Source organism: Lissotriton vulgaris, chromosome 6 (assembly GCF_964263255.1).
Source record: "Lissotriton vulgaris chromosome 6, aLisVul1.2, whole genome shotgun sequence".
NCBI classification, from domain to species: Eukaryota; Metazoa; Chordata; class Amphibia; order Caudata; family Salamandridae; genus Lissotriton; species Lissotriton vulgaris.
Genome location: NC_141694.1, coordinates 1,704,578,713 through 1,704,650,801, shown reverse-complemented (window position 1 = coordinate 1,704,650,801; position 72,089 = coordinate 1,704,578,713).

Here is a 72,089-nt window from a genome sequence, read left to right as displayed (position 1 = left end):
CTGCATTGCAGAGGTGTAATGAGACTATGCCCCTTGTTACACCTCTCTGCAACGCAGCCCACTGCCGCGTTTGCAGAGGGGGAACTAATTCCCCTTGCATACTGGGGGTCCCTGGGGTCAACTAGTCCACCAGGAGCCTCCAGTATGCACGAGGGAGCTGCATTGCAGAGAAGTGTAATGAGGCCACACCCTTGTTACACCTCTCTGCAATGCAGGCCACTGGCGCCTTTGCAGAGGGGGGACTAATTCCCCTTGCATACTGGGGGTCCCTGGATCATATCTGCCCAAACACCGATATTCCGAACGATTGTAAATGACTTTTCTTGAGAAACATTTGGATTTGGATTATCATGTCCTATACTTTGGAATTTTTGAAAGACTGACTTTGAGGATGCTATAAATTACTCAAGTCTGCCCGAATTGTGTGGGTAAAATTGATACCTAGTCACTTTTAATAAGAATATACTTATGTCTCGTCTAACATTTGGAAGAAATATCTAGTTATATGACAACGGGATACCGACATAACTTGAAGGAAATAAGAACGCCCTGAAGAAGTTCTGTTGTACAGAACGAAACGTTTCGGCTGGCTGTGGTACATAAACTTAAGGAAAATAAAAGCATTTGAATATACACCAAGATTCAGCGCTTCAATAAGTACTCTAAGTGATATGATTTGATTGGACTCATTGTGAAAGTGGTGCTGTGCCAAACTTTGGAATATTCTCCACTACTCTCTACTACTTACTCTCTCCCACTCTCTACTACTCACTCTCTACTGCTCTCTACTACTCACTCTACTACTTATTCTCTACTACTCTCTACTACTCAGTCTCTACTACTCACTCTCTACTACTCTCTACTACTCACTCTACTATTCACTCTACTACTCTCTACTACTCACTCTGATACTCTCTCTACTGCTCTCTACTACTCTCTACTACTCACTCTCTACTCTCTATTACTCACTCTCTACTCTCTACCTCTCTACCTCTCTACCTCTACACCTCTACCTCTCTACCTCTCTCTACACGCACACATATAGACATATATGCATATATATATGTGCATATGCATTTATATATATGTATGTGTATATATAAAAAAAACAACTAAACATTTTTTTTTCTAATCAGCTACTTTTAAAACTGTCATTCTTTTTCCCCATGGTACACTCCCCGGTACGCTTACCGGTGCGCGTACCGGGCGCTCACCCCGCGAAAATCAAAATTTTTTTTTATTTTTTTTTTCCCCGTGGGGCCCTTTTATGGCCCCCACATCAAACCTAGGGGGTCAAGGGGGGTCTACTCTGCCCCCTTATGGTCATTTCCCCCTTTGTTTTGGCCACCTCTTGTGTCTCGATCCTACCGAGACACAAGATGGCGGCCGCTCCGGACTGTTTAGAATGTTTACAGACACCCCAGAGCCAATCAGCTTTCTCCGCGCAAGTCGCGTGACGCGCCCGGTGCGCGTACCGGTGCGCTTACCGGAGCGCTGCTATAGATATATATATTTTTTTGAACCTTAATTACTCAAAATCCACTGGAGCACATATCTTGAGACATAGCAAAGGCACATCGGGCTACCAGTCCCTACAATTTTGCCAAGTTTGGTGGAAATCCATTCAGCCGTTCGGGCTAAAAGTGAAATCGACCGCCCTATGGAAATTAACATGGGGAAAACGCGTTTTGGGACCCCCCTTTTATCTCGGCCCCCGCTTGACGAATCCCCCCCAAACTTTCAGGGAAGGACCGGAACGCCGCGAGGCCATTTTGAGGAAATTTTCAGGCAGATTCGTCAACCGGCGCCAAAGTTATTCCAAATAGAATTTTCAGATTTAACATTGAAAAAAATCCTAACTATAACTACCTACTGGCGACCGCCAGTAGGTAATATATATATATATATATATACATATATATATATTTCTGTTTCACTTTCCTTGGCTGGTAACCGGGACACTCTGCGCGTCGGTGCAGCAAATCAGGGCTCAAGGTAACCCTGTCACATCTACACCACCTCGTACTTCAAAGTACAGCTGCACTCCTGACAATGATCTCCGCCACAAGAGTAAGTGGTTTTCAGGAAGTCTTTATTCCATATTCAGCCAATGTTTGGCTGAATATGGAATAAAGACTTCCTGAAAACCACTTACTCTTATATATATATATATATACATTACCTACTGGCGGTCGCCAGTAGGTAGTTATAGTTAGGATTATTTTCAATGCAAAATCTCAACATTCTATTGGGAATAACTTTGGCGCCGGTTGAGGAATCTGCCTGAAAATTTCCTCAAATTTGCCTCGCGGCGCTCCGGTCCTTCCCTGAAAGTGTGGGGGGGATTCATCAAGCGGGGGCCGAGATAAAAGGGGGGTCCCAAAACGTGTTTTCCCCATGTTAATTTCCATAGGGCGGTCGACCTCACTTTTAGCCCGAACGGCTGAATGGATTTCCACCAAACTTGTTAAAATTGTAGGGACTGGTAGCCCGATGTGCCTTTGCTATGTCTCAAGATATGTGCTCCAGTGGTTTTTGAGTAATTTAGGTTAAAAAAAATATATATATCTATAAGCGCGCCCCGGTACGCGCACCGGGGAGCGCACCGGGCGCGCTACGCGACTTGCGCGTGGAAAGATGATTGGCTCTCGGGTGTCTGTAAACATTCGAAACAGTCCGGAGCGGCCGCCATCTTGTGTCTCGGTAAGATCGAGACACAAGAGGTGACAAAAACAAAGGGGAAATGACCATAAGGGGGCAGAGTAGACCACCCTGACCCCCTAGATTTGATGTGGGGGCTATAAAAGAGCTCCGCTGGAGAAAAAATATCTTTTTGTTGTTTTTTTTTTATTTAAGTACCTACATGTAGGTACCAATGTAGAGACTTAAATTTAATGTACACCGTTTCCTCTGTAGATATCTTGCATGTTGTTATAGAAGTTATTGTGGTATATGGAATCCATAACATAGTCTGTCAGGAAAGCAGAAACAGATCCTTTAAGCACTCCCTGAGAAGTCCTAGGGGATCATGGGTAGTCTATCCTGCTCCCTTATGATGAAAAAGAGATGTAAAATACACATTGGAGATAATATAGTGGGAGAAAGGTAGTAACTATGAGTAAACTTACTATGTAACACAAAAAAGTTCCACAGTATACTATAAGTCTCACTTTATAATATAATCATTTTGGTACTACTTCATGAATTACATATAAAAATGAATAATGTCTCAATCAATTTAAAATTATTAAATATAAATTTATTCTTCTGATTCTTTTTCAAAATTTTATAAAACTTCTAACATAATATTGTCCGGAATTTCCTCATAATTATTAGTACATGATTCTATTTGTTCCAAACATTCTATTAACTGTTGGTCCAAAGATTCATCTATGAAATCAAGTTCATCTTTTTGTTCTTCTGGATTTTCCACCTTTATTTCGAAAGAAATAACAGTTGATTGATTTTCTCCTTCCATTTTCTTTCTGAAAATTGCAAAAAAATTAACTATATTAGTAGAGTTAGGGTACTGTTGGGTTTAAGTTCAGACTGGTACTTCTGAGTTTTTAACAGTGAAGTAATTTTTGGGCAGTGTATGGTTTCAGGCAGGAAGTAGAACTATTAAAAAGTGCATGTGTCTAGGTGTTGGAGATGCTCTGAAGCTAATTGTGACCTCCTGCATATAATTTTTGAATGTCCTTTTATAAAACAATTTTGGCAGCAAATAGGATCTACACTACTAGAAACTATTCCTCTTTCACTCCCTTTCACACCTGCCACTACTTTGCTACATGACTTTAGAAGTTTTCCTTCTATTTCACGATCTCAAAGTCGACTCTTACACACTGCACTTACTGCTGCTAAACTTTGTGTTTTAAGGCTGTGGCAATCACCTACCCCTCCCTCCAAAGAGGACTGGATGGTTGCGATGATACAGACAGCATCCTATGAAAAGGTAATTTATAGGATACAAGACCAAGAACAAATATTCCAGCAGGTGTGGACCCCCTTTCTTTGCGATTCCTGAAATTCGAATTCTCTTTTCTTTCCCTCCATATATATAGTTTTTTCCCTTCTTCTTTTTCCCATTTCCCTCCTTTTTTCCTCTTCCTTAATATATTACAGGTGTATATAATTTGTCACATACTGATTTATATTTATTATATTGTTTTGTAACCTATGAAATTGCCTATCTTTGAACTCCAATAAAAAATTATGACACAAAAAAAAAAGTGCATGTGATGAAGCCTAAGTAAATTCATAATTATACCAGAGAAGCCTAACTCAATCCATAATTATAACAGAGAAGTCTAGCTCAATCTCTAACTCTTACAAAGGGACAGTATATAACTATCAGAAAACTTTTTCCCAAATTAACTTAAGGTGCACAACATAGTTCCCCTTCCAAATTAACAACTTACCTTTTTCAAAGGAGTTGAAGTTTTCTGTCAAAATTCTTTCCAAATGTACCTCAGGTTGTATTAGTCAAAATGGCTGTGTTTCCCTCTCATTTTTCATATATATATTCATGTACTTAACCAATCAAATGTCAGCACATAAAAGTGTAAAATGTAAGTAACATTTTAATTGGTTGTAAATGCCAACAGTTTCATATGTGTTTTTGCCATGTAATTTACCTCAGGATATTTAGACAGGGCTACAGCCTAAACGGTTCAATGGAATACCATCAAATTTGGGAAAATGATAGGGACTGCTATGTAGTAGGGCCTATTCTATATTTGGTGAAAGTGTGTCCTGTGGTTTTTATGTAAATTGAGTTCCCACATTTTTTTAGGGAGTGCTTACGGGTGCGCGCTCCGGTACGCGCACCGGGAGCGCTACGGGAGTCTGCCATCTTTTTTTTAATTTCGCGGGGGGAGCGCTCGGTACGCGCACCGGGGAGCGCACCGGGGAGCGTACCGGGGAGCGTACTTTGGTGAAAAATAGTGAAAAAAGTTAGAGTAAAATAATCATTTTGAGTGATCAGAGGTAGGGTAGCCCTGAAAAGAGCTTTTGGGTTCTGTGTCTGATTTAGGAACCTACAAATAGGTTCCAATGCACAGTCTTAAATTCAGGAGGAATATTCTATTCCCCTCATCTGAGAAGTGCACACATCTCCTCTGTATATATCTTGCATGTTGTAACGCAAGTTATTGTTGTATATTGAACCGATTCCATAGTCTCTCATGTAAGCAGAAACAGATTTATTCACATATTTCCGTGCTTTCTCAAATTGTGGACAAAATTGGTTGGACCAGTTCCATTTCTGTCTTTGACATATATTGGAATATACCAAGGCAGTTTGTGGAAAAAGTGTCATCAATTGACCAAAGGTGTCCTTTAAAAGCATTTCCAGACCTACCCCAGTCAAAGTGTTCAAGTGATTTCCACCACAGTGCACTATTAAGAGGTCAGGGTTTGGCAGATGCAAAAAGGTTTTCACCAATGGTATCGATTGGTGACATCTCAATCCTCCCTGGCCAATTCACTTGATTTCCACATTTGATAAATCAAGGTTGTGAAAATTTCTGCTAGCTGCATACCTTTGAGCCCAGTGGATGTAGCTATGTCCAATAATCCAGACAGAATACATGGTGAGAGATGGTTCTGGTGCAGTCAGATGAAGTGTGGGAATGAAATGGCAGTTGGAACAGTAGGAGTTTACAAAAAAATAATTGTGGAGTTTCCCTGCTCTTGAATCACAAGCAATGATTGGTGGATTTAGATAGTTGAAAACTAAAAGTTAGGGTGCATGGTTGTGTTTTGTGAAAGAAGCAATTTGAATGGTTAAGAAAAAGTCAATTAAAGCAATAATGCACCGGATAAGCTGGTGTATTGAGAGGTCAAACATCCTTGCTGACTTCATTTGCAACATTGTAGAATAAACTTTTGAACCTGAGAGTTTGCTCTGCTAAAGAAAAATTGGTGTGTGTCTCTGACACTGTTCTCAATCTCCCAAAGCATTTGTAAAGGTAAGTAATGATTCATTTAATTTAGATGGAGACTTGTTTGCTCTATAGAGAAGATTTGGAAGCAGATAGTGAAGTTTCGGTAGTGAAATTGAATGCTTGTACAGAGGGCCTGTGCTGTGTTTGTAAAATGTTATTTAAAAAACGATTTTGGGGTAAATGAATGGTTTTTATATTTTTGAGAAGGAATTAATAGTGTTTGCCTCATTAAATAAATATATTTGAACCTTTTACAATGATGTCACTTGCATTACCTCAATCCTTCTATATTATCCTCACTCCCTTCTTCCCTTCATTCTGTGACTCCCCTTCACTCACTCTCAGTCATCTTCCATTCCTCTTTCTTGTAAATGGATCCTCAATCAGACTCCTTTCCCTCTCACTCATTCCCCTTTTACTTACTTCTCTTTCCTGATTTAGTTTTGCTAACTCACAGTCTTTTAGTATCTTACTTACCTTCGCTTCATTTCTCTCATCTTCTCTTCCACTGAATTTATCTGCCTTACTCTTAGTAATTTGCTCTTCTTCTATTTCTTTTTCCCTCTTTTTGTCCTTCTACATTACTTTATTTCCCTTTCTGTATCCTTCACTCTTGCTTTATTTCTTAGTACACTTTTATGATTTTTAACCTCTTGACCTGTCTCTTTTATTTTAAAATATATATTCTACTAATTATAACTTATTTTTTCTTCTCTCTTTCACAGATACAAAGTGTAGAAAAAAATGTAATCAAGTTTACATTAATTATATGGTAAGTGTGACTAAAAAATGTAGTTTGTCATCATCCTTTGCTTTAACCTCACTATTTTTCTCTCACCCTACCTTACCCCTGTTTCCTTACTCTGCTTCACTCACTTATTCTTATCCTCCATGTTTACTTCTCTTTTCCTTACTTTCCTACCACATTCAACTTCTTTCAGTCCTCCTGCTCACCCATACTCCCTCACTTTCCTTTCTTTTTTGGTTCACTCAGTCCCTTTCTGTCACTCCTTCCTTTTCTCTCTCTGTCCTTTCTCTCTGTCACTCCCCATGTCTTTCCTTTTCTCACTTACTTCCTCTAACACCTTTTCTCTGTCTTACTATCTATTACACAGTCCCTCTGTGTTCCTGCCTCTACCTCTCTTTCTCTTTACACCACTCTTTCTGTCCCCTTTCTTTATGCTCACTTCTTCATTATTTTTTTTTTATTTTTTTTTGGGTGCGCTAACGGGACGCGCACCGGTACGCACACCGGGGCATGCCGGAACACTGCGCTTACTGGTGCGCTCACCGGTATGCGCACCGGGAGCGCTCCAGGGCAAAAAAAATTAAAATATGAATATACATTAAAAAAATAGTATTACATAAATATACAATATAGGATTCATTTAAAAAAATATTACATTACATAGCTATAGAAATTTGCTATTACAAAACCTTTGAAATTCACTGAAAAAACCATAGGTTTCCCACTAGTTATAGTTAGGAATTAGCATTTAAAAAACCTATGAAATTCACTGAAAAAACCATAGGTTTTAGACCAGTTATAGTTAGGAATTAGCATTTAAAAAACCTATTAAATTCACTGAAAAAAAACAGAGGTTTCACACCAGTTATAGTTAGCTGGAAATTTTACTGACATAAAACCATTGAAATTCCCACGTTATAGTTAGTTGGACTCACTATAACTTGCGCGCCTGCAATGCACTGCTGATGACGTCACATATTACATCACTCATGACATGGTCAGTGACATCACTCATGACATCACTGATGACACCATCCTTGTGACAGAGTAACAGACCTCCTCTCAGTGTAATGTAACCCTTGAAACACATATTAAAAAATAGAAACTAACATGTTCAAAAAAATGGAGATACCCATACCAGTTACAACAACCAATTCAGTAATACCACCATCTATATACACATCCACTCATTCACCAACAGTTCTATATAGTCACTCATACATATACTCACTCATCATATGTAGTGATACACCTATACATCCTGTTAGACACCGACAGTCATCCAAAAGTTACTCAAACACATACTCACACATGCAAATAAACTATAGAACATCCATTTATTTGCATATACAACTATACACACACTACCACCTTACTTCTAAGGAAACTTACACATACTTACTCTCTTAAACAAACACTTATAGAAACACATACTTATTTAAACAAGAACTCTTTCAATCTCTCACTCTCACATATACTCACTTATATACATCAATACTCACATACACTAGATTAAAACATATGTAGTTACTGATAAAAACACTAGTCAGACAGTCATTCGCTCACTAACACACACATATACACACTCATGCACCCATACAGTCCTGCACATATGCAAACACATACAAACAGTGAGTCAGTCATTGATGCATCTATGTGCTAAGTAATACCCCCACCAAACCATACAGAGACCATACAGATACTAAAAAAACATCTAATAACCCATACACACACACATGTAGCTACTCACCAACCCATGCAGCCACTTATACACAAAGTGAAACACTGATACATATATTTAAATATTTAAGCATTACTCGCTAATATATGTATTCACTAAGATACACTTAATAAGCCAGTTAACCAATCAATTTTTTTTTTTTTAAAACATCCATTTAGACACTTATTTAAAAATGTATTCTTCCATCGACCTTTACAAATACATACATAAAACATATTTATTTTACAGAAAGACACATTCACTGGATGGTGTCATCAGTGATGTCATGAGTGATGTCACTGACCATGTCATGAGTGATGTAACATGTGATGTCATCAGCAGTGCATTGCAGGCGCGCAAGTTATAGTGAGTCCAACTAACTATAACGTGGGAATTTCAATGGTTTTATGTCAGTAAAGTTTCCAGCTAACTATAACTGGTGTGAAACCTCTGTTTTTTTCAGTGAATATATATATATATATATATATATATATATATATATATATATATATATATATATATATATATATATATATATATATATATATATATATATATATATATATATATATATTCCATGAGGGTTTTTTGCCGATCCGGGCAAAAAACACAAGCCACACCAGGTATGCAGGTGAAATTCACTGGTTTATTACAGCAAACAGGTACATATATATGTATATATAAAACTACAAATATGTAAGAATATATATATATATATATAGTATTAAATATTAGTGGAATATATTTATTGTACATAACATTACATTTATATATTAAAATATTTAACATTTTCTACTTTAAACTCTATATTTAAAAATATTGATAATTTTGTCTCTTTTTTCATAATACTAGTATCAACATTTTTTCTGATATTTCTTTACTTACTGTCATACGAATAGGGACACAATATTTTGGTAAACACATTTTTGACACAATATTTGTGTCAATCGATATTGTTTACTTCGATATTGTGTCAGTGACTGTACAGCTCAAAGTAATAGAAAGGTAGTATTGCTTTATAAAACTGTCCAATAAAGAATTAAAGAAATAGTTTAGACATAACAGATCCATTGAGATCTGTAGCTCTCAGATTAACAGTACACTCTTGCATGCACATTTTTTGCAGGAATAGATGTGTGTGCACAACGCAGTTCATGCACACGCAGGGCATTTTGCATTGGCACAGATTTGCTTTGCAAAACATTGCGTGCTTAAAATATGTTTCCATTTTCTGACATCAGATAGTGAAGGTTAGGGAAATATTTTAGGAATCTGGGCTATTAACTACGCTTATGCGCATACATTGTACTCTTCTGTATTGTGCACACAGTTCTTGTGAGTGAAGCAACCATGCTTTTGAATCAATGCCATTGAGTTGGACGCCATCATGTTTACAAACTGCAGAGTAAATGTATGAAAAAGTGGCGCAGTGCACCACAGCATGACACCTTGCTGTGCTGCACTGCATCACTCGCAAAGGGCAGGAATGTGCTTTATTTAAGGCATACGGTGCATTCCTAACTTTTCCCCGTGCGCTGGGGCTCAATGGCCTGCCTAGCACCAACGCAGACGCCCTTGCACCATGGTTGCATTGCATGCAAGATTGTTTTTGTGTAGGAAAGGATACTTTCCTACACAAAAACAACCTCCTGAGGCATATTCCTCTTTCTATGTGTGAGAAAGAGAAAGTAACAAAGAGAAATAAAGATATTTCTCTTCATCACGCTTCTTCTGAGGTGGTGTATCTTTTTGGCTGTGAATGGCTTAAAAAATCTGACATGGAGGCTTGCGTCACGCATATACCACGCTACGTGGTGCAAACGTGATGCAACCCTCGCATAGATATGCCCCTTCAGAACCATGTTTCCAATGCACTCGCTTCCTTTAATCACTAAATAACAAATTCAGCATAATCAATAAACACAGGGGTCCATGTAGACCTTCGACAAGCTGTCCAATCAGACAGAGACAGATGTGAGGACGGGCTCCCCAAGTCACTCATTCACACTCTCTATCGAGTTCTTCCTAATTGAATGTTGAGATCAAAGTTTCAGTTTATACCCAAGAAAAACAAGCGAAGATAAATAGTTACCATCTGACATCCTTATGAAAATTCATGACCTGCAGCTTTATCAGGAGCCTTCTTACAAATTCTAATTGTGAAGCCTCCATAACTATTAAATGCCCCGAATGTTTCAGTCTCCTGATAAGAAGCGAGTTAAATAATTGTCCTGTTTAACTTGTGCTTGTTAACCTCTAAGGTCAACTAGTTTGAACATACGTTTAATGAAATCCCGGAGCCAGAATTTATGACACTGCAGCTGAATGTTAAATTGGACAATTTACATAAGCAGGACATTAACCTTCTGAGCACTAAATAGCATTTGAGCACTTAGCCGCTGGGGACAATAAGGGACATGTTCTATATATTTGTGATTAGCTTGCCTGGAACCTCTCATGATGACCAATTGGCCCAGCAAGTTTAGTGGCATAATTAAATGAATGGACTCAGTCTAAGTAAATTATAAGCACTGTGTACAGTATATCATTATAGTCCAGAGGAGAAAAAAAAGACGTGAATAATTTAATTTTGCATTACTAATTTATCAGTGCTAAGTGACTGCGAGGAGGCTCTTTGTAGAGCGTTGTTTTAAATTTGATATTTGATTTACAACTGGTGTGATTAAACTTGAACCTACGTCATTTTTTAAACCAGCAATTTATGGCCCTGGCAGATATTTCCTCTACTTGTGTTAATGGATGCGTTTTGAGCTTCCTTCTGCTTGGATGCGAACAGCAAATACAAAGTAATATGTCCTGCCAGACTTGTAATTAAGCAATAACTCACAACATGGCGCGCGAATCATCCATTGGCATGCGCGCTAGGATGCAGGCACCTCTGGCCTCCAGGAGCTCAAGGCAGGCTCGTCCTACAGAACAACAATAACAACTTCGCAAGTGATCACGAAGAAAAAAAACACTTCCTCCTTCTTGCCGTTGGCTGGCACAGGAAAAAAGTATATTTCTCGTGAGAAAACAATGGGGCATATTATCAAGGGGGTTTATCTCCGCTTTTTTGGCTTTAAAAGCCAAGAAAGCGGAGATAAAATTATCTCCCTATTACCTAGCTGTCGCTAACACCAGTTAGCAACAGCTAGTAGGAGATAGCGACCATCTTGGGCCCCGCTTTGCATGTCAGTGATATTTATCACTAATGACATGCAAAGTGGGCGTGCCAAGATGTTAGCGACTGGAAACAGTCGCTAACATCGCTATCTCCTATTACCAACTTATGGAGATATTCGCGCTAAGCGTGAATATCTCCAAAAGCTAACACCTGCCCTGAGCAGTTCTTAGCCATGTTATCCAATGGGAGGTGGATAACATGGCTAAGAGCATTAGCTTGGTAATGCATGAATATCGCGGACTTTTCAGCGATATTCATGCATTGCGGCCGATTTTTATCGCATTTGCGATAAACCTTGGTAATACCAAGGTTTATCTGCTGTAAAAATCGCCGCAGCTCAGGGGTAACTTTTTGTCTCTAACCAAGCAATAGCGATAAATATTGCTATTGCTTGATAATATGCCCCAATGTCCTTGAAGTCATGCATTTGATCCTCCAAGTGAAAAGGGGCCTCTGAAGCGTGCAGGCTCTGGCCTCACCACCCATCAGGCATGAGAGGGCATGGTCTTAAGACCTGCCAGTGCCTGCATTCTGTCTTTTCCTGCTTTATAGCACCCATTGTAGTTCTTCTTTTATTGCATCAACGAGTAGGAACACTAATATTAATACGTGTAAAAAAGTAAATATTATGATACACTCTAAAAGCTTGATCTGGGAAGCTATAACCCTAATTATAATTACTATGGTGGTCAACTTGAGTGCACCGGATCTGGTGAGATACTGCAAGATTACAGCAGAGAAGAAAGAGTATTTGAGAGACTCCCATATTAAGCCTGCAGGAGCTATAAGAAGTGCTACCCTGTATTGCTGTATTGTCGGTCATCATAGCAGGTAAGTCCTACTTTGACCTATTCATGTTTTCTGATTAGAGTTCGCCCAATACTAGATACATTTGTTTTAATTGACCCCGCCTTGGCATTTTAGCATCGCTCTCATGTAGAAATTCTCCTAATCTTAATATTCCATTCTCCTACCCTAGGGTCAGTTTTGTCCTTCCATTGTCTTTGCATTAACCATTTGGGCAACTAAAGTGCAGAGAAATATCAATTGTTCCTCTTTAGACCATGTTCGTCAATAATTGACGGCACGCTCACAAGGGTGGACTTAACTGTGAATTATATTCTATCCCCATTTAATAGAATCAACCAAGCTTCAATGCATGTCCTAAGATTCTGCAAAGAGGAACATCCAGCCACACTAATCTCCCATGTTCTGATTTGGCTGTTAAAGTGCTGACATTTGGGGTTCGTCCATTTTAACAATGACTAGATTTTGATTGGATTATAATCTAATTTGAAAATGATAAAATTAAGTGATCATTGGTTATTAGAACTTTGGAATGTTGGGAGCTCCATTGAAGCAGTAGCACCCCGTGGTGGGAGTGCTGCTGGGCACTGACGTGGGGTGGGGGAGGGTCAGGGTGGGGGATAGTAAACTACGGGTTACTGCAGATTAGAGGTAAGTAAACATATCAATAAATAAAAAGAATTTTGTTGCATGCGCTGCATCACCAAAACCAAAGCAGCGAGCGCAACGAAATTCGTTTTATTTATTCATATGTTTATTTACCTCTAATAGGCCGTAATCCGTAGTTTGGTACCGTACACCCTGCGCCTCCCCTGCCCCACGTCATCGCCCAGCAGCACTCCCACCACGGGCCCCTACTGCATTGAAGACAATAGAGTGCTCCAGGCTTTTAATGGCTGGTAAAAGCATGGAGCTCCGACATTCCAATGATTGGCGTCGACAGCTGTTGCTGTGAAAAAAGGCCTCACGGTGCTTGAGGGGATTTAAATTCCCTCAGGCTCCATAAGGCCTTTGTTCTATTTCTTAGAACATTCGGCCCTCTAGTGGCGGAATGTTCTAATAGCCTTATACCCGCCATAGCTGTGCTATACTAGTTAATAAAGGCATGCTCCCTTCTTAAAGACCTACAGCTTTGGCTCAGGCCTTTAACAATGGAGCAGGCCTTTATTGGCTGGTATAGCCCGCTACAGCAGGTTATATTAAATTCCCTGAATAGTGTATACTTTACCTCCCAAAGCTGTTTCTTTCTGCAGACAGAGGTCATTGGGGGAACTAGATTTATTGTTTATTGCTGTGTGATCCTCTTACCCAGTATCACATGGCTCAGCCCTTGCACTCCATTAAATCTGGTTCTCTCTTGACATCTATCTAGTTCAAGTATTCAATTCTCTTGCCCTTTGCTAATCAAGCATATTCTCACAGTTCATGATAGTCATGCTGCACCTCAGGATTAGAAACAAACCCTAGTAATGCCTGCCAGGAACCAGGCTAAGCACAGATCCACAATTAAGCATAAGGTGCTTGGGGGCTGGAGACATTGGAGAACGGTCCAAGGGCAATAGAGAGCTGGGAAACACTTGACACCTAACTGACAGATTCTCAGCCATGTGCGTCCTTGTGTTAGGGTCACTTCTGAACATTAGAGGTAGAGCTGTATCATTCTTGATCCGATCCTCTTTTTTATTTCTTTTTTTCTGTGTTGATTCCCTCATAGCAGATTCTCATTTAGGCCTCCCTTTCTTGTTAGTGCTGTGATTACTCAATACCCTCAGGTATCTACCTCTTGCTTACCTCCTCAGCTCCCAACTGTGTTGGTTTGAGTTGACGTCCGGGGGCCATCAGCTGCTATCAAGGTTGGCTCAAGGCTCAACACAACAACACCAGCTGCCAAACCGGTAAACCTCTCAATGCTTCTATTATGCATGAGTTTACTCCAGCTAGGATTCCCTACCTATCTGTTATCCTTGGTGTTCCCTAGAGCCGGTTCAGTGAACTTCAATCCCTCAAGCATCAAAACAGTTCGGTGCTATCCCTTGCCTGAGAACAATCCATTTTGAAGAGTGAGATCCAGTTTATCATCTTTTCTTACTACCTTTACCTTTTTTTGCACAGATCCTTGCATCTGCTGGTGGAAACATTGTTACCACCCGTACCGGTCTCCAGGGAGGGCAAAGACTTTCAGTAGGTCTGAACATTCAGAACCTGAGAGATTGCCAACCTGCCACTGAACCCGTCTAAAACCATATTCAAGCGATGGATCGACCTATCTTTAAAATTCATGAGGAACTAGAGATCAGCCAGCAAGGTGGAGCATTCTGGTTAAATTGAACTAATCAGGATGCATCCAGTTCTCCACTACTATTACCACCACTCATCTTAAAGAAAACGCTACGGCGAGTAATAGTAATTCTTCCAAGAATAGCAACACTAAAAATAGGAACAAACTCTTAAATAATTCTGCACCATTAACCCATTTAGCTTAGATGCCTCCTGAGACATTAATTGTTTCAGCGTGTTTTGTCGCAAATCTACTTCAATTTTTTAGCTCTATTCCAACATTTTATCGATGGTATTGTCATGATAACATTTCTGTTTTTTTTTTTTTTTTAAACAAAGATGCTTGTAGTGGGATGACAGTACTTTCTATGGTTAACCATCTGGATTCAATTCCTCAGCCAGTTGACAGCTATCGTGAAAGGCACACAATCCAGTCAGCTCATACTGGGAGGATAAATTTAAAGCAGGACAACCTGGAACTTGTCAGTTATCTTAATCACTACCAGCAACTGGTTGCCGAAGAAGCCAGGGCTGAGGAAGCCATGGCCTTTGTGGCTTATCTAGGCCTGCAGGAGGATTTAAAGGTCTGTCTCTGAGTGGTAATCGACCTACTACCTCCACAGCGTTAATTGACCTCACCCTATGTATAGAGGTTCAACTGATCTGACTACTCATTCCTCACCTCTAGAAACTTCTTAATACCCATGCACGCTACCCATCAACAAACCCTAAAAACCCCTAATTATCCCTATACACTACCCCTGCCTTATACACAAACAATCCCTGAACCCTAAAAACCCCTTCATACTTAATAGGCCTTGACAACATTTTTAATTACACTGGAGTCATTTCGTGTTAGTTTTTTGATCCAAAATTACACAAATGTATGTCATTACACCGGGTCACATAATTATGAGCAATTTGGCACAAAATCCTACCACAGGAGCATAGGAACAACTAACCTAGTAATCACACGCGGCTGCTACTGCTCGTGTTTGGTTGCATTTAGCACAATTTCTTAGAACAAATACATCCTCTGGTCCATTTGAAACACAATGGTACGTTTTGAGCGAAGAAAATAGTGCTACATCCATGCATAATTCAGTCTAATCTTGCCTAATTTTCCTGTCATTTTACTTAATTACGCTACAGCAAATTGCATGTGTTGTATCCACCTCTGCTTAATACCTCTATGCACCACCCGTCCCTGAACCCAAAAACTCTTACTCCTTCTATACACTACCAATCACGTACCCTAACACTCTTTACTACCTTAAGCACTACTCATCTCTGCATCCTCAAAAGGATGCTACTTTTAGACAGAAATACAATTTCAGGCTGTATACACCCACTGGGGCCAATTTGCAAAATCATTTATGAATGCGGAAATAAGTACTACAGAAGTACAATGTTTTATTAAAAATGTATTTGTTTTGGGGCCCATTCAAAAAGATATGTATGAGTACATAAAATATGCTCCAAGATTTCTACTTATAGACCAAAAATGCCTTTGTGAAGAAGACTCCCTGTCATACCAGTGGTGGAGGCTTTGTGTCTTAAAATTTTAAATTATGCCATAAGTGGGGTGAGCATCAGAAATAGTCAATTCAATTCAATTCAAAAGACCTTTATTCAAATTTCATACAATTCATAAAAGTACACAGTAAAAACATTCATTTGTACAATAAAAACAAGTATAGAATCATAAGTTAAAAACTGAAGCATTTCTCATTAGGCAAGTAAACAATTTAAGAAGGGCTTTCCATCGTTTTACGTGCGCATGTTATAGTTCTCAAAAAGTGCTAGTGCGGAAAATTAATTCATCTGTATCCAGGGACAATAACATTGAATAAGATTCCCCTAATGAAAGGGGTCTGTGTTTTCTAAAATACGGAGTTAAAAACCAGTTAATATATTTTAGATAAAATTTGCAGAAGAATAGAAAGTGCAAATCATTCTATTTACTAATACCATCACATGGGCATGGGTTGTAATCATTTGTATGGTGGTAGCCCAGGGGAAATCCCAATAAAGTTTTTATAGAACCTGCCCTTAATCGGAACAGTAATGATCTTTCCCAGTTCGTCATGGGTAAAGTGAGGTATTGTGCAAAATTATTCCTACTTAAATCATTTTTCTGATGAAGCACAACAGTTGATTTGAGTGATTCTTTTTCCATTCGTTCTGAACTATAAAGTGCATACAGTGCTTCTTTGACCTTAATTTTGTCATTCGCCTCAATATTATTGGGATCGGAGAAAAGATGTTCCCTGTTCACATCGCTTAATGCTTTTGAAACATCCGCGAGCCAGGGAATTGACATGCCATGGTCGCATTTAAGACAGTCTTTTATTATATTTTGAGTTAAGGTTGCGGAATCATTTCTCCAGATCCTTAACCAGAAAAGGGCTGGTCTAGACCTAATGAAGTCACATACGTGGAAGAGGTTAAGTTCCTCATGGCAGATCCATTTTACAGAGGAGATTGGGGCACCCAGGATTTTCCTGCAGAATCGAGCTTCTTCGCGCTGGATCCCGGGACTTTTTCCCGCTCCCCAGACCTCAGCCCCGTAAGTGGCTTCTGGTAAACACTGTAGCTTAAAATATTTTAAGATAGCTCTAGTGGCACCTATTTTCTTAGGTCGGGACAAACTCAAAATGGAATTGTTGGCTTTCGAGAACTTGCTCATGGCGTGGGCCTTATGCCCACTACATGATCCATTCGCAGCGAAAACCAAACCGAGATAGGGAAATGAACTAACAGATTCTAATTTATCTGCCCCTATATGTATCGTATTGAGTTTACATTTCCCGGAGCCACATGGCATGATAAAAGATTTTTTTTAAATTGACGCGCATGTCTAAGCCCTCCATGTATTGGACAAAGCCTCTGACCAATAGACGAAGGGCGTTGGGAGTTCTTCCCATCAAGACCGCGTCGTCAGCATATAATAAAACTGGCAATGGAAGCCCCTGGATAAATGTTACGTCACTAGTCACATATTTTAGTGCCTTGGCCAGGCCATTAATATAGATGATGAACAGCAGGGGTGCTAAAACGCACCCCTGTCTTACCCCTCTGCCTATTTTAATGGGTCCCGATACTTCTCCACCCGCCCCAATCCTGACTTGCGCTTTGAGGTCTGTGTGGAGATATGCCAAGAAATTAACAAGAGCCTCATCCAGTCCATAATTTAAAAGAATTGCCCATAGTTTAGTTCTGTTCACTAGGTCAAAAGCGGATGAGAGATCCATAAAAGCAAGGTAAATAGGGGACGATCGGGCAATGCTATACATATCGATGATCAGTTTCAAGTTCAAGCATTGCTCGACAGTCCCCACCCCGCTCCTGAATCCCATCTGGCACGGGTCCAGCATGCCCGTGTCCTCAGTCCACTCTACCACCCTATTATATATTACTCGCCCCAAGATTTTTAGTGTGTTATCCAGAAGAGAAATCGGGCGGTAGTTCACTGGGTCCGATCTCTCCCCTTTCTTACAGATTGGGACTATAATGCTGGTGGCCCAAGTATTGGGCATAGGGACTGTAGGGAGGCTGTTAAAAACATTGAGGAGGATTGGTGCCCATAGGTCTGGACTATGCTTAATCACATCTATGGGCAGGCCGTCAGGACCTGGTGCCTTGTTTCTAAGGCTCTCTTTAATGGCTAAAACCACCTCATGGAGTTCTATTTTTAAGCCGTGGAGCTGGCCTTGTGGTGAGCCGGGTGTATCTTCAGATGGGGCAGCATATATTTTAGAGAAATGGGCCTCCCATGAGTTGCTAGTTATATTACAACTAACTGGGGTAAGTTGTTTGCCCATTTCTCGTTTTTATTTTACAGCTGACCAAAAGAGTCCGCTGTTTTTCAAGTTGGCGCTCCGAACAAACAACTCCCATTGTTCTGTTAATAATGTGGCCTTCCTTTCGGCTATTTTTAATTTATAAAATTTCCTTGCAGTCTGAACCTCAACTAGACATCTTGGTTTAGTATTTAATGCCCTGCACAGCTCCCTACTTGCTAGTGAGCAGGCGGAGTCAAACCATCTAGGTTCTTTCAACACCTTAGGTAACCGGACTGACAGAGAGGCTTTTATTGCTGAACACAGTTTACCGAAATCATCGATTATCCTGTGGCAGTCCCCATCCATATTTAGGCAGGAAGTGATCAAATTAGGGTGTGCTCTAGTTACAGTTTCTAGTACAACCCCACTATCAACTCCCCTCCATTTAAGGCGCAGGCCATCTCCTGTTGGTGTAATGTCTCTTGCCCCATTTATTTTTTCATAGACCTTATTACATCCTAGTTTTAGTATCACATTGAAGGGATTGTGGTCACCGAACGAGGTTTCTATCACAATAGATTTTATCACAGAATGTGATGATTGAGGTGACATAAAAATAAAGTCAATTGTGGATGAACAGTCCTGCCCTCTGAACGTGGGGGCGTGGAGTTCGCTAGAGGTATGACATATATCCATAACATTACATAAGTTATACTCAGCTAGGATGTTAGCTAATTCAATGCCCCTGCGTTCCGCCAAATCCAGGTGATTCCTCCCCTTGGTGCCATATTTACTAACAATTTTTGCATTAAAATCCCCTCCAATAAGGATCCGTGTTTCCTCCCCAATGGCAAAACTAGTTTTAAGATTTCGTAAAGTCTTAGAAAGTGCTTCAAAGTTCTTATTAGGAGCAGAACAAAAATCATTGTTGTAAAAATTAATTAAATAAATCCGGGTCTTTAATTGAACTCTAAAATCTGAATGTTCGGGTGCCCTCTTGAAAGGTCTGTGATTGTACCACCGGCCAGTGTCTTGATACCAATAAACAAGCCTCCCACTGCGCGTCCAAAATCTGGTTTCGGTGCTGTCACGCTAAAGCATTGATACCCTTCAATATATAAGTTCTCCACAGCCCAAGTCTCTTGGAACATAATAATGTCTTTGCCATCCAATATCTTAACCCATTCAGGGTTTGTTAGTCTTGTCTCAAGTCATGCAACATTCCAGCTGAGAATAGATAATTCACAGTGTTCAATATGTTTAACAGATTTTCTTATAGCATTGTTGGCTATGCTCTGCATAGGGATAGATAAAGTAGAAGGTGCGGCCTCTTCTGTAGTTACCGATATTGTGGCATGACTTTGTGCGGGTATTTCCCGAGTAACAGTGTCTGACACCAGGGGGGAAAATTCCTCAATATTTCGCACTTAAGTCTCGCTGTTCATCAATACTTCCCTTTGTCCCCAGTCAATCCTGTTCATCTAGATTTGAGAAAGCATACTCAAATCGGTTATAAGTTGGTATGTTGTATATAGGCCTCAACTCATTATACCCTGGGTTGGAATTTACATTAGGGCTGAAAGGAGGATGTGGGTATGTCATCGGATATCCCGTGGATTTTGTTTGGTAACACTGGGCTTGAATGTTCATGGGATTGAGATCTTAGTTTAGATGGATAAAAATTCCTAATTCCAAGATTTCGATCCTGAGAATATACAGCTGGTTTAAACATAGAATCAGAAGCTGGGGCTAGATGTCTGTAGAAATAACCCAAGGGGAGCAGGGTTGTATTAAATTCCCAGGGTGAAGGTAGTGGTGCATTAGCAAGGGTTTTTTGGGCCCATTGTGGGGACCTAAAATTGATGACGACACAGTCTCCCTCAAACTTCTTTCTCAATGGACCTACCCACCCAACTCTTTGTGTTTGGATAATCTCCCTTGCTCCTTTCATTGGGAAATTACAATTAGTGGATAGCCAGTGTAGAATCCTATTATTGAGAGTTGTGTGGCTTTCTTCTTGTTCATTCTTTAATTTAGGAACATTTACCAAAATCAGCACGTATGCCCCGCATTCAGGAGGGAGATTGATGCGAGAAGGCATCTTCTTTCTAGGATTCAATAAATTGGATTCAGATTCGGTTGAGGGGCAGTTTTGGGGATTACTCTTAGATTGGTGGGTTGGGGCCCTTACACTGTTATCAGTGTTAGGGTCCGTCCTTAACACACTTACTGTTTTAGTTAAATTCTGATTTGAATTAATGGCCTGTTTTTTTTGGGGGGGGGGGGTTGGTTATTACTAGTACTAGGTGTGGGCACAGTTGGGGAGGGTTTATTATGACCCACCGTTTTTAAGTTGACATTAGTGTTGGGGACACTAGTTTTGGCCTTAGAGGAGCCTGTTGTCCCATTATCAGCTTTATTAATGGGAGTCTGCCCTATACCCAGTTTTGATACACTATCGTCCAACACTTTCAGCTTTTTGTCCAAGTTTAAAATTTGTTGCTTAATTTGACCTAAGAGTGTGGACAATAATGTCTCCATCCTCCCCCAAAATGCCTCATTCCCTGGCACTACAGTAGCTTCTATGGGTAAAGTTTTAGCTGCCATAATTTCATCTTTCCCCCTGATCTTTTCCTGCTCTACGGGGGCAGGGGCACTCCGGTTGCGCTTGCGTCCTCCTTTATTTCTATGTGTTTTTAATGGGGACTCAGTATTTAGATGCTTCGTTTTCCTCTTGGCTTTTTGGCCCCTGGTTCGTGCGGGAATACTATCACTTTTATCTACCTCAGTGATTGATATGTCAAAGTCCAGCTGTGATTCAGTGTCGTTTACACAAGGCTGGTCATCAACCAGTAGTGCGCAGGAGTCTTGGATGATATTTGTATCAGCCCTGAGCAGAGTAGGAGTAGAAGATAATCTGCTACCGGGGGTGCGTTGTGACACTGGAGCAATGTCCGTGATTATGCAGTTCTCATTTGGCTCTCTCCCTGGGAGTCCTGCATAGGAAGCAGCAAGTAGTGAGTCCGTAGAATTATCATGATTCAATAGAAGGGGGGCAAAGTAGATGGAAGTGAAAAGCGCCTTTCTGTGTTCTGAATGGCATTCGTGACAACATCAATTGTTTTTTGAAGCATTTTGTCGATTGCGGTCAATGTTGGTCGCGGAGTGGTAGTGACCAATGGGTGGGCCGATTTAAGAGAGTCCTTTGACCTAGTTGCAGGTGCGATTTTTTTCCCCATAGTTCAGGCACAGTTATAACCAGAATTTAAATTGCTTTATCACTGACCTTGCATATGGTCCACAGAAATGGAATAGGGCAGCCAAAAGGGGGGTGGCCCAGCCCAGCCTCCTTCGGCCTCTGATGGCCTAAAACAGCCCCGCCCTTGTTCTGGGCTTCTCCCGGGCCGCTCCCGCGCGCGACTCGCGGGTGCGAGTGGCGTTCCGTGCTTTATTGCACCTACGGGCGCTCCTGTGGCGTCGCTCCCGCGCCTGCAGCCGCCGGGGCACCTGGGATGTGGAGTCCCAGCCCTCGCGGCATCCTCAGTGTAGTGGTGTTGGCCGTTACCCTCACGGCGTTGTGGGAGTGGATGCTGGGGAGCTGAAGCTAGCTCAAGGGTCGCTGGCCGTTCACCTCACGGCGTCTGGTAAGTCTAGTCTAGTCTAGTATTTCTATTGCTCTTGTGGTTAACACTCCTTGATCACCTATTTATTCAATAGAAACACACTATTATTCACAATTATATGAGGCAGTGCATACACTGAAACTGCTTTGAATGCCACCCAAGAAGCATTTGTCTGAGACAGCTGACATCTGTGTTTAAAGAGCTTTGTTTCGAGTAATTAGAAACATAGGTACAATATACATCAATACTCATAAGAGGGTAGCAAAGAATTAGCAAACTGAATAAATAATTTAAAGTAATAGATGACCAAGGAAATCAGTCATTAATATAGAAATATTCCAAAAGGAAAAAGCAATGAGTTGTACCTAAAAACAAAATAGCATTTTACATTTCTTGTTTTCCAGAAAAAGCGGGAAACTTATAAAAGAATGAAAGAAGAGAAAATGAGAAAAGAGAGAGAGAACAAAAGGGGGGGGAGAGGAAAAAGCAATAAGAAAGAGTTGTACCTAAAAACGAAATAGCATTTAACATTTTTTGGTTTCCAAAAAAAGGGGGAAACCTAGAAAAGAATGAAAGAAGAAAATAGAAAAAGCGAAAAGAAAGAGAGAACAAAGGGGGGAGACAGCTTACATCAATGCACATTAAAGTTAGTCTTCTGTGTTCATTATCTGTGTGGTTTATTTTTCCCTTTTGTTGTTTGCTGTCTGTGTTCGCTGTGCCCTTGCCTTGTTCTATCCCCTTTTGTGCTATCCAACAATGCCATATGAACTTGATAAAATAACTATATTCATGGCAGTACAGCTGACTACAGCGGTTTGCAACCATATCATTTGAAAGAAACTCTACACCAAAGGATATAACGGTGGCTCCCTCGTACAGCATATAAGGCTTGTCATCTAAAGAGAGAAGATAATCCTCTTTAGATTCTATTGATTTGATGCCAACAGATCGCACAAGACTGAGGCAAAACTCTCCACGGGTACTGACAAAAGTGGATGATAAGAGAAAATGATGAACTCTTAAGAATCGGTCCTGAAGAAGGTGTCTCATAAAGGAAAACTGAAACGCCGCGTCGACCTAAATCTCGATTCTTGATGCTACGGACTAAAATTGTTTTTTTATATATGTTTTTTTATACATGTAATATTGTGTTCATTCAAATGTTTTTACTACTGTTTTTAACACCACAACATATTGACGCTTGTATCAAAAAGAATACATTTGTACTTTTTTCTACCAGAACTTAAGTTGTATGCATATTAATTTTGATTTAAAGCCACCCTACAGTATAAATATTTTATGTTATGTTTTTCAAATTGTCTTTTCTAATGTGTTTTCTTAAAATGTTTTCCAAGGGTCTATGACTGTCTATGTACGAATAATTATATCAAATAATAAGTGCATATCGCTGCCAAGTCTTAACTAGATTATCCCAAGCTCACACACATGCTGATCTGTCCTATTTTGAATAATAGGATTTGTGAATTCAGAAACGTGGGACACCATGTTTTTCCTTAATTAAATACAATGCATTCCTGCCCTTTCACTTTGGGGTAGGGCAATGCAGCAAGGTGCCTTACTATGCTATTGCAAAATGGCATAAATGAGGCCCTTGAGGGCTATTTACAAACCCCTTGCACCACCGGTGTGTTCCTTTTTATGATGCTCGAGGCAGCGCAGAGTGCCGACCCATATCTACGAGCTCACACAAGGCCACTTTGTGTGGCTTTTCATGGCCTTGTAGACTGGTGTGAGGCAAAGCAGTGCAAGTCACTGCATTGCCTTACACTGCATCAGGCGGGCGTTCCATGGTCATTGCAGTGGGTTTTCCCATGCAGCACCCATGGGTTTTAACACATTCGGAGATTTACAAGGATTTGTAAAACCAGGGAATGCATCAAAACTTTACACCTCCGAAGGGGAGGTGTAAACAAGCAGAAATATCTTTATTTCTCCTCTTTTTTCCTCTTCCTAGGTGTGCTGTACTCTGCAGCACACATAGAAAGAGGACCAAGTCTCCATGGATTGTATTTGTGCAGGAAGGTGTCCCTTCCTGCACAAAAAAAATTGTCCCAACAACGTAGATACCATTGCACCATGGTGCAAGGGTGCCTGTGTTAGCGCTAGGCACCAAACTTGGGAACAGCGTTTACAACGCAACTTTTACAATGCAATACCTTTACGACGCAACCATTGCAACGCAAGTCATTACAACGACTTGCGCTGGGGGGCGCTCTAGGATAGGGAATAGTTTTAATTTACTATCCAACACCTTCCCTACTATCCACAGGGACTGGAGTTGGAATAGTAAATTAAACTATTCACTATCCAGCGCCCCTCAAAGCTAGTCGTTGTAGCGACTTGCGGTGTAAAAGTTGCGTCGTAAAGGCATGCGTTGTAAAAGCATGCGTTGTAACGACGTACATCCCACCAAATTATGCACTGGTACAGGCAGAAAGGACAGGATCCACCGTATCTTGTAAATACAGTGCATTCCTGGCCTTTCGAATTGGCATAGGGCAGCACACAGACTTGCGGCACTTCTCTACGCTATTCATTGTAAATGATGCCCTTGGAGCTGTTCAAGAATGTAATCTTAAACAATTTAAAATTCAAAGATGTTATTTTGCACATATTTTAGTGAAAGAGCAACCTTGAAAATGGGGCAAATAGGTGTGTTTTGGATAACAAAGCATTTTACTGCTAGCTAATGGTTATAATTGGTCATCCAAATCACAGCACATATAGCAAACAGGAACCAGACCCTGACGGGCCCACATAAAGCAGAAGCGATCGCTGGAGGTCATTGCAATATACAGAAAGTTACTACAGGCATCAAAAGGCTTTAAAGATAACAGTCTTCTGCAGAAAAAAATTATTATGTACCGTCAAATTATAAGTGCCGAGAGGTTTGATTTAAGGTTCAGTTAATATTTCCGAGTTTTCATAAAGAATGATATTTTCCATTTCCAGCCTGCAGTCTGTTATAAATTTGGGTCATTCGGGAAGAAGCATAATGTATGACTTCTATTTTCCACTTCATGAACTGCATGCTTACACTTCCAGAAACAAATACACTATCAGGGGCTCTTTTTCTGAAAGGTATACTGCAGCCTGTCCTTAAAATGACTAATTCAAGTATGAGGTGCTTGTCAGAGGAGCACCTCAATTTCACTCCCAGAGACAGGTCAACCCAGTCATCTGACAACTAACCGTCTTAAGGAATGCACTGATATTTCTTACTTCTCACTGAGATGTCTCTTTGGGTGCTGTTTGAATGGCCTAAGATGTGTTAAGTCTCAAAAGATTAGCATGACATTTTGATATTGGATACCGCTTTAGCAAGTTCACTACTCCTTATATTATGAGTGGATAACATTATATTTCAAATGAGTCGTTTTATAAAGTTTATTAAACTTTATCTAAAAACAAACTGAGCAAAGATATTCTAACAAAAACGTTATTTGTTAGGGAATCCTCCCATTAAACAGCACGATTTTACTGAGATTTTTTCAACAACCCCTGCTTTCCTGTAGTTATTTCTTGCAATTATTGTTTCAGTTGTGCAAACTATGCAACATTTTTGAAGATTTTAAAGTTTTAAGAAACGCTTTGAAACATCTCATACCCATTTCAACAGATCTGAAATTCTCCTTATAAGAAAGCGTATTATTATTTGGAGTTGGTGGCCGCAAGGTCCCACTGATGCTCCTAAGGTCTTGGAAGTCCAAATGTCTTAACTTTTGGGGGTTTCGGAAGCAGCTCGCAGTGGTCACTTCTTACGCTTTCAGGACCTTGAGGACAGCACTTAGGGGCTCAGTGTGATAGAGGCCACGAGCAGGGTCCTGCATAGGTACAGTTGGTACTGATCAATTATCACATCAGACAAAAGGCTTCTTGCAGCTAGTTGTGGTATCCCTGTGGCACCTGAGGAGGTCAACCAGCTGATCCTTGGAGTCCACATCTTTGTCCTGGGTCAACGCGAAAGAACAGGTCCAATCCTTCAGGGCTCCACTCAGGTTACACTAAGCAGGGTCCATTCCCCTTCCGGTCTTCCACAAGTCCAAATAGTGTTCTGGGGATGGTTCCTTGGGTGCCTCATTTATGGCTTGCGTTAGTCAGTGGGTGGTAGTGACTTCTGGGCTCTCCCTAACCAAAAGAATTAAGATTCCCAGGGGTAATCCTGCTCACTTTTTCAGCAGTTTCTGGTTGCCCGTTCACAAACAATCCCACAGTGCAACTTAGTCTTAAAATCCAAAACGGAGATAGCCATCCTGCCTTGCACAGATCCTTTGTGTCCACCCAGAGGATTAGTCAGGTAAATGAGCAGTCCCCTCTCCTGTGTCCACCTCAAACTGGTTCTGGGTATAGCTTCCATCCCATTAGTTTCAGAGACAGCATGGCTATTATGGGCCTAGGGATCCTTTCCCAGGTGCATCCGTACACTGAACTACTAATGGGCAGGATTCGACCCTATCTCTTTCAAGTTATTGATGTTCATGGAAGCTCCCCAGCTGTCCTTATTGATCCGAGCGAGATTACATGCCCCACACCAAGCCCATTCGTCCACAAGGCCTAAGCCATTGTTTGCTCTGGGAGATGTTTTCACACCTCATTAAGTTCAAGAAAATTTGCCTCCAGGAGCCTCAGGCAGAGAAAATGTACATTTCTAACACCTTATTTTCCTAAATATTTATTACAAGTCTATCTTCACCAATGAATTAGATTTTAATAACTATGAAAACTAGACTTTGAATGACTATTCTAGATGTTTATAATTTTCCTTAGATGATGCCTCTTTCCTTATTAGTTTCAATTCATGGGTCTCCTTAACTTAACTCCATCTATTATGTATAGAAGTACATTTTGGTGGGTTTAGGCTAGTAGTAAGTTTACCGTCATACTTTGAGTTCTATATGTTCCCACCCCTTGATATAATGGGGGTTGGAAACTTGTAGAAAATTGGGTTGCTGATTGAGGGGGAGTGAAACCCTAATCCAGTAGCAACCACAATTTCTGTTAGTGTGAAACACAATCTAACCCCAAATTAACCTGGCTTAACACTGGTAGCTTGGCACAAAGCAGTCAAGGTTAACTTAGAGGCAATGTGTAAAGTATTGATGCAGCACTTCAAACAGTAGGAAATTGGAAATGCAAAAGAAGAAAAATCCCACACCAATTTAGAAGCATATAGTAGAGTAGCATCAACATGTGTTTATCTGGTTGAGCTGGACCAGTACAACGTCACTAGTTCAGGCTGACCGTGATAGAGCACGGGCCAGGTTCCCGGCCCAGTCTAGGCCCATTGAACCAAGTATGATAAATCCCGGGTACGGAGCACTGCAAGGTCATGCACAGTGAATACATTGAGCAGTGGTGTTTCTGATGGGCTCTGGAGTTGTGATGCAAGGTACTGCATCAAGATACATTGTGCAGTGGTGGTTCGGAGGAGCTGCTGGGCTGCATTGTGAGGGCCTATGCTGAAATGCTTCATGCCAGGGCGGTTCCAAGGAGCTACAGGCAATGCATCTCACTGAGTTAATTCTGAAAGGACCACAGCTCGGCTGGCAGACTATCTTCAGGTCCATTTGCAAGGGTCCAGGAATGGGGTGGCATCACCTGGGTGACAAGACTCACAGCAGGCAGAGACCAGGTGCTGTGTTCAAGTTGGTTGGAGTCTTTCTGTTTCTGAGACTTTTATCGAGAGGCTAATCAACTAGCCCTTTGAGTCATTCTGGTGGTCCTACGTTCAAGGTGCAGGTCCAGTCCTTCTCACTCAGTCAGCAGGGCAGCAGAGTAGCTGTCCTTCTCACAGGGCAGCACAGCAGTCCTTGAGAGTCTTTTAGAGGCTGATATGTGTACTAAAGAGTTGTGTCTTAGGTTCCAATATTTATACCTGATGCACACTTTCAATTAGGAAAGGTTTCTAGAGGTTTCCACACCCAGAGATGCTAGGAATTTCCTGCTTCCCTACCCTGGTCCCAGGTGTGGTGGGTGACAGCTATCCCCCAATGAAGTATGAGATGGGCCATCCTGTCAACATCTATTACCCTTTGTCTCACTATCTGAGAGCAATACACAAAAACCAACTGCCAGCTGCACCTAGTCATGTGGCCCAGGATACAGGCTGTAGGTATAATTGGTTAGGACAAGAAAATGCCAATTTTCTAAAAGTGGAATTTTCTGAAATGGGCATAAAATCCCCCTTTACCACTAAAGAGAGCTTATATTACAATTGTTTAGACATCAAACTCAACAATCCGATCTTCTTCCATTTGGAAGTTCCCACAAATTAAATGTAATACGGGAACTCAATGCCCAATGCACTCCTATAGGAGAGGTAGGCCTCACAGCAGTGAAAAACTAATTTAGGAGTTTTTAACTGCCAGGACAAGTAAAACCTAAACGTACATGTCAAACGTTTTATATACACTGCAACTTGCCCTTTTGGCTAAGTTTGCCTACCCCAGGGGTGATGTTTACATATTTGAAAGGGCGGTTTGGGCCAGGCAAGTGTTTTATCATGCCGGGTCAAAAAGGCAGTTTAAAACTACAACCACAGGCTTCAATGGCCATACTGGACACATTTAGAGGGCAACTTATGCGAGTGGCACAATATGTGGTACAGGCCCACTAATAGCATTTAATTTATGGGCCCTGGATACATGTAGTACCACTTCATTCACAACTTACAAATACATTAAATGTGCCAATTTGGTGTAAGCCAATTTCACCATGTCTAAAGGAGAGAGCACAATTACTTAAATACTGGTTACCACTGGTAAAGCGTGTAGTCCTAAAGCCAACTTTTGGACCTGGGGTCTCCAGAACACATTAGATAGCTTGACCCAGTGTAAGACAGTCAATCCTAGAGGCAAAAGTACTAAGCTTGCGTCACACCCTCATAGGAACCCAGCGTCCGTCCGCTCAAAAATGACACTACACCAATACTTTTAGAAAAGTTGAAAAGCTTTATCTCATGTTCTTAAATCAACTTCAGTTTTGAGCAGTGAAAAAAAAAATAAACTTACATTACAAGCCTTTCCATGTAAAATTACTTCAGCATTGAATCATGGCAGTCCCTTGTGTTTACGTTTCAGAAACCCACGTTTGTAAAGAATATGCAGATCCCAATCTCAGGCAGTTTCAATATAAATACATTATACAGCAAACCACACTTCCTAGAAGGAAAAAAACAGGTTATCTCATTGATTCACCAGCGAAGGGTTCTGCATATCAGTGGGGTTGGGGAGAAGATTTCTGATGCTTTAACAAGGCAGACAACTGGATACTCCTAACTAGGGCCATTGGCCAAATCTCCCCCGTGAGAAGTTATCCTTTGTTCCACCGTTATTAATTTGCCCCCTGCTTCTGCACGTTTTTCCCCCCAAGACTTGTCACATCCACCGAGGGGGAGAATGATGCTGTTGTTGCATGCGGGGCTCTTACCGGCTCTTAAGATAGTCAGGGACGGCACTTCCAGCCCCGGCCCAATCTCCAGTCTCCACTCGGGCGGGAGGATTAACGGGGGGTGGGCCTCTAGATTGGCTTCCAGCCGGGACCCCGCGCCGTTCCTCCCGACTCTGAAGGAAGCGTCCGGCGCCCTTCACACGTGCTGCTGCGACAGTGGAGCCAGTCACCTCAAGCCTCCAAGACCGCCCCCCCCGCTTTAGATAGGCGGAGTCGTCGACGTACACCAACCCATGCAGAGTTCAATGGGGTGGTCCGCTTCCTAGGTCAGACCTGCCCGATCAACTTCCCCGCACTATGCTGGAAAACCAGAAGTCTCTCTGCCTGATAGAAGCTCCGCGGCACCACAGAGAAGCGAAGGCACTCACCACAGGCAAATTGGGAACTCTGCAGTATCGCTAGAATTCTCCCCCTTTCTCTTCCTTCTTAACTGTGGTCGCAGCGGCAAGGTACTTAGTGCTATGCTCACCGGAGGTGACTCACTACCCCCTTACTCACTATTAATTCAGGTGAACTGACATCTAAGGGAGCTCTCTCTCTCTCACCGCTGTCGTTCTTCTGGCTCCCCCAATTCTCTACTGGTGTGGGGCCAGTTCCTAAGGAGGACGTAAGGACCCTCACAGTCTGTTCTCACTCCTGGGAAAAGTACTCCAACACTCGAGTCCCTTCATACGTTTCTTCACTCACCACCTTCTCTGCAGGTGAAAGGATGTTCCTCTGTGACCCGGTGATCCCAAGGTCAGTGAATGGGGGGGGGGGGGAGTCAAATGAGTGGAGTTTCTTAGTCACTCCTACACAGGAATAATGAACTCAGTCTCTTTCTCAGCTGGGTCAGTTCAGCAGGTGGGGAGGTTGATTCACCGCACTGGCAGCAGTCCTTCAGAACCATCAGCCTAGACAGGATCACCCCTCCTCATTCACAGCAGTCTGCACTCCAGTCAGCTCCCTGAGAATGCTCCTCTACCAGTCACCTTCTAAAATGGCTGCCCAACATTCCGCCTTATATAGGCTGACCTCAGAAGGTCCAGAAGGGTCCAGAGGGTTCTGGAATGTTCCTATGCTAACCTACGGGTCCAGTCTCTAAGGTGGCAGTTGTGGCAGTTGCTGGCCACCATTTTGTGGGTCTTGTAAATCCAGTCAGAAAGGTGCCTAGGCCTCAAGAAAAAGACTATGAGGGCAAAGAGCACCTAACCCCTAGGTCAACACATGAAAACCCAGTGGACATAAAATAAAATGAAGGTTATGAGGGGCAAAAAGGGGACAAAATAAATAATGACAGGAGGGACCACCCAAAGGGCTGACAGGTCTAACACCAACCAAAAATGAGATCAGTATAAATGGAGGAGTAAGGCAAAACAATTGCAGAAAGACCACCCTACAGCTAACAGGTCTAACAGACATGTACTCCTAGTACTACATATTTAGATATACATGTACAGATGTTCTTGATTGTATAGTAGCTTTTGTGATTAAGCCCTTGTGAAAAATTCAGGTTGGAGGATCCCTGGGTAATCAGAGTTATTGGGCCCTTATTGACAACAAGGGTGACAGACAACTAGGGTCTATCACTCCTGGTGTTCTGGGGCCCCCAGTACTGTAAATACCTCAAACTGAGAGTAAAGAACTCCTTTTAGCACTAGACTCTCAGATTAGTGAATACAACCCGATAGTCCTAGGAACCTGGATAGTTCAGATTAAAAAAGACAGGGGTTTCTTTGGAAAGATTCATATGAGTACCAATCTTACTACATTTTTTTTTAAAGAGGAACAATAATCCTATATTCCTATGTGCAATTCATACACATACCACACATAATATGGCAGCCAGTGCTTACTGATAAACCAAACAGTTCACAGTAGCATTCAACATAAATATAAGTTCTAATATACCCAAACATTGTCTTGACAGAAAGCATAAACAAGATGCTACATTTGGTCTATAATAGTGCAGGTGATGTGAAAAGTGAGGGAGTGAAAAAAGTACTCAGAAACCACACAAAAACACACAAAGAAAGGTTTGACTGTTTCGAAATGTATGAGCAATCATTAATGACAGCCTTATCTTTAGACTCATAGTGCAATAAAAACATCTCAAAACATAAGCATACTTGACGTTTTGTAGTGTAGTTCCTATATTCCCAATAGGCTCTGCGCATTGGAATAATGTACGCTATAGATTTGACATAGGACTGAGGTCAGTATGTCTCTATCGAGTATACTAAACTTAATTGTGAGTGCCAGCTAGCCCAGAGATCACTAGAAACTTTCTCAAATACACAAGAAGGGATTAGTTTCTGACAACCTCATAAACATGACAACTTTGTTTCCCCAAGAATAAAACGTATCTTCAGAGTCGTGGAAACAATAGATAACTATTTCACTCAGTCAATCGTGCATGCTTCGTTTCTACAGAGGTGCAGAGAAACAGAGAGACGGGTGTTTCAATAAAAGGGGTTTATTGAACAGTCTTCTTTCTCATGTAAGAGAGGTGAACTGCTACAATTGTTAGAAAGAATGCAAAGTATAATGCATACAGCGTAAACAGTAATATAAAATAATACTGTAATAGCATTGTCATAGCCATCGTCCACAAGTCCACCCTCAAGGTCACCACCCATGCAGACGGCACACTCAACACCGCCAAACACCTGCACTTCCGGATCCACACTGACCCCAACACCACCCTCAGAGGAACACTCATCTACAGACCCCCCGGACCACGGGCTCAGTTCAGCGACTCAATCGCCGACCTCACCTGCACCCACGCACTCGCCTCCACGGCTACATCCTCCTCGGGGATCTGAACCCACCCACTGACCCCACCAACCCAGACGCCGCAGCCCGCAACTTCAGACAGTGGCTCGACAACTGCTTCAACACCCTCGCCCAGCTCAAGAAACCCTCCAACAGCCATGACAGCAAGAGAGCCACCTGGTTCACCGACAAGCTCCATACCTCCAAACGCGCATGCCGGAAACTGGAGAAAATATGGCTCTACGAACGCTCACCAGACAACCACACAGCCCACAAGGACGTGACCCGCAGACATCACCACCTCATCAGACTAGCCATGAGATCCTCCTTCAAAGACCACCTGGACAACAACGCACACAACAGCAAAAAGCTCTTCCGCATCGTAAAGTAACTCTCCAACCCCAGCACCAATGCCAATGACAACCCGCCCTCACAAGAACTGTGTGACTCACTAGCAATCTTCTTCCACCGCAAGATCGCCGACATCCACGTCAGCTTCAACACTACAACCGCCCGACTACGCCAGACTCCACCGCCCCTGTGAACACCACCAGCGCCCTCCGCCTGACCTCCTGTTCCAACGTCAACAACGACGAGACACGCGAGATCATGAACTCCATCCACTCAGGATCTCCGTCAGACCAGTGCCCACACCACGTATTCAACAAAGCAGACGCAGCCATCGCACCCCAACTACGGAAGGTCATCAACATCTCCTTCGAAACAGCGACATTCCCGGAAAGCTGGAAGCACGCCGAAATCAACGCCCTCCTCAAGAAGCCTAAGGCAGACCCCAAGGACTTCCGGCCTATCTCCCTGCTCCCGTTCCCGGCAAAGGTCATCGAGAAAATCATCAACAGGCAATTGGCCCGCCACCTGGAAGACAACAACATCTTGGACCCGTCCCAGTCCGGATTCAGACGAAACCAGAGCACCGAGACAGCCCTCATCACCGCCACAGACGACATCAGGCGACAACTAGACAATGGCAAAACATCAGCTCTCACCCTCTTTGTATTTGTGCAAGGTCAAATATTGTCTCTGGAAGTTTATCAAAGAATTCTTGTTCTCTATGAATAGTTCTACTTTAAGCAGATTAATTTGTGCCAAAAAATTAAAAATACAAATTTGGAATAAAAAACTAATCATAGAAAAAAGAGTCCCAAAGTTAGAACTTTCTTTTGAAAACTGAAGGTCGAATTCAAAGTCTCTCAGAACATTGTGTGCCAAATTCAAAAGTCATTGATAGGACTAGGAAAAAAAATGAAATCTTCTAAGACAAAAATTAATCTACCATTGTAGGTGAAAGTTGGATTACCTTGTTTAGAAGATTAACCGCACATAGATGTGAAGAATCACAGTCAGCATTGGTCGCATTAGCAATGTTCGAACTGGATGTTACCTTCGGGCCTGTTTCCTCTCGTACCTCAACAGTAGCATTTTGGATCTGTGAGATCTCAATGAATGCCGTCATCAGAATTGGTTGCCGCTGGGGACAACACAGTGCATGGGTCATTACTGGTTCAAGCAAAGTATCAACATCCGTTGCCATGACTGATGGGAGTGTGAGACATGTGCCCCACACGCATTCTTCTCCACAAAGCAGGCAGCGTAGAACAGGTAAGATGTAATCTTGCCAAATTGGTCTGAATGACAGAAATCTTGTGGTATTTAATTCTCGTAGATGAGGTAGTCCTAAAATTTGGACGATGCGCTCACAACACTTCATCACCAGTAGAGTTGTCTCCATGGAGAACTGGTTGTCGCTTGTGAATTGGCTTGCCATATCGCAGCAGTAGGAGTAAAATAGTATCCCTGCAGCGAGACCCAAAATGAGAGGCAGTCCACCAAACACAGTGTGCACAAAGTTTGGAAATATTCCTAGGACTGCTTCAAAAGGTGCTAACAGTCCAGAAAATACGGTCTTAAATACATGTACTATATCGCTCGTATCAGACATGTTTAAGATACGACTTAACATTACTGAGAAATGTATATGGCAGTTTGTAGTTAAGAGGGCATGTATCTCGGCAGACGTCCTTGCGACTTGCAGATCATGGGTTTCTTTGGCAGAGGTCAGTGGCACAGTTTTTTTGCGAAAGAATGGCTTTTATTCTGCTTAAAGTATCAATTCGTATAGAAAAGATGTTCAGTGAAGGCCATGAAGATGACTCCCTGTCTGTCTTGGTTTTAGGAAACAATACTTGCATACAGCAAGTGACCCTGGCAGACACAGTTACTAGATATGGTATGCCTGGTAACATGCCACAGCAGCTGTGATCTTTCAACATGAGATAACTTCCATTTGAAAGTTGTCCAAAAATTGGATCAATCACTGCAGCTGGTGAACCTTGCAGGTGGCAGTCTGAATTGTTAGAGGAACCATCGCAGGCTCCGTGTAGGTTTATACCCTGACAAAGGAGAGAACCGCTTAGTGCGTTTTCACAGTTTTTCCCGCTAAGAAACACTTCACGTCCCCCACTCCAACATCTATGTGTGTACGATAATTCCCAGCATGTCTTGATGTATTCTTTACCCAACTTTTCATATGTGTCTGCTGGTATGTGTTTTAGGCAATACTGCAAATGGAAAATTGTCACAGGCAGAGTGATTGTTCCTTGAATTATCCATTCAATAGCTGTTTTTTCTGCTACTGTAAATGGCAATCTTTCCAGTTTTTCAATGCTCAGCACCATATAGTCTGCTCCCCTTTGTGCCAATTTGATCTGTTTGTCAGTGAGAATGAATTCTGAAAATAGTGACGTAGTATTGATTAAACGCCAAGGCACATAGCCTGAACGAAGGTTATGCAAACGTCCAGCCTAATAGCATGATAGAACGTAGTTGCGACTGACCATGTTGCAGCATGACCAAGTCCTGTTCCATGATGTCTATGGCAGAAGAAACTATGCAGTCCAATGTATATATCCTGGATGACAGAATTGTTAACCCATAGTCAACCACAGCGAAAGTTTTCTCTAAATTTATATTATCAATTTCTCATATTCTTTCTGCAGTCTCTGCTTGCGTAATCTTCCATGCTTCATTATAAGCAGCACAGATACCGGCATATATAAAACGTTTATGACGTACTGTTCTGGGTCCTAGCAAGAATTCCCTAAGATCAGCGCCATCTTGAAGTAAAGATAAGTGTTGCTTTACATCCTTAAGTGTACAGCTATTTAGCCAATCAAGGCAAAGCTTCCCTACACTGCATGTTGTTTCTATTCCAGGATGCTGTCTTTGAACATATTTTGGGTCTGGCCTATTGAATGTGAAACACTGTGTTCTGCTCAGGAATCTATCTTGACAGTTGTTTGTGTCTGTGGGCCAGATCAACCATTTATTCCAATCTGGATCTGTTCTGTTGTAAAGCAAAATAGTATGTACGTCGACCTCCCCCTCTGAAGTGTTATCACTAACAGATGTAGGTGAAGGTATGGACGGATTGTTCATGTCTTTTATTTGGCTAACCCAAGGCAAGACGTCTGTTGGACAGTGTCATTCAAAAACATAATTTGCTCAGGGATTATGCAGTCTCTAAACATAGCTTCTGCACTCTCTTTTGTACCCCAGACCGTTTTTGCCTCAATGTTGTCTTTCCAAAAGTCGAAACCTGGTTTAGACAGTTGGGCATAAAAGGCTGCAGAATAAATCTGTTTTGTATTTTTCAACATACTTTTCATGCCTGCTTTGTTTACATTTTTAGAGTAAAACAATTCTGGATTGGATACATTGAATCCTGAAAAGTACGAAAATCTTCTTGCAAATGTTTTTGATCTACCCTTTGGTGGCGTAGGACAATGTTCCCAATGGTTATACATTAATACATTACTAGGATTTGCCGATTTGTGCAAGAAATGATGACCATAATGATTATAACAATACATTTGTTCATAGTCTGATGAATCTTCTAAATATTCATGATTTGTGAATACTGCAGACATTTCTAAGTCTGACATCATATGATTAACAATCTCGAAGTCCCAATCATCAGAAAAGGTACTTGATGAAACAAAGTCACTTAATGAAATCTTGAACAAGTGTGGAATCTTCAAAAGCTCCGACGGGCCAAAAATGTCATAGTACGTTTTGTCCCAAGGTATACACCCAGGTGTAGGAACGGTTGTGATATTCACTGCTGACAAGTCTCTTTGTTCATGATGTGATGATTTGTGTGGCTTGAGGAGTAAGTTGATGATCTTACTTGCTGTATCCATTTTGAAATATCTTCAATTTATCAGCATTCCCAAAGTTATAACCGGGGTCAACCAAAGTAGAAGAAAAATACACTCAACACAATCCAAAGTTCAATCCATTGTGAAACCAGATGATTCTTTTCCAGGTGTTGAAAAAGGTCTGTTGCCTGTTCTTTCAAAGTTTTTTTCGCTGGCGTTGTTTCATGCTCGCTGGAATCCTCAGAAAACGTATCAAAGTTAATGAAATAGCCAGAGGCAGTTCTGCCAAATATTGGGATTGTATCAGGATTCGTTGAAATCGCTGAAACCACAGGATCACTTGTTGCATTTGTGTAGTCAGATGCTACTTTTTTTTAGACAGGCGTTTCTTGACGAACTGATATTTGGGTCTCAAGAGGTACAAGTTCCATAGCTTTGCTGCTTAGTCCTTCATTTCGCACTGCAGATTCCTCAAAGGTGATGAGTCTCTCAGTTTGAACCTCTTGGATAGTAGCTAGAGCTGGGCATCTGCTACATTGGCGGAGTCCACTTGGCCTACTGCTTATTATCGGCCACATGATGTGGTTTGACAAGGTCGATTGACACAAACCTGTTCTCCTTTTTGCCAGCAAGGGGCAGCAGTAACACTGTTCTTGATCCGTGGATGGCTAGGACAGGTACTGGTTGTCTGAAAGAAGGCCCAAATTCCTTCTTTTCTCTGACTATATCACCAAGATTTGGGATCCAGCCAGGCCTTGCTGGGATGATCGGTTTTTCCTCAGTGGTGGTGGGTTTCAGGATCACGTTACTTTGTTTCGTTCTTATTTCTTTTAAGTCCTGTAAAACTGCCAAACGATCTTTGATATCAAAATCTTTTTGGTCCTCCAGTGATGTCTGACAATCAAGGTCTGCAAACAGCATTCTAGATCCAAAAAGGACTTCATATGGAGTGATAGCCCCGAGAGAACTTCTTGGCAAGTTGTTAAGACTACACTTGTTAGATGTTTGACCCACCCGTCACCCGAACCTAATACCCTAGCTGTTATAGATTGCTTTATGGCACGTTGGAATGGACTAGAGTACCGCAATGCAACGCCCAGATTGGCCATGGCCTCCTTGTAAGCTCGAGAGTTAAACGCAGGACCCTGGTCAGAATGTAGCGTGCCAACTGCGTAAGTGCAGATAAAGACTCGCAAATCTTTTATAACAGTTTGAGCGTCAACCGCGCGCTGAGGCCACATCCAAATGAATCTTGAACATGAATCCACTGCAACCATGATATATTTATAGTTATCATCCCTCTGTAAGGGACCGCAGTGGTCCAGGTAAGTGCAAGCTAATGGTTTATCTGAAATTAACAGGGGCGTCTGCACTGGAAGTTTTACACTAGAGACTTTCATCTTTTGGCATATTTCACATTCCAAAACATAGTTTCTGGTTTGTTTCCTCATGCGCGGCCACCAGTATCTCTGTTTTATTAATGATACTGTGGCGGAAACACCTGCATGTGCAGAGGCGAGCCCTTCATGTGCTGCTATGATTAGTCCTCTATGTTCCAAGTTTGGTATTACTCTATCACCCACTCCAGGGATTCGAGCAAACGGAACATTGTTCGCATCAGTTTTATATGAGTATTTGAGTGGAAACCCTTTTGGTAATTTTTTACCACTGTCTTTGCTTGAAGCATTGACAGCTAGCATTATTTTGCCGTCCATATTAGTTTTTGAACTAGTGATTGCAGCTACGGAAGCCGTTTGCACAGCTATCTTCGCGACTTCATCAGCCAATGAATTCCCTTCAACGAGAACGCCATCACGTTGATGACTCAGCGTATGTATCACATGGGTGTTTTGTAGTCCTTGTTCTAACTAAACTACTTGTTCCCAAAGCCTTTTATAATTGATTGTGCCACCTTTTGCATCTTTGTAACCGTTTTGAATCCAGTTTTGCAAGTATTCATTGTAAGATTGAACACAATAATACAAATCGCACACTATGAGTGTGGGGGATTTGCGGTCCGTATTCTCAAGTGCCATCTTGAATGCTTGTAGTTCAGCTCACTAAGCTGTACAATCTCCTAGGGATTGAGTTTTAGTGACCATTGCTCGAAATTTGCCATCGCGCCAATGACCTTTAATAAATGCGCACGCCGCACTATAGGCTTGTTTACCCTCCGTAGCGGGTTGAGCTGATCCGTCAGTATAAATGATATATTAATACTGCTCTAGAGGCAGAATTTCAGTAGGCAGAGGACATTCTTGTTCGTATTGTAAAAATGCTTGTGTTTTCAAATAAAGATCAAAAACGTATTCAACATCTGTTGCAGCAAGAGAATTCACTCATTGTATCCATCTTGGATGTAAAGCTTAGCATTTGGAATGCTCGCTTTCGTCACTGACTCTAAGGCAGGTACAGGTGTAACGACCATAATGCGCTTACTCTGTGCGACAGCTGTTAGAATTTTCTCTGTAGAAGTGAATTTCATTTCTGCTTGTGTGTACAAATGTGATTTGTAAGCTTTTTTTACTTTTTCTCCTTCGTTAAAAGTTAAGTATGTGAATCCGCATTGTCCTGGAATGATTCGTACCACTAAATTGTGTAGATTTACGCATGTTTGCAAATGCTTAGTTGCTATAATGTCTGTTTGCAATGAACACAAAATTTCTGTGTGTTTTTGTGTCCAATTAACTGTTTTATATTCAGATTTGAATAATTCATAGAGAGGTTTAGCCCTTTCTGCGTAATTTAGAATGTATGTTCTACCGAAGTCCAGGAAACCTAGAATTGACTGTAAGTTTTTCAGCATTTTTGGAGGTTGGAGCAACACACATTTTTCTAAAAAGTTGGCTGCCAGGCTTTTGCCTTCACTTGATAACTCATATGCTAGAAAAAGAACGTTGAGGTGGGCAATTCTTGATTTCTTGAAATTGAATTTGTACCCTTCAGAGGCGAAGCCTCATATAATGGTGTTCACCCTGTTCAAGTGCCTGTCCAAGTCATCGTCTGTCAGATAGATGTCATCGACATATGACAATGCCTTGTCATCATAAGTTTGTAGTAACTCTGTTACCCTTGCTGAAAATAACCCAGGACTATTCTTGAATCCCTGAGGGAGACGACAGAAGTGACGCTGTGTCCACATAATTGAGAAGGCGGTCAAATGCCTACTTTCTGGTGCAATGTTTTGACAGAAGAAACCGTTAGAAATATCTAATGTTGTTTTACATTTTTTAAGCACAATGTTATTCATTAGTGTCGTACTATGTGCATTTTGTACTGCAAATGTTTTGCAACAAGAGTTTAAGGGCCATATATAGGTAGCTAAATACCGGTCATAACAGCCGAAATTCGGTAAATTAGCCGTTACCGACCGGTATAAAGGCATTTGAGATGTAGGAGGCCAAATTTAGGGAATCGCTAAATATGAATCGGTAAATACCGATTCTTCATTACCTAATTCTAAATTACCGAAACGGTATTTACCGAATTGGTAAATAAGAAACAGTAAAAATGAGAATAGAGATGTAGGTAACTTCTAAAATACTGAATTTCATGAAATTCGGTATTTAAGAGTCGGTAATTACCATGGTTTGAAAGCAGGTGGTAACCAGGTGCAGGCCATAAAACAGGCCCCAAAAGACAACAGTGTGATCTGAATGGCGGCTTTCTATGTTATAGCAAGGCGGCTACGGCTACAGGCAGCAGGAGAGAGGCACTGGAGACGGGAGGAGCAAGTCTACAGACAGCAGATCACACTCTTCCAACTTACTGAGCCAGAGATCCATGAAAGGTACAGGCTACAACCCCACACCATCCTGGACTTGATAAGGGACCTGCACCCACTCCTGGAGCACCCAACACCAAGGGCGCACGCCATACCACCACATTTGCAGGTGCTCTGTAGCCTACAGCTGCTTGCATCTGACAGTTACCAGGGGGTGATAGCTGTGATAGGTGGGGTGTCCCAGAGCTGCCTGTCCTGTTATTTCAGGAAGTTCCTGGAGGCCTTGATGAAGAGAATGCATCATTACATCAGCTTCCCTGACACACATGCGGAACTGCTGAAGACCAAGACTGACTTTTACCAAGTGGTACAGTTTCCACATGTGATCAGCTGCATTGATGGCACAAACATCCCAATCTGCCCACCTGCAGCCACTGAGTACATCTACAGGAACAGAAAGTCCACACACTCAATAATGTGCAGGTAATCTGTGATGCTGCCAACATAATCACAGACATTGTGGCCAAATTCTCAGGAAGCACCCACGACTCCTACATCTACCAGAACAGTGGGATCTACACATGCCTGACAACGGGGGAATTCGGAGAGGGATACCTGCTAGGTATAACACTGTGACACACCCTGATAGGTAGTGCAGATGTAGGTGTTGTTGTGCATGTGATTAATGGCTCTCTCTATTCCACATAGGTGATAGCACATATGCCGTCCGCTCGTTCATCCTGACACCCTACCTGAACCCATCAACCCCGAGTGAGAGGCGATACAAGGTGGCACACAAATCTACTCGCAACGCTGTGGAGCGCACCTTTGGGCTGTTAAAAAGCAGGTTCCGCTGCCTCCACAAAAATGGATGCACGCGTCAGTACTGATCTGCTGTAAAATCATTGCAATGTTGCACAACCTTGCCACAAAGAAAGTTACAGAAGTGGAATTAAGTGATTATGAGGACCATGACGATGAATTTGCACAGCAGGAGTGGCGCCAGCAACAGATGGGAGACAGAGACAAGCAGAGATCACACGCAACTATTTCTAAGTAAGTAAGGAGACACAGCCAGTTGTAGTATGTACACGGCGTAGTTTAGTTTTTTGGCACTACGCCAGTACACAAAGGCCCAAATGTGCCAGTCCAATTGTAGCCATCCATTATGGAAGTCCTGGGTTACTTCACCCATTCCAGGTCAGGGAGTGTGGGCAGCATTAGCGTTTGCGGGCACGCCTACCGGTGCTGGATGCCATTGGCTGGCTGTCCTCACTGACTGTGTGGGCAATGGCAGTCCCATGGAGCCTGCTGTTCCTCCGTGTGTCAACAATAGGGGGTTATGCTGCTCCTACTGGTGCTCTCCTTGCTCTCCCCCACATCCAGAGCAATAGTATTTGCCGACTGAGCAGTCAGCAGCACCTCAACTGCACTTGTCACCCTTATAAGGCCCCTTCACTGCTGCTGTGTGCGAGTCCCTCCTGCATGTAAATGCAGCACCTGCAAAGCAGGGCAGTGGCAGTGGCTAGGCAGTTCACTGCCCTTGTGTGTTGTTCTGACCTCTGCCTCTCATTCCGTCTTGTTGCCCTGTCCTCGTCCAGCTTGCTGCACAAGAGCAGCACAGACTGGGACATGTCCTGCATGCCTGCAGCCATCTCTCTCATTCCCTCCACCATTGAGCTGATGCCCTTATCAATGTTTTTCATATTTTCATTCAGGTGCCTCATCTGTCGTTGGACCGACTTGGATGGCCTTCCACTGCATGCGCTGCACCTTGACCATACTAGCCTCCAGTCCACAGAAGACACCAGAGCCCTCGCCATGTTGGTATTCACTGCTGACTCTGGCCCTGCGGCATCTGGCACCTGTGTGGGCCCCCTCAGTGGTGGACTGCTGATTGGCATTGCTGTCCTCAACTGCCACAGTTGATGTATCACCCCGAACCGTGTCTCCTGCAGAAGACTCAATTTCCCTGAGTGTGGCCACAACATGCCTCTTGGTTTTTTGCACTGTAGGTGTTGTTGCAGCTGGTGACGCTACCAGTTCAGGTGAGGACAGGAATAGTGGTGTGCCAAACAGCTCTGGGGAGGCCTGCAGCTGTGGTGACGCTGGAAGGTCTTGGGAGGGTGGCTGTGCTGTTGATGCAGCAGTTTCCTCTGTGGTTTGCCCTGCACTGGTACTCCCCTCTGTCTGTCTTCCCTCTGTGGTGCACTACCTTCCTTGTCCTTGGGACGCTTGCGAGATGTCTCGCCTGTGGACAGAAAATCGTACATTAGCTCTGTGGGCCTGCAGCCCTGCTTATACAATTAAAATCTAATCTCTGAAAAACTGTTGCTATTGCCTCAGCTTGCTCATCACTGATGTGTGTTGCATGCCTTGTTGCTTGGTGTGCTGTCTGACATGGTAGGTATTTCAATGACTACATCTCCCATAATGCAATGCTGGTGTATACTAAAACCTGTACTGGAGTAGGGTTAACACTACCACATTGAGGGAAGGGGAAGGGGAAAGGGAAGAGGAAGGGGTGGGGGTGATTTCTGTGTATGCTTCTTTCCTGGTGGCAGCTCGGGCTGAGCTGTCTGCATCCCCAGTCACACAGACGCTGTCTGGTTCATTGGTGGACTCCACCAGCTCCTCAAGCTCAGTCAGGGTAGGTGCCCTGTTCCTCCCTCCTCCTGTCAGGTTTGCTTGTTTGTGGAGCTCAGCCATCTTTCGCTTTGTCAAGCTCCGGAGGTCATACCACCTCTTCTTCAGGTCATCAATGTCCCCTGGGGTCACTCCAATGACATTAACCTTTGTCTGTATTGCCAGCCAAATCTTCCTTTTGGCAGATTCTGCCACCTGCAGGGACTGCTTCCCAAACAACTTGTGGTGTTCCTTGACTACCTCTTCCACAAGGACCTGCAGCTCCATGGTGCTGAATTTGATCTTCCTCTTTCTCTCTGCACCTTCCCTGTCAGTGTCTTTGCTTGCCATTTTGCAGGTCTCCAGGTGTAAGTTCCCAGTGGCTCAAGGGCTCTGCTCTGCTCTCCCAGCCTCTCCAGCAGCTTCAGATTGAGTGCACCTGCATGGTGTGGCAACTTCCTGGTTGGGAGGAGGGCTGGTTGCTCCGGATTGGCTGATTCCTTAATTGTTTCTATTTTTGAGTTTCTGATTCGGTATTTACCGATTTGGTATTTACCGAATCGGTATTTACAGATTCGGATGTTACCGAATCGGTGTTTACCGATAGGTGTAGGGGATTGTGCATTTATTTACCAAATTATACCGATTCAGTAATTTTTACAAATTTTTTACCTACATCCCAAATACCGATTCTGTAAAATTTGTTAAAAATCGGTATTTAAGAATCGGTATTTGGGATTTACCTACATATGGCACTAAATGTCTGTAATCGAAAACTAGATGATATGAATTGTCTGGTTTGGAGACAGGAAACAAAGGATTGTTCATTGACGAGGTGCATGTTTCAATCACCCCTTGGTATTCAAGTTTATCTAAGATCTCCCTGAACTGTTATTTAGCTTCCTGCTTAACTAGATACTGCTTTTGTGCAGTTGGTTGCTGTTTGAACTGGATTTTATGGTAAGGAATATCTTTCATCCCATCCTACATGATTTTTGTATAATACAGGGGGCTTGGGCGACTGCCCATTTCCTGGCATAAGTATATTTTAAATAAATTGGAATGTGGTTAGAGAAGGCTGCCATAATGATATCTTTGCCATGTGGGCACTCCCTGACAAATTCTGGTGGCCAATCTTGTTCAGCGAGAAGAATGTCATAACCCTCAGAAAGTCGCTCCCAAAAGAGTGCTCTCACTTTTCTTGGTATGTCTCCCTCCATCCGTAGTGTTATTTCATATAACTTATGCGGAGAACTAACCCTGGTATCTGCAGTTTCAACTTGAATGAATTAATTCACGTCCACTGTCTCCAGATGATCCTTCAGGTTCTGACGAGTTATGGTGACTTCTGCTGCGCTATCCAATGTTGTCTGAGCCCATTCTCCGTTCTTGAGGTGTGTCCTCAAGATCCTCGGCATGTCTGATTTTTAGACCTGCTACCTTTTGTTTGGTGAATTGAGGTTTCTTGTTTTTCTGAACGTGTTGTTCGTCTTTGGACTTCACGTATTCTTCCTTGATTTCTGACTGATCTCTTCTTTTGGATTTCTGCGACGAAGTCTGAAAGGTACGAGAGGAATGTGTATCAGTACCTTGATATCTACAAGGTTTTCTCAAATTATCCCTATTCCTGAGGGTATACCTTCTTTCAGAGGGTTCCTTCTGAGGAAACCTACCTCTGGAATGAGAACGCTTCTCTTTAGAAGTCTGTTTAGTGTTTTCCCACTTCTTTTTAGGAGGAGTAAGAGTGTTTTTAGTAAAGACCTTTTCAGGACTTTCAGACAGTTGGGGTTTCACTGGTTTCCCACGCAGACTGTCTCTGCCTAATTCTTCATAAGATTTTTTAATTATTCTGGCTAGTACTTGTGGTTGCTCAGTTACATCGAATTCCCTTAATTTTTGGCGGACCTCCACAAATGCTGCTTCACCTTTAATTTTAGCTCATATTATTGCTGAGACCTGTCTGAAATTTTTTAGTAATTTCATACCCAGATTTAAAGCAAGCTCTGCCCCGTATTCATTTTGAATCTGTTTCAGGACGTCATGTATTACCGCCATAGACGGAACACCATGTGTTTTAGTGTAGATTGCAGCAAAGACTGTACCCCAAGTGTTGCAGTCCTCCAGATGTCGTGCGGCCCCATTGGTAAACAGATTGTACAAATTCTGTGTTTCTCATGAGGGTTAGTATTAGGAAATAGTGCTTGATTTGAGTGATTTTTTGAGCTATCCAGAATGGTAAGTGTTCCCGTTTTGCAGGTAATTTACCAATGACTGAATGTAGAGTCTATGGTGGTATTTTTTGTGTATTTCCCTGGTGAGGGGTATGTTGTGGAATCATTATTGCAGGTTGGACTGTAAGAGTCCGCATGACATATTGAACCAATTGTCTCAATATTTTGATCAACTCTTTAAGTTGAGCTAGTAAGTTTACATCTGACATGTCATTAATGTCAGGATGTGCTGTATAGCTGGTTAAGACCAGCCATGTTGCTCCTGGTCTACCTAGTGAACAGGCCTGATAATGGGGCACATGCATCAACCTATTTAGGAAGTGCAAACGGTGCGAATCGGTAAATTCGGCCGTTTGCACTTCCTAAATATGTGTTTGGGATGCATCAAGCATTTTTGAGTAATTCGGTATTTTTACCGAATTCCAAAATTGCGATTGCTTTTAAGGAATTGCAAATTTGCGATTCCTTAAAAGCTATGCATCATTTAAAAAAAAATTGTGATTATTCAAATTGGAAGTGCAAATTACCACGAGGTTCAACCTCGTGGTAATTTGCGAAATTGTTTAAAAATGCTTAAAAATGCATTTTTTAAACTGTCCAGTTACAGACACACATGTCCTTAGGACATGTGTGTGTGAAACATGCACTTTCAAATGCATTTCAGGGGTGCAGGGGGGGGGGTCCTTCGGACCCCCCCCCCTGCACCCATGAAATTTTCTAAGTGCCACTCGCAATTTGCTACTGCCTTCCAATTGACTACATTGATTCCTATGGGCCTCTAGGCCCATAGGAATCAATGTAATGCCATTCCTTAATTGCACTTCGCAATTAAGGAATCGCAATTTCCGAAAATTAAGAAATCCTAAAAACTTTTAGGATTTCTTGATGCATAGCATTTTGCATTTCCTAAATAGCGATTCCTTAATTTTCGCTATTTAAGAAATGCGAAATCCTAGATTGATGCATGTGGGGGAATGTGATTTAAATGTTTTAGGGCACCTTTAAACCAGAGCTCATGCTCCTGGTATGTGAGTGGAATTTCAATATCTTCGAAAGGAATGTATTCTGCTGGTGGTTCACCTTCTTTGTAGAAGTGAAACACATGTGTTACTGGATTTGCTTCAGGGAAGACCATCCATGAATAGAATACCCCTGTCTGGTGATATTCATGTGCCTCTATCACAAAAACTGGCCTACCACCTCTCGATGATAGGCCATGTTTTATACGTTTTATAGTGATGACTTTCCCTAAATTTAGAGGAATAGATATAGCATCCTTGCCGGTTTCTTGGAAACCTGAAATGTTAAGAGCTGGATCGGCTGGATCAGCTGCAGCCCCACCATTCATGGCATTGTTATCCCTGTTTAGGGACATTTTGTTTAATGAAAAATTGCAGAGCAAGTTTCAAAGAAACAAAGATAAGGTGCACAATATTTTGGAACACTGTATCCTTCATCGTTGAACAAACCAAAACTCTAATACAAAGGATTTTCGTCCTACTCAGCTATGGCGAATATTATCCCTTCACCCACTCCAGACATCTATTGGAGTATTACGGAAAAAAGGGGTCTTTGAGAATCTGAGAAAATCACGACTGAGTTATTTAAGTATCTAGCGTTAAATTAGACGAGCGTTTCAATAAAAGGGGCTTATTGAACAGTCTTCTTTCTCATGCAAGAGAGGTGAACTGCTACAATCGTTAGACAGAATGCATAGAATAATGCGTACAGCGTAAACAGTAATATGAAAAAATACTGTAATAGCATTGTCTGGTGCTATGACGTATAACGATACATACATAAATAACACTGGCTAAAATACTCAACTGGTGCTTCTAAAATACACCTACCCCAATGTACCTAACCTAGGTCTAGTACGAGGGATGAAGTAAGTGTGGACTTTAGCATAGGTTTAGTTTTGCTAAGAATTGCCAAAGGTTTCTCTAGGTTCTAATCAGCTCCATACCTCAGAATGAGAGAGGTTGGTATCTCTTTCACGAACTCTATTTCCTAACACCCCGCAAGGGGAGTCAGAAACACTGGAGCTGGATTTCTCGGCAGAGGAAGACATCTTCTTTTCAGTGCGTCACCTGGAGAGTTGGCTTCCTTCAGCACTTGCTGTAGCGAGCTGCGTCGTGCAAGTAGGTAGTCTAACTGCACCAAACTGCACCGTGCTTTGCCATAGCAAGTGAAGGTATATTTATATCTTGAAGGTGTTTTAGGAATGCCGGCTTTGACGTAAAGTCGGGCATATCAACTTCATGAATGAACCCCTAAGGAATAGATGTTGATGTATAATAACTGAGTTCTTGGAGAAATCAATATTCAAGCAAGGGGAAGTCCCTAACGGCTTAAGAGTCTGGTTTACCAAGAAATCGTTGTGATGTAGATGAATGGATGGAAGTAGCCATGCCTGTATTTGGGCTGCATGGGCTATGTCTAAATAAGGACTGGATTTCTATGCCTATATAAGGGCAACGCGAATTGTACCTATATAAGGGCATGAATCGGGAAATTCAATTGGAATCTAAAATCGCACAACAGTTTAGACCTCTAAGAATACAACTTTACCAGGTTCTTCATCAGGACTGAGATCAATAATAAAGTAGCACCCTAGGAAAAAGAATAGAGACTATGTTCACTGCCCATTCCACTATACATCATAATTAAGGTATTGCATCACAAGAATCCTTACCGCTACCAGAATTGGTCAGGGTTTGCTGTGCATAATAAGCAAGGTACAATGTATTACTGAATGTTTGAGCAGCAGTATACAAAGTGAAAGAATGATTTGAAACATTGCTTAGGGCTTTATAAAGAGTATATCAAAATGTTACACTATGAATATCATGTGGATCGAGTATGGAAAGGACCTTTTGCTCAGATATGAATAAAGGAAAAGACAAGAGGCATTTGGCAAAACAGATACAAGTTGGTTTAATTAGGTGCTTCAGCCGGTTGAGCCTGGACAGAATGCTTCTCCTCAAAATTTCTCGATGTACAAAGTTTTGGCCATCAATTTATACAGTCATTGAGGTACAATAAAATGTTCTCTAAATTCCAAAAAATCATCTTAGTCTTAAATCAATCACATGTGTGCTTCTGAAAAGGCTACAGATGGCTCTCGACCTCGGCGAGAGCTAATGTGGGCCTGTGTGTATATGTCCAAATGTCTGGTGTGAGGAGTGCATGATCGCTACGTGTGGAGTGTATGTTATGTCCTGATTAGTTGAGTGTACCTATCTAAATTTGGTATCTAGCTTTGTTGTATTTCTGGGGAATGCGGCCTTTTGCCAAATGGGATTGCTTGGGGTCAATTACCTCAGACTTGTTTGTGGTGCAACTATCTATCTGTGGAAAAGAGGAGCGGCCTGTGCAGGTAAGAGCGGTAGGGTGTGGGAATTCGACAGACAATGACAAGGGAAAATAAAATAGATCATTATTTTTCCCATGTCATTCTCTGTTGAATGCCCTCCCCGTCACCACACCGCTTTTACCTGCACAGACTGCCCCTGGTGGAATCGATCAGGGTTTTCCCTAGGTGCACGTTTTCCTATAATTTTTGTGTGACCCCACTTGTGACTAGGCGTGGGCGGAAAATCCGTTCCGCTCGCGGATTTTGCGGATTTTCGGGAAATCCGCAATCCGCGAGATTTGCGAATTTCCCGCAAAATCCGCAAATCCGCGAGCAGCGGATTTTGCTCGCACTGCTCGCACTGTTCGCGTGAGTTCGCGCCCCGCGAATAAGTGCAAAATTGCAGAAATACGATTTTAGCAAAACTGAAAGTAACTACTTACCAGGTTCAAAAGTTCAGGCTCATCATTAGTAGCCATTTCCTGGAGTGCTTCCTGAGGGGCCCCTCCAGAGTTCAGTTGCCAGTTGAAACTAGTATGTGACCCTGCTCTGAACCTCAGAATAGTTACACATATGCCACAAAGGTCCTGAATTACAGCTAAGGGAGACAAGCAGGAGCCAGGCTGGAAGTTAAAATCCATTAATCAGCCCCTAATTCATTATTGTCAGTTGGGGCAGGGCAGGTGTTGTAACTAATTTTGCAACAATGAAAGCACTTAGCAAGTGCAAAAGATCACTAATCAGGGCGCACTAAGGAAGCAGGTGCCAGCTAAAAAAATATTCTGTGACACATGAATCAGCCCCAAATTAATTCAGGTCACTTGAGGCAGGGAAGGTGTGCTTTGCTTTGCCGAAAATAATGTACACTGGACAACCAGAGGGTGTGGTGATGAAACAGAGGGTGGCATGGGTGGGCCAGAGGGTGGCATGAGTAGTCAGAGAGTGGCAGTGGTGACAGAGAGTGGCAGTGATGAAGAAGAGTGTCCCAAACAGGCTGGACACGTAGAAACAACAAGTTCGCGAAACTTGCGACCCGACAGGTAAGTTCGCAATTTGCGAAAGTGTACAAAACCCTCGCGAACTGGCAGAAACACGGGCGAACACAAAAAAAAAAAAAATCCGCAAATTCGCGGGAATTCGCGGATTTTGCGGATTGCGAATCCGCAAATCCGCAAAATTCGCGAACGCGAGATCCGCAAAATTCGCTCATGCTTACTTGTGACCTGTTACTCGAGAAGCATAGGCATGGGTCGCAGGGCCTGTTTGACCACATATCTCTGACTCACGATTGATGGTGAGGTCACCTTGGGCGAATCCAACAGCAATTATTCTTCCTGGTGTTGTCAAAGGTATGTTTGCTTTGGTCTGAACATACATTGACTTTCTTATTGGCAACAATAATATTATCATACAAGCATGGATTATAACATACATTGGTATCATTATGGCTGATGTTGGCGCTGCTGTGTGGGCACAAGTTATGCTATACATTGACATTTCATTGAGAAGTTTATGTGGGTACAGGCTGTGGCATATGTTCACATTCCATTTACTGATATTGCCATTGTCTGGCCTGCACATATCCTGACTTTCATTGAAATCGTATTCACCCATCCCAACAGGCCTTACCAGGGAGGTGCTCAGAACACAGTGTCACACTTGTGGACAGCTATTGCACACTTCAATGAATCTCCTAAAATAGACAAAATGGCAGCAGTGTCAGTGTGCACGCCACTCAGAATGTAACATGTCAAAAGAAACAACTTCTTTTAGAAAAAAATACTTTATTACAGGGAAAAATATTACAGATGAGGCCATGTTCAAGCCATACATCAAAGTACAAGATAATGCTAGCAGTATTAGTGGGAAATAATTTCTAGATAAAACCCAGCATGGGACCCAAATACCCTAATGGAAGTAGAGGTAGAGAGAGGCATGAAATAACACATTATTGTAAAATTCATCATTAGTAAGTCCAAGGTTTATAATCAATATTTCTGTTTACAGTTTATAAATGTCAGAGCAACATGTGGAGAACGTAGTGGCATAAGACAATCATAGTTTTAATTACATATGAGTGCATCATATTGGTGTTGAAAACCACTGTTAGTAAGATGCACATGTACTCACAATCAGTTGCAAATACATTATAAATCTTTCAACAAGATAGGAAACAGTAATGAATTGAAGTGAATCGTAATCAACAGGCAGCAACAACTGCAATCAGGCCAATTGGACCTATCCATTCATTGTGGTCATGTAGTCCAGTCTCAGCTCATTTAATCACCCATTGACATTACTGAATGGATAGGACGTTTAGTGGGTCTCCACCTTGTGAGTGTACAGTATGTGCTCCACCACTTGCCATTGAATATAATTTTGTGTATGTCCAATCCTTTGTGTATGTCCTATTGGTTGCATTTGATCTTGCTCCTGTGCTGTTATAGCTGAGTCTTACCTTATTTTGAGGTCTGTGCTGTGTAGATGCTGTCCAATGAACACCACAGCACATTGAATACATTCATGTATATTCAATTTGTAAAATATTTAAGTAAACATTTGACTTGATCTTGTTCAAAGGTCTTCGTTTTGGTGCAAAAAAGTGCAGGCTGTACATTTATACATTTAAAATGACCAATCACTGGTGGAAGTACTTATTTTGTTTGAAGGGTCCAGACATTTTTCATTGCTAGCATCGACCTGCTCCCCAGGTGTGCATGGATGTTATCCTTGATATCAGCCATCAAATATTAACATCCAGTTATTGCTCCACTAAAAATTAAATACCTTTGTAACAGGACCAGTTTGGCCTAGTACTGCTACTGTTAAAGGGTGTCCGTTGTTAATACTTAGGTACCGTGCAGTGTGATCATGGCGGCGTTGACAAATCAGTAATCATTTTTAGACTTGCCATCCTTATGGTAGTATTCGCCTGGACGTTTTGCCTTTTGCCTCCACGTTTTGCTGATTCTTTTTGTTGGCCTTAGGGCTCTGAGCATTTCACCACTGCTAACCAGTGCTAAAGTGCATGTGCTTCTCCCCTACGTATGATGACATTGGTGTGTACCTGATTGTCATATTTGTTGTACTGGGAAGTCCCTTGTAAAGGGGTATACCATATGCCCAGGGTCTGCACTTCAAATGCTACTAGTAGGCTGCAGCACTGATTGTGCCACCCACAGAAGTAGCCATTCAAGCTTCTCTCAGGACAGCCCCTGCAGTGCCTTTGAGGGCAGTTTACTGCCACTTTAACTTGCCATTTAAAACTACTTGCCAAGCCCCAAACTCCCCTTTGGTAGGCCTAAGTAATCCGAAGGGCAGGGTGCCATGTAAGTAAATGTAAGTAAAGGTAGGACATGTATTTGTATGTTCTGCATGTCTTGCAGTAACAAATAGCCAGTTGTGTGTGTCACTGCTGTGAGGCCTACTCCTCCTATAGGCCAGCTTTGGGAAGTCTTTAATACACATTTAAGGTACACTTCCTGATCAGAGAGGAGTAGCTTTTTCATGTTTCATATGGAAATGATAAATCCACCTTAGTGGTCTCCAATACACGTTTGAGTTGGGTGACAGCTACACTTTGTGTGCATTCGCTCTAGACGGCCACACACACGGTAAGATGAGGCCCATCTGCATTCTGAGAACTCTTCTGAATTCATCTACATTCTGATGGGTCTTCCTGGGCAGGGAGGAATTAGAGGGCTGACACTTACACTTCCATAGGTAGTGTCCTGTTCACGTACAAAGCACTGATTTACCCCTCACAGGTAGCCTGGTACACAGGACTGGGTGCACACCAGGAGTGGCCTATGCAGGTTAGAGCAGTGGAGCCGAGTTGGGAGGGGATTCGACAGAAGTCCATGAGGGAAAATTAAACAAATAATTAATTTTCCCTTGTGGTCGTCTGTTGAAATCCCCCACCTGGCCCCATTACCCCACAGCTCTTACCTGCATGGGCTGCTCCTGGTGCAAAGGCATCCATTTGGACTTCAGAGAATTGCTTTCAAGTCACCCCCTACATCAAAGGCACTTTTGGGTATAACTAATTGGTCTCTGGCCCCCTGAAATCAGATACTTCTGGATCTTGAACTGAACCTCTGTCAGAAGGACTGCTGTGCTGCTTAAAGGGCTCAACTGGACTACTTTTCTGGAAGGACTGATTTTCTGTTTGTCACCCTGCTGCCAGCTGCTCCCTGACTCTGCTGGAAGGAGATCTAGACTCTGCCTTCCCTCCAAGTGATCTCAAAGGTCTTCCTTGCTTTCCTCCTGTGTTCTGAAGTCTCATGGGTGCAAAATACTTCCTGCAATTCTGCTGGACTCTGCATTCTTTGAGTCCTACCCTTGCCTGAGCTGCCCCCTCTAAGTTCTGGGACTCAGAAGAAGGCTATGCATCTGTTTCCTTCAAAACTGACTCATTATCACTACCAGGGCCGACTGGTCGCTGTCCTGGAGGGTGGGAACTAACCTCAGGGAGGGCGCTGTGTTTAGCAATAATGTGCCATTTAAAAGCACCTGCTGCAGAGTTCCTTATGCATCCAGCTTTCAAGCAGCAATAAACGTGTCATGATAACTCTTGTGATAAATATTCCTGCTAGAGCAAGAGATCAGAGCTTTGTCTAGTGGCAACTTTGACTTACCATAAAGTAGCGCAGAGGGTTAATATGCCCGCTGCAAAGAACAGATTTGTTTTTTATGTGGATAGCTGAGTGGATTTGTAAAGCCAGCATTTACCAGCAATTTAAAACAAATTAAATGTATTTGAGATATGGGCTACGGAGAGATGAGGGGCACTTTTGCCGGTTGGTAGTCTTGGAATCCAAGGAGGGGGTTCATATTGGGCGGCACCAAAAAGGATTGTCTCACTGGGCACCACCAGTACTCAAGCCAGCCGGGTCACCACTGCGCCGATTGGAACCGACGCATCGTCCTTCGATGCCAAAGCAGAGGCTGTTCGAAAACATCGGTTCTACACCTGCACGACTCAACAACAATGCAGTGCCTTCACTTCAGTGAAGCTTGATAACAACACAGTGACCTGACTGCATGGAAAAGATTGACACATCGAGCCCTCAGATTCAACAATTTGCTCCCTACAAGGTACTTTCTCAGTGGGCTCTGCATGGGTTCTGTAGCCGGCCTGCCCTCCATCGTAGTCGGCATGAACTTTGGATTTGCACAGGTCCCTTGCAACCTCAAGTAACCTTTTGACTGCTAGTGACTTCAAAGCACTATTTTTGCATTTCATCTTTAAAAAATCATATCTCATCTTCTACTGATTGAAGTTTTGTCATTGTGGTCTTTTACTCAGATAAATATTCTCTATTCTTCTAAATCTGTCTAGAGTCTTTTTGTGGTGTATTCATTGTGTTACTGTTTGTGTGTGCTGCAGAAATACTTTACACATGACCTCTTTAGATAAACCCGACTGCTCTGTGCCAAGTTTTAGTGTGTATCTAGCTTTCCCTATCTAGAATGGTGGTTCCTGCCTGGCTGGGTGTATACCTCAGTCAACCAGGAATCTCATTTCTAACAGCATTGCACCAATGGCTCGAAAAGTCACAAGAATTCAGAAGACCAGAAGAGTCTGATGAATTGCAATCCACAGTAGATGCCAAACATCCGGGGGTCCAGAAGCAAAATAAATAAATGATAAATATCTCATAAGAGCAGCATGAAAGAGAACACAAAATGTAAATTAGACAATTGCAATATTGAGAGCAACATTGAAGACAGTGGTGTGCCTCAGGGTTGTAAATGGTTGGTTTAAGTTTTCTGTCCCAACATTCAAATGTTTGTCTTTCTGTTTCTTCCTCTTTCATCCAGAACATTCTACCTTTAGTGGGTGAAATGTTTGAATAGCCTCATTGCCCTTCAGCCTCCGGCTATACAGGTTGTCATAGGCCCTCTCTCTGTCGTTATAGGCCCTCACCCTCTGCGATGACCTATAACTGTGGTTCAGGGACTTTAAATACCATATAGCCCTGGGCAGCGGTCTATAAGTCTATAGAAAAAAAGGCAGTAAGGGGAAAAGCATGGATACAGAAGAAACAGCTTTACATAGTCGAATATTTAGAAGGCAGACACTTTACAAAAGCAGATGGTTTTTCTACTTCCATCTTTTAAACATTTGCTTAAGTGTCGCTGCTGAAAAGCGCGCGATAACCATCAATGTCACTGCCTCGAAAATGTCCATTATGACGCATCCTTTAAAAGAAACAATGGTAGCAAAATAACTAGCCGTGCATTGTTTAGATTCGAGCAGGCACCGTTAAATAGAAATCCTTTCACGGCCGGGGCAAGTCAATCACGCTGACAGGTAACACTTACACCACAGCTGCCTCAAGCTGAGCAGAGCAAGTGACAAAAACACTTTCAGGTTGTCATGTGTTAATGTAAAAAGCCTCCAGACACCGCTGCGTATTCGTCTCCGTCCTCTTGACGAATGTTTCTTCCATGTTGTTACATGTTGGTAAATTAAGAATGCCTTCCAGAGAGTTCTGTCAATAGTTTACTGAAACGCACACCGTTAACGAGTTTCAGCTGTCACGTCAGTGCCATTTAATACAATTGAATTATGACAAAATGTGCCCATCTACAGAGTGCCTTTCTATGCTATAAATGTTCTTTTCGTAATCTCATTTTATCATAATAATCATATTGGTAAACAAGTGAGTACTGACATTAGCATTTATTGGAACACCTGAGCTGCGTTTTATATGAGGCACAGTTGAAGTACATCTTTAAAGATAAGGGACCATTTATGAAAAGTGACGCATCGCTGCGTGAAAACAGCGATGCGTCACTTTTCACTGCGCCCTCCTTGCACCACCAATGATGCGTCATATTTACAGTATGATGCATCATTGCGCAAGGAGTTACAGATACGTCAGTATTTCTGACGTATCTGTATGGGGCAAAAGTGGCACATTGCTGGAGTGTGTCACAAAAGTGACGCAACTCCAGCAATGTGTCCTTTCACATGGGGAAGCCCCATGCGATAGGGCCTGCGTCAGTCTTACGCCTGCTGTGAGGCAGGCGCAAGATTTGGACGCAACAGCATCCTAAAAGTGGCGCAGTGAAATCCCATAGATTTCACTGTGTCACTTCTATGACCCTTTCTTGAGTCAATACCCCCCCCTGCATACATTATACCTGGCGCAGGTATAATGTGTCGCAGGGGTTTACAAAGTGACGCATCTACCTAGATGCGTCACTTTGTAAATATGGCGCAACATGGCGCATTTTTTACGCCACTGGTGCATCACAAAAAGTGACGCACCGGCGGCGTAAAAGTGACGCACAGCCTCATAAATGAGGCCCAAAGTATTCTTAGGTCGAATAAAAAAGCATGACCAAGAATCTAATGCATGTCCTCTGAAGCTTTCAAATACAATTAATTAAATTAATGTCAAAAGGATATTCCAACTATTAACCACTTTCTAAGGTGGGAAAATAGTTCATCTCAAGAGCTTCCATGGTTTAAGGGACCTTGAGCCCACTGCTAGCGGCAGAGACCGTCTCTGAAATTAGAACTCTCAATGCTCACTTTAAATGATGAGGGGGCAGATTTACAAGTCACTTGTGACACTTTTGCAGTGCGCTGTGTCACTTTTTGTGACGCTACGGTGGCGCAAACACTGTGTCACATTGAGGCCCATTTACAATGTGATGCATCTAGGGAGATGCGTCCCATTGTAAAGCCCTGCATCACATTATACTTGCGTCAGGTATAATGTATACAGGGTGGGCATTACCGCGCAGGAAAGCCTTGTAGAAGTGACACAGTTAAATCTACAAAATTTCACTTCACCAGTTCTAGGATGCCACTGCGTCAAAGCTTTACGTCTGCTTTGAGCCGGCGTAAGGAGTGACGCAGCGTAATGGCAGAGTTTTTGGCTTTATTTAGCAGTGATATAGATCATTAATCTTGCTCGCATCTAGTATAGGTATTCTTAGCCTGTGTTGGCCCTTTTAAGCCCTTTTTTCCAGATCTAGAAGAGGATAGCTGCTTAATATGCCTTTATTCTTGACTTTAACCTGTCTATTGCCTATTGGCTTTGACATATTAGACATATTGGTATGGTTTATGTAGGTATTCTGACAGAGCTAAGGAGCATTTCACCCCTTTCAGGCCTACAGGCCTAGAGATAGAGGGACTCCATCTTGATGAAGCTGAGAGGCTTTTCAGGGCAAAGGCAAAGTTTATAGTTAAGGCTGTTTTTCACTTGGAGAGAACCGGTCTGGGCCAGCCCTTATCGGTAGGCTGTATTATTCTCTGTGTAGAAGACACAACAAAAGGCCGGCCGGCTGGGTGTGTGTCCTTGATGCGAGGTGATGCAGAGACCTGGTGGGCGGCAGGCTGATGGCTGGAACTTTCCATGAGGAAACAGCATTCTATATCAGGGAAGTGCAGAGGCGGAGTCAGTCAGTCAAGCAGAGAGAGAGTCAAGCAGAGAGGGAGTCGAGTGAAGGTGGCGAAGCCAGAGGGTCGTGTTAAGGTGGAGGAGTGGAAAGCAGTGGAGTGGAGTTGGCAGAGAGAGAGGGTTCAAGCTGGAGAAGAGCTGAGTTGAATAGTGAGCTGGAACTGAAGGAAGCAGTCAGAAGCAGTTGCTTATCAGGAGGAGGTGTGAATAGCTGGAGTCTGAAGTAATGCCTTTTAGAAGAGACGGAGGAGAGATCGTGGACTAACCTATGGGAGCAGATGGAGTTAATTGGACATTGGCGCAGAGACAGAGTGAATAAGCTAGTGGAATGAACGGTGATCAGAGCGGCAGGAACCATTAAGATTGAAGATGGAAGGTGGAGACAGTTCGTGTGGGGGAGAGGAGTCCAGAGACAGAGTGATCAGCGCAGAGGTGTAACCAAGAGTGCAGGAGAGAGAGGGAGTCTGAGATGAGCCAAGGCACAGACGAGAGAGGAACCCAGATGACAGCTAGAACAAGACTTCACACTAATCAGGTGATATTGTTTTCATCACATTAGTTTACTTTACACTTGCATCTTAATCTTGTCCTTATTCCCTAAGCCATTGTATGTTTAAATCCTTTCTCTTTCAGCGGAGTGTTCCTGTTATGTTTAATCTTTTCTCTTTCAGCGGTGTGTTCTACCTATAGTCTTTGTCAGTTCTGTGTAAAGGTTTATATTGTACTAATAATAAATGACCCCATTAATTAGTGAATTAGTGTGCATGAGTTCTTTTATGATAAAGTTATCCTGGCTTCAAGCCAGTTGCTGTTGAGCCACTGATGGATCAAAAGGGAGTAGGAGCGCTTAAATCAAGAAATAACTCAATCACATAGTGTGTATATCTTTATCCCCATACAGTGAGGGTAATCTTTCCTGGTAGGTATTACTGTTTGAACAGATGCTACCCCTGATCAGGTAAGTAATAGTGAGGGAGAGAGGAGACTTGCAACAAAGGGACTAAGTTAGTACACCATCCCATAATATTATTGTAGTAGCAGACCCTTAGTGAAGAGACTTCCCAATATATATATATATATATGTATAGGTGTTCATAGGAATGTGGTCGTCGTTGATGTGCGGCGTTAATGAGAGCACTGAGTAGGAGATCAGTGTGTATACCCACTAGATTGTGGCTTGAATAAATGAGAGCGCTAGGAGGTCGAACTAGCGTGTAGTTTTGCAGGATTGCAAACAGTTTGGAAAAGAGAGCATTGGGTTCTGCAGGCCCGTGTGTAGACGCACCGGATTGTGTGTCATATCTGCCTTAGGGTAGAACGGTCTGGGTCAGGGTGGCCGCGAGGCCAACTGATGTGAATAAGTGTGGTGTAGGGTATGGATATCCCTAGTAATCAGTGAGTATTCTTAGTATCCCTATAGATTTAGTGGTGTTTTTAATAATATGAGCTTGTATATTGCGAGTTCCCCATCCTCAGGTAGGTACCAGGTGCCTGGATAGGTGGTCCTGAGGAGGGATGTGATTACGTTCTGGCTGGGTTGGAGGGGCCCCTAGGGGCTGATCCCACCTACTCAGAAAATCCGGCCATTACACGCAGTGTATTAAGTTTAGGTCTCCCCATGCATTGCTGGAGTTGCATTGTGCTTGCGACACAACTCCAGCAATCCGTTACTTTTGTGCCAACAGATGCATCAGAATTTCTGACGCATCTGTTTCTCCTTGCACCCTGGTGCGCCGTATTGTTAATACGACGCATCCATGGTGGTGCAAGGGTTTTTTTGCCCGGCGCAAAGAAACTGACGCAACTCTGCTCTAATGCCGAGATGTATCAGTTTCGTGTAAATCTGCCCAAGTTCTCTAGTCTCCACCGATGACATCACTGAACCATCAACAAGTCCATGAATGTGTCTGGACTCTTGGTCGTCCACTTTTGATCCTTTTAGGGAACCCACTTTTGAGGTGGCAAAAAAGAACGTGTTCCTACCTTATCGCTTCATGAACATTAGATCAATAACACGTCTGAACTGAAAACTATTTTTTGTCAATAAGCATAAGAATCACTTCATATGAATGCTCTTTCTCAAAGACTTTATCCAGGAAGGCGGTACATAACAATACAAGAAGGAACAATTGAGAAATACATAATATTATCATGTTTCGAAAAATGCATTTTGTACATATTACAAGAAGATGCCAGTAACACTTTGGTGCTGATGGTACAACTAACATGGAGCATAATTCAGTGAGAGATCTGAGACTGATAGCAGAAGTTAAAACAACCTTATTGAATGCAATTTGTTAAACAATAGTTCGAGGAAAAAACTAATCTGTTTAGCTTGAGATGTTCATTTCTAATTAACAGCCCAGAAAAGGGTACCCTTTTGCAAGGGTCAAAGGAGCTCATCAGAACAAGACCTAGTCAGTCGAGTAGCTTTTTTTTATTCTTTACGTTTTTATAATCGTGAAATGGCCTATGCAAAATGTGAAGCGATGAAAATCAGCCAAAGAAAAAACTTTGGGGCAGATTCACAAGCCCATGGCGTCATCTTTACAACACCGTTGCGTCACTTCTGTGACGCAGCGGCATCGTAAACCATGCACCACTAAGCAACAGATTTACAACGTTACGCATCTAGTGATATGCGTCACGTTGTGAAGCCCTGCTCTACGTTATACCTGCGTCAGGTATAATGTATGCAGGGTGGGCGTTCCGTCGCAAGGAAGCCCCGTAAAAGTGACACTGTGAAATCTACAAGATTTCACAAAGTCACTTTTACGTCTATGCTGTGTCTATGCTGTGTCAACACCTTACGCCTGAAAGAAGTGACGCAGCACTGCAAGTATAGGATGCCCCTGAGCCGTGCTGGAGTTGCGTCGCCTCCAGCACTGCTTCACCTACACGCTTACAGATGCGTCACACATCTGTCTCTCCTTGCGCCACGGTGCGCCACATGTAAATGTGGCACATCTATTGTGGCGCAAGGGGTTCGTAACTTCACGCAAAATAACTGGCGCATGCCTGCTGATCTGCAGGGATGCGCCAGTTATTTTAAATGTGCCCCGTACTTTGAATATTGCACAGAAAATAAAACTTTTTTTGCAAAAGTTTTGTGTAACACAAATGTGCTTTTGAAAAAACTGTAAACTGTCCCAATGCCGGGACCGGAGCAGATTTAAAGTTAGACAACTTGCAACATTACAAGGTGTTTTTCTTTCCATCAATGGTATATGCTATTCCCATGAGGTGAGTCAAGTGGACAGCTGCATCTGTTCCCCATTTGAATCCCTGTTACATTCCCTGCCGACTCTGACCCTCTACCATCCGCTGATCAGTCAACCCCTATGATTCCCGTGCAAGGTGTCTTTGTTCAAGATCCCTCCTATGCCACCACAAAATCATTACACTTCCCCAACCATGACTTTGTTTCCATTTTTCAGTCACAGAATGGCCCATCCTTCATGGGAGTGGCAAAATAGTTCACTTCCAGAGCTGGAATTTGAGCAACCTTTGCCTCTCCAAAGATGGAAACTCTGCCTGCCTTCGCTGTTGTGCAACAGAAGTAAAACCTTCTACTGCCCTTACAGTGTGAGCTTTGTACTGCACACATCTTATATGAGTCTCGGATACAACTCTGTATATTTCTGTTGTATGTTTAGGTTGACATGTTGTTTATCTTTACCATAAGTCTACAGTGCAACTAAACTTTTAATGTACACTTTTTAAGGGAAAAATCAGAATAAATAATTTGGACAAATACATTTCTCCTTTGACAGGTTGAACTATTAGAAGATAAATGTATTGGGCTCTTTTTTGAAGGTGCGCTGAATGTGTCTGAATAATGCTGAATATGTTTTATTTGAATCACATCTCGTGTTATGATTAAGGGCCTGATTTAGATCTTGATGTTCTTATCGCCATCTTACTGCAGCAGTCCCAAGTAATCCACAAGTCGATGGTCTTTTGTCTGCTATTTTTAAATGCATGCAGGCTTATTCGCTGTCCGTGACGACCGAGTGTTTCCTGCCGTGGTCGCAGTACACTGCTGCCGACGCGGCAGACTTCCATGCTGGTGAATAACACTCTGTAGCCATCAGTGATGAGGGGTCCCGCCTAGCATATTTAGATTTTACAGTTGCGTTGGCAGTCTCCTAGTGGCTGCTCCATGATAGAGGCTCAACAATGCACCATCACTGTGGCCATTTAATGGATGCTAGTAGAACATACATGATGTCCATTGGCCAAATGGAAACACCTGCAAACCACACCATAAAACATACCCTATTTCAGACCATGATCCTTTGCCATTCCATGGCACCACAACATTTGCTACCAGAATCTTTGCCAGTTAAATGAGGGTATTTTGTTCATTTTCCCTGTTTTTTGTCCCTTCATCTTTTCCATTTAATTCCCTGTGCTTATTATTTTTTTATTTCTTCATATTCCTTTGCACAATGTCAGGCCACAAAAATCCCTATCTTACTGAGGGGGAATTGTCAGTTATGGTGTATGAAAGCCTAAGGGTAAAGCCACAACTATTTGGAGCCCAATTCCAAAATACACTCCTATCTCAGAGTAGTCAGATTTGATTCAGAATAGTCAACAGAGTGAACACTGTAGCAAACAATCTGTGCCCACAGGAGGATATTAGGACGAAGTAGAATGACCTGCAGCGGAGGTGCATTCCCTGACCCCCAAGTGTCTCTTGGAGGCCAACAGGACTGTTGGTTTTCCCAGGCCCCCAACACAACTCAGGCCCCAGGTGGAAAAGGTATCGCAGATTCTACATACTGAAGGGCTTACAAGAATACTTGGTGAAGTCAAGTCTGGTAAGTTAAACTTCACAAAGTCTCACTAAACTTCAATGTCATCTTTGCTCTCAACTCAGCAGTTGCCAATGTGTTCTACATATATTTTGCTAAAATAGAAACCTCAAAGTATCAGTGTCAGATAATTTGGATTGTTTGTGTTGTGTGGATGCATTGTGTTTGAACACCAAATAACCCATTACATATAAATGTGTGTTATATTGTAAGTGTCTGTCCCATTTCAATGGCATATTTGTCAAGGCATGTTTCACTAACCATTTTGCAAGTGTTGGGAAGTTGTCTTTAAAATTACTACAACTACCATGATGCCCTATTTCTGTTTTGTCAAAAGAATGTTGCTATGACATATTGTTTGTTCTTTCTTGTGTAACATATCTCCACATATGGTAAAGAGTCATGCAGTGATCAATCCTTATTCAATGCTCTCTTCTGATAATACCTTGTGTTGGTGCCTCAATGTTGTCCTGTTCTTCTCAACCAATTTAATTAATGTCAAAAGTTTCACAAATTGTGTTGACCCAAAAATAATAGTAAGGTATGAAAATTACTATGTTGCAAATAAATGGAAATTGCTCAAATTGCCAATGGAATGTTCAAATGATGACTAATGCCAAACATCCATCCAAGTTGTGTAAAGTCTGTTTTGAAGTCTGCTAGGCCTTGGAATTGTCAACTGCACATTAATTGCACATTTCACCTCTTCACTGTCCTGGGTTGAATGGCTGGGAGATGTTAGGTATACTTTATTATGACTTCATAATCATTTAATGACATCTTATAACCTGCTTATTTGAAGTTGTACTCTCTGAAATTGCAAAGTGTAGGTTATATATTCAGTACCACTGAAAGCTATAATCATAATAATCTCTACCTTTTTATCTTCTAAATATCTTTAGTGTTTGTCTCAAAAGATTTGAATGTAGAATATACACTTGTCCAAATAAAAATGGTCTCAGTGCCTCAATAGGTCCAATTGCCAGACCACGTGGCCAGGAATCCGCCAGTGAAGAGACATCCACTCCAGCCCAGGATCAAGCTGTCAGTGATGGCAACACTCCTGATAATTTGGCTGACAATGAGGATCCCGGTCCATCTGGTCAGCCTGCGTAGACAGCTCTGGTGATTCACTGGGCCCACACTGACACCTCCCAGCCCAGCTGTAACACCTCTGCTAATGGAAGCCTCCACTTCCTGTGTTCCTACTACTGTAACACCAATTGTGTGTCCCCCAGTCCTGGGAAATTTTGGGACCACAGCACCACTAGTTCCAGCTCACCCAGGAACCAGTCGGATGGGGCTTTCTAGGCCAAGGGCATGGGGTGGTTGGGGCAGGGGTCGTTGGAGGGATACTGAAGGCAACCATACTGAAGCCACTAAGGCCACTCACACCCAGGCCACAATTGACCAATTCTTAGGAACCTTTCATCAGTCCCAAGACATAATAAGCCAGGTACTCATCAAGCTCTGGAAGATAAAGCAGTTGCAAAGGGAGATCAATTATGAGATGGAGGCTTACAACTCCAATATGGACTCCCTGACGGGGTGCTGCACTACATATGCAGCCGTATGTGCAGGGCTTTCCGAACACCATCTATCCCTTCCTGTGGTCCTACAACATCTGTCCCATCTACATCTGCTACAGCCACAGGAAGGGAGGCCCTGGTACTGGAACAACCACCTGCAGCCACTGTGGTCCATCCAAATTATCAGGAAGTGAGGATGGCAGGACCTCTGCCACCACCAGCAAGGAACCTAAACTCTAATTTCCTCCAATGTGTGCCAACCATTCACTCTGTGGACTATTTCTGGACACATTTGCCTTTCTGATGCCATTAGTATTTTGGACATTGGACTTCAAGCAATTTTGGCTCACCAACTACGGCCTCATTCAAGATGATTGACTTCTTCACTTTTTGCATTGCGTTTTAATTTTCCTCCTGTTTAATTTCATCACATTTACTTTAAAAAATTCACAACTCAGAAACTCATAGACTGGTGTTGTATATCTCAATTCTATCAATGCATTTGTTTTCCAACATTCCAATGTTTTCCAATGTCAAAAATAAAACTATTGTGTAAACGTAGAGAATTTGCAAGTAGGTAATGTCGTTCTTAAGTTCCCAACCATGACTTCAAAAAAAGAGACCATTCAACCATCTATTACTATGTTTATTCCATTTGACCAATAATTGTCTGCCAACATGTTGACAAACATACCATTCAATACATGACACTAATACTTAGTGCCAGTTTTCACATTTTCAGTACAATACCTTGTCAACATGGAACAAAACAAGCAGATTGAAAAGGCAAATTATAATTGACACATGTATTCAGCTGGGTCCAGACTTCTGGCTCACATAGAAAATTACACATCAATAACACCAAAAGACAAAAACACAGCAGTAGTACATTCTATACACAAGTTTCAGTGGTATGCCACACAATGTATGTCCTGAAATGATGGGACACATTAACAGCTACATGCACTTTACTCACAATGAGGATTCTGCTAACGTGAAGGGAGATTAGCATGATTTGGCTCTACTACCACATGCGGTTTGAGCCAATGATGGCACACATATTACATTAGAGCCAATACACGACAGACAACAACACCAATGTAATCGTCAAATCATCCATTAAAACATGATGCAAGTTGCTTTGGTACCAGAATTGTACACCCAAAGTCTGTGTCTGCCTTTCCCAGGATCAAACCATGTTCCTTTTGGACTTCGAAACTGCACCATATACCTGAAAATTTCACAACTCTGAAATGTCCAAATGAAGATGACATGGTGAAGGAACCTAAAACCAATAAAAAAAATGATTACCAATCAAACATAAGATAATAGAGACATTACAAAGTCAACTTTTGGAGGACACCGTTTACAAAACAATCAGAGATAAACAATATAACTGAACACAGTTGTCAATGTATCAAAACTATGATCAACAAACATCTTTGGCCTGAATTTCCCTGAAAGTATCTTTCCTAACAAATTGTCACCACCTACTTCTCTCATCAGCACATCAACAGTTGGTGTAATGTTGAAAATTATAATATATAAAGATAGGCTTACACTCATGAGAAGAAGTTGGCAATGACATCTTGACATACGTCAACCCCTTCTTCTTTACTCCATCATCTTCATTTGGCATTTCTAGGTCCCCATCTGGTGGCTCTTCATGGTCGCCATCCTCTGTGATTTAAGGGATGTTCTGTCTCAGGGCGATGTAGTGGAGTATGCAGTAGGACACTGTGATGAGAGATACCTTATCGGGTGAGTAGAGAAGGGCTCTGCCAGTTTTGCCCAGACAGCGAAATCTGGCCTTTAGGAACCACAGGTCGCTGTGTTCTTTCATAGGCCTCTTCCCCTGGTATTGTTGGAGACCTCAGCGGTGCCAACTACCACGGTCGTTTGGGATAAACTGAGTCTCCTAGAAGGAACACAAAAAAGTGCCACAAATTGCGACACAATTTCAGATTATTCAAATAGAAAATTACCCAAACATATTATGAAATATTGTACTGACCAATAAGCCAGTACCTCTCATGTCCAAGTTATGACATTTGTAGGGGTATGGAGCTGTTCTGTAGTACAATGGAATCTTGGCAGAGCTGGGGAAACATGCACAGATGCTTGTGATATAGGTGTATGATGATGTACTTTGTCTGTCAATTTCTTGTAAAGGATCCCTCCTAATTACTTTTCAGTACCAAGCAACTGTTCTGAGCAGACAAGTAGATTGCTAAACTACAGACATACATTGGGTTATTTGATGTCATAAGGGACAGTTGTACCAAATAGGCCACTAGTCTTTGTTTTATCAGGTGTGATTCTCCTACACTATTATGGATGATGTAATTGTTGACCAATTACATGTGACACAGCCTGCTATGCACTTATGTCACATAAGTGCATAGCAGGCTAGGAAACATGTGGCTGTTCCAAACATCACATTGGCAAGTTGGGATCCTACACAGACAAGAGTGTGCATGAGTTAAGCTCACTACTCACATCATATTTAATTACCACATTTTGAATTCAAAACATATCCCAAATGTGTCTTGCAATAGAAATACTGATTCATACATGTTACAAGTGACAGATTTACATGTTGTCTTGCTTCTTCAAAAATATGTATGTAAGACAATCTGTTGTTTGACTCATACATGTAATAACAATACCATTTCTCTAGAAACACATACAGGAATATATACACATTATTGACAGAGTAGCACATACCCAAGGACATTTATCTATCTATATCCTATTATATGTCCAGGCATAATATAAACAACAGGGTAAAATGGCATACCCAAAGAGATTTAGCCAGGTGGCAAATTTCATCACATGTAGGTTGAAGTATCCTATCTTGTTGACTCCAAATCAAGGCAAACTCATGTCTTATTAGGTAACTGGTGATATGCATCAAGCTGTGATCTGTCTCACATTGTGAATTGTCTGAGCTAGCTTACTTCATGTGTGTACCATATGGGAATCAGTGTATGACATATTTACTGTTATGCAGTACCACTTTTTGCCTAAAGTGGAAGCCACCATATCTTGTTACAAAATTTGACAATAGGGAGTCATCCTTGTCATAACTTCAGATATTTTTTATTCAAATGTCTATAAATTGTTTCCCTGTCCGAAAGCGGGTTTGAAATGTATCAAGCCCTATGTATTTAGTTATGCTGTTGACGTCATTTGTCAAACCACAATGACAATATGTCTAATTTACTTCTACAATACTTCTACAGCATCGGTATATAAAAAATGTCCAGTATATAGGCCTTGAGTGTCCATATAGAATTTTAGAGTATTCATCCTTTGTTGCAGGCCTATTCTAGTTTGACTTCAGAGAATAATGTCGTCCACGTACTGCAATCACCCTATCTTCTCTGATGCCAAGATTGGAGGATGGATGTTGTCGTGTGGAAGAGAATTTACAAAGTATGCTAATTATTGGTTTACCAGGCTTGGGGCAAGCATGCAACCCTGTTGGAGGCCCTTCATTGTAACAATTTTATTTGCAACATGACTACTGTCTCCTATTTTGACCTTCGCCCAGGTTTCTGTATGCAGCGCCAGGATTGCCCTAAACAGGTCTCTCGGGATGCCCCATTTCTCCAGTTTTTCCCAGATACGATATTGAGGGATCCAATCAAAAGCAGACTTGAGGTCTGCAAAGCATGCAAGCAGCCGAGTTTTCCTTTGCTTAGAATACTTAATGCTGTCAAATGTGTTAATGTCCCCATGCCTGGTCTGATGCCTGCTTGGATTTGTGGTATCAGGTTTTTCTCCTTTACCCATTCTTGTAGGTGTCAACATGACACAAATAGTTTTGCTTCCATGTCAATTAAAGCAATGAGCGTATAGTTATTCAGTAAGGATGGGTTTCCATTCTTGTGGATGGGTTGAAAGATGCTGCCTTTCCACGAAACTGCAAAAACATTGGTACGATAGAGACAGTCAAAAAGAGGAGCTAGTTAGAGGCCCAGTAATTTATATCACGTTTGAAGAGAGCATTTGGGATGACCATTTGGACCTGCTGCCGCTCTTTTCAGTATATTTACTAGATGTTCTATGTCTTTAATTAAGTTCCCATTATGTGGACAGTTTTTTATAGAGCTCTCATTATCGACTGGGATCAACATGCTGGCGGTAGCTGATGTGACAGCCTGTTTGTTTTGGGGCTTCCATATTGCAGAGTGCAGCGGTCTTGTCATTTGGCTGATGTGGACAAGGCCCCGGAAGCACCCACATACATTGTAACACTCTCTGGCCAGGCGTGGCCAGAGAGCATAAATAAAGGGGCCGGAGTCGCTTGTGACTTCTGGCCGAGACAAGTACCCCATGTGTCTGTGTGGCCTTCTGTTCCCAGCGAAGCGCTAGCCATCCCCTCCTGCATGCAGCACTGGCCCGCTGGGCTGCTACACTGGCGACAAGGGTGGGATGCATTTTCATCACCGAAGACACATGCACCACGCACTGTGCAGCCAAGTACCTGCAGTGTGACCGGGGTGGTGCCGGCGTGCCAAGATGGTTAACAGAAGTCAAGCATCTGCGGGAGCATCGCAAGATGAGCGACAAACTCCGGAGACCCCACGGTGAGCAGAGGGCGGCATAACCCAATGCAGATTAGTGCCCCAAGCCCGGAATGTCCACACGCGTTGCACCGGAGCGTCACAGCGCTGTCGAGGGAGCCCGCATCATCGCGCTGAGCGCGCACATGCGCAGAAGCGCCTCTGCCACAGCTGAGCTCAGTCAAGCACGAAGGGAAGGCGCGAAGACACGGTGCGGCCCGTGAACCCCCAAGCACCCCAGGACGGGGGCAGGAAATAGAGAACAGTCAGCCCAGCACACAGCATCGTTCCACACCTAACATGGACAAAATAAAACAAGCAGTAGCACATGCAAACCCCACAAGACAAAATTAAAGCAAGTCAACACATTGGATGCCAAGCAGCAAGGAAATAAGCAGTGACACAACCAAGGGGCACCTGGCAGAAGGGAGAAACGGAAACAGACAACAAGCATTGGCACAACCAACAAAATCCTCGCACTACACACCCAGAATAACAGGCACAAGAGACGTCACATGCACAGGACAAGGAGCAAGTAAGGTAGCAAAGCAAGAACACAGCATGGAGGATCCAGCTGCACCAGCGGTTCAACAACCCGCAGCCCCGACTGCGCCGCCACATCTGGTACACTCCCAAATCAACACACTTCCTCCATTCAGTGAATTAATCGACCCGCAACCGCGTGGCCTAGATGGAAAGTGTGGATTGGCCGTCTCGACAACTACTTCATAGCAACGAGGGAGACAGACGGAGCTGTTAAGAGGTCGCTACTCTTACATTTCGCAGGAGACGAAATATACAAACTGTTCGCTCACCTGCCAGACACTGGAGCACCGACAGACTATGATGCCACTGTCAGAGCCTTAAACGCCCATTTTGATCCTCATCTAAACCCTGATTATGAACGTTTCAAACTCCGACAGGCCCGGCAGAGAGAAGGAGAGTCCATGGACACGTACCATGCATGTCTCAGGGAGCTAGCCAGCACGTGCACTGAAGACGATCAGGCCAAAGAAGTGAGAGCACAAACCATCCAGGGGTGCTGCAATAAGACCTTGCGGACCCTCATCCTCCGACAGCCCCGCATTTCATTAGAAGACATCCTAATCCTGGCCCACTCACATGAGCTGTCCAATATCAGGGCAACCGCAATAGAAGCTGTGCTTAATCAACAAGCAGAACAGACAGTCACTGTCAAGTCAGAGCGAGTGGACGCCATCCGCATGCCATCCCGTAGTGGGCGGGGGAGATGGTCCACCAAAACAACGCGACGGGCACAGTGTGGATATTGCGGGAAGGACGAACACCCTCAAGACGACTGCCCGGTACGAGGGAAGACATGCACCAGGTATGGCATTCCTAACCACTTTGCGAGTGTATGCAGAGGAGGTACACGAGGCAGAGGAAACCCAGGGAGGAGAACACCAACAAGAGCTGTCAGACACCTCAATTTGGAAGAGCCCACTACCTCGCGAAAAGCAGGAAACACTGCTCCCTGCAGCCAATGCCTGGAAGACTCGTCCACGGAAGAAGACGAAGAGTGCTACCTCATATCACCCAGTGTTATGTTCCATATAGGTACCCTAATATAGGCCCGGATAATATCATACCCCTTCACATACATTACCTCCCCTACACTACAGCCTTTTAGGATTGAACTTTTACATAGTTCGGGTCCTGGGCGCAGAGGGAGGGTTTTTCCCGAACAATAGCGTTCTATGACTTCATCATTAGACTGGCACAGTATGAATGAATGTTCAAAAGGGTCCTTGGAAACCAGGCAGGGGCTACATCCACCTGCATAATATCTACATACAAAGTTTATCTCATATGTCACTCTCACATCCAACAATAGCTAATACAAGCAACAAGGGACAAAGGAACCCTAGATACTGTCTGTATAAAACAGCACCTCTTACTAGTGTTAGGTAATAAACCGAGACTTCCAGGCCGACACACAGACCAGAGACGCTGAGGCTCCTGCATGCAGATGCTACATCAGACAGCGGTCTAACACATCCCTTGCGGGGTGTTCAACTCGAGACAAGGACAGGTTCCCACACTCTCTCAATTCAGGTAATGGGGTTACACTAAAATCTAAAGGGTTCTTGACTTCACACCTACTCACATGCTAGGTACACATTGGTACATCTAGATAGACATCATAGGAGTATACGCGCTTTCATTTATCATGCATTTCATATTCATGTATGAATTCATGATCAGTGCAAGATGGTAGAACTGTACTATCCTTTCATATTCACTGTACTGCTAATTATATATATCTGCTTCTGTCTAACGGTAGTCGCAGCACATCTATTTTACACTAGAAGAACAACTGTGCAATAAATTCCTATTGTAACATGCCCGACTGTTTCTTCTGTGTAACTCTCTAAGACTGAATAATTGAGCACGAGTGACTGAGCGAAAATTAGTACATTGTTTCCACGATTCTGAGGGATCAGGGTTGTCATGGTCTAAGGTTGCCAGGTGCTATTCTCGCCCCATTAAGAGGAGATTCTAGTGGCACTGTGAGCTAGCTAATGCAAACAGTTTAACATACGCGGTATGGGTGCTTAGAGTTAGTCTGCCACCAATCCTACAGTTTATGTTATTCAAACGCGCAGGTCCTGCATGGTTAATATAGAAACTACACGAAATGGCGCCGCCAACGTTGGTTGGGTACTTATTTAACAGTGGAGTAGTTCAGTTGTGCTAATTCTCATAGACCTACTCACAAAACACCAGAGACGTCTAGAGTGAGTGGGCACAAACTCCGCCACAGCTGATTAGGTGAAATATTCTATTTATTGGCTGTTGGTTAATCAAGCTTGAAGGATGCAGTGTTCCTAAAAATTGGCAACAAAACCTTATCTTAGTTGCCTTGAACAAAGTTCTTTGTTACAAAAATGTCTGAGGGAGAAAGTAATCCGGTGGTGACTCACGCCTCTCAACAGGAGATGAAGCTGTGGATGGAATTCTAAGTGCACCTAAATTCAGACACACAATCACCCTAAAACTATAAGAAAATGGTTTACAAGCTAGGGGTGGTGTAGTAGCTTTCGTGATTGAGACTGATGAATCAAACAAAACAGAGGTATTTATTTGTGGGTTACATTCCCAGCAGCAGATGCAAGAACACTTGCATTTCACTCTTACACAGAGGGAGAGGCATCATTGGAATATGGCCCGTTCGAGGACATGGAGATTCCACTCAGGTACCAGGAACACCAATACTGGTTTAAAGGCGCCCTTACCCACTTAAGAGGAAGAGTAATGCTTGGTACATTAAGAAGACCAGGAGCAACATGGCCTATATTAGCAGCCTACACACCTCATCCTTACATTGACACAATGCCACAAGTAGACTTACTCATCCAACACAAAGATTTAATTAAAATCTATAGAAACTTGACGCAATTCATCATTAAGACTTCCACAGTCCAACCAGCAGCAGTTGCAACAAATGGAATACAATCTCAGAGTACAACAACTAAAATGACTCCACAAACGTTATACACAGTAATGAGCAAAATGCCCACGACACGCAAACAAATGCCATTCTGGGTAGCTCAGAAAATAACGCAGTTAGAGGCAGTATTCCCGAATACTACCCCATTTGAAAAACACAGAATGCTAATAATCTGCTTGCCCATGGGGATAACACCAAAAATGAGGGGATAGTACCACTTGGGGTACAGTATTTGCTGCCATTTATACCAGAACTCATTGCATACCTTCATTAGTGGTGATACCTGATGTAATGTGACAAATACAAGTACGGAGCAGAACCTGCTCTTAACTTAGGGATGAGGTTAATAAATAACTATGACCAGGTATCATCCATTATACTAGCTAATATTAAAGCAGAAGCAGCTTCGGTGGCCAACCGCCAATGCCTAAGGGAGTTCAGTCTGTTAGATCAACAACATGAATTGCCCAAAATAATTGAACCTGCGTATGCAGAATTAGGCAGAGACAGTTTGGGTGGGAAAGCTTAAAAACCACAACTGATGGGCAGTCCTGAAAGGACACTTCTAAGCAGACACCTACTTCTTCAAAAAAGAAGTATGACAATAAAAAACAACAAAACTTTGTAGAAAACAGATCTCAATCCCAAGACAGATGTCCTTCATACGAGCCATCTGAAAAGAGGTATAATCTCAGAAATAGGGATAATATTAGGAAACCTGACAGGCATCATGATTTTGATACATTTTCCTCTTGTTCTTTTCAGGGTTCATCGAAAAACTCCAAGAGAGAAAGACAGTCAGAACACAAAGAAGAGCGTACAAAGTCCAGAGACAAACAGCA